The 64,775-nt window shown below is 47.7% G+C and overlaps 3 protein-coding genes, 1 long non-coding RNA gene and 1 pseudogene across 10 annotated transcripts; 3 read left to right on the top strand and 2 right to left on the bottom strand.

Moving 5' to 3' along the window:
- Positions 1-6,836: 6,836 nt before the first annotated feature.
- Positions 6,837-12,108, bottom strand: LOC123143816 (uncharacterized). 7 transcript variants are annotated; one of them, XR_006471067.1, is made up of 6 exons: positions 11,436-12,106; positions 11,087-11,137; positions 10,896-10,981; positions 8,873-8,986; positions 8,457-8,666; positions 6,837-8,181 (listed from the first exon to the last, which is right to left on the bottom strand). XR_006471067.1 is itself a non-coding variant. In XM_044562814.1 (6 exons), the coding sequence occupies exons 1-6, from the start codon at positions 11,443-11,445 to the stop codon at positions 8,042-8,044; spliced, it is 474 nt and encodes a 157-aa protein (XP_044418749.1). In that variant the 5' UTR covers positions 11,446-12,108; the 3' UTR covers positions 6,837-8,041. The 7 variants fall into 7 exon arrangements, 3 of the variants coding, with proteins under 3 accessions (XP_044418749.1, XP_044418750.1, XP_044418748.1); XR_006471066.1 differs by having other exon boundaries at positions 8,457-8,678; positions 11,436-12,103; XM_044562814.1 differs by having other exon boundaries at positions 8,594-8,666; positions 11,436-12,108.
- Positions 12,109-16,342: 4,234 nt separating this feature from the next.
- Positions 16,343-19,318, top strand: LOC123141206 (disease resistance protein RGA5-like; annotated as a pseudogene).
- Positions 19,319-20,881: 1,563 nt separating this feature from the next.
- LOC123141205 (uncharacterized) lies at positions 20,882-21,970 on the bottom strand. The gene is made up of 2 exons (XR_006470203.1): positions 21,394-21,970; positions 20,882-21,283 (listed from the first exon to the last, which is right to left on the bottom strand). It is a non-coding gene; the product is annotated as an uncharacterized lncRNA (long non-coding RNA).
- Positions 21,971-28,612: 6,642 nt separating this feature from the next.
- LOC123143814 (disease resistance protein RGA5) lies at positions 28,613-32,151 on the top strand. Its single transcript, XM_044562810.1, has 2 exons — positions 28,613-29,818; positions 30,058-32,151. Exons 1-2 carry the CDS (start codon positions 29,019-29,021, stop codon positions 31,991-31,993), a joined length of 2,736 nt encoding a protein of 911 aa, XP_044418745.1. The 5' UTR covers positions 28,613-29,018; the 3' UTR covers positions 31,994-32,151.
- A 996-nt stretch (positions 32,152-33,147) lies between these two features.
- LOC123143815 (disease resistance protein RGA5) lies at positions 33,148-40,302 on the top strand. Its single transcript, XM_044562811.1, has 2 exons — positions 33,148-33,814; positions 38,217-40,302. The coding sequence occupies exons 1-2, from the start codon at positions 33,408-33,410 to the stop codon at positions 40,159-40,161; spliced, it is 2,352 nt and encodes a 783-aa protein (XP_044418746.1). The 5' UTR covers positions 33,148-33,407; the 3' UTR covers positions 40,162-40,302.
- Positions 40,303-64,775: the final 24,473 nt, after the last annotated feature.

The following is a 64,775-nucleotide window of genomic DNA, read 5'->3' as shown; positions in this document are numbered from 1 at the left end:
ATTTTGCCGGCGAAAAGAACCCGAAACGTTGCCCGGACGTGACACAATGTTCGTTCGGTGTCAGGAATGGCTCAGATGTTGCATGGGGGCCTACATTGGGCATCCTCACATGGTGCCAAACTTTGGTGTCATTTCATGCAGGCCAGCACATAGCACATGTGCAATCACCATCATTCGGGTCTGCCGTAGGGGGAGCCCGAAGGACGTTGTTTTTCTGGACTCAACCAAATGGCCCCAAATTTTTTTCACACAACGGGATGACCATGGACATCATGCATTCCAATTTTCATCGATTTCCGACACTCGATGCATTTACTAGGATTTTAAAAAACAATTCAAATGTAAAAAAGATAAGATCTATTAGAATGAAGAAGTGAAATAAAAGATAACATATTATCTTACATTTTGAAAATATTTCAAATATAAAGAAGAGAGCAAATATTAGAATGAAGAAGTGAAATAAAACAGAACATTTTATTTTACAAACTAAAAACATTTCAAATATAATAAAGATAAGAAATATTAGAATGAAGAATTGAAATAAGACACACCATTTTAGTTTATATTTCGTAAATATTATCAATATAAAAACGAGAACGAACAAATGAAATAAAACACAACAAAATTTGGCATATTTTTTTAATTTTAGTAAATACTGTTAGAAATAATATAGAAAAAAGAGATTTGATTTTAAATATTAGAAATATAAACAAGAAAATAAATTTTGGAGTTAAGAAGTGAAAAACAAAGAGAATATAAAACAGATCAGTGCGCGGGTAAGGCTGCCCTGGGCCAGCCCGCCCGAATTGGGCCCAAGGCAGAGCCGCGCAAGGCACAGCGCAGCGCACAGCCGTGGGGTGGTGGGAGTTTAGTCCCACCTCGCCAAGTGAGAGAGCGCCGCACCGGTTTATATACCCGGCTGCGACTCCCCTCCCAAGCTCCTATCATATGCAGGCAGTACATTGCCTAACTCTCGGCCCCTCTGCCCCGTGGGGCCTACTAGCAGCAGAGATATTCTGCACCACGGGCCTGCATCCTGGCCCATGAACGGCTGGGTTCCCAGTCGTATGCAGGCCGTGGTGTATGAATTCTCCTGCTCTGGTAGGTGGGCACTTTTTTTTGGCATATTGCCATGTGTTTTGATCTTCAAATCACACACTAAATTATACACATGCTCACTTGCATTCAATACACATTTTTTTGCAAATATGACAAGTTAATGTTTTGACCTTCAAATCACCTAATAAATTTTACACATGCTCACTTACATGTAATACACATGGCTATTAATGGGATTTCAACAAAAATGAGGCCGTGGTGTATGAATTCTGCTCCCACATGCATGCCATGGTCATGGTAGGGTGTGCATAAAGTTTGGGATCATTTGGTGGGACCGGCAAGGAAAACCTCTTTCAAACTTGCCCTCCGGCAAACCCGAATGGTCCGGCTTGTACATGGTTCATGTGGAGGCATGCATGAGATGACCCCAACTTTTTCGGAGCATGTGGGCATGGCCAATGTGGTCCCCCAGGCAAGGTGTGCACGAATTCGGACACAATACACACGTTGCGTCATGTCGGGGCACTGTTCTAGGGTTTTATCGCTAACCTTGCAGGGTTAAGCTATGTATTTGAATCTAGAACCAAATTAACGCAACCTTAGAGTTGAAGAACTGGCTGATCCATATATCATTAATAATGCTCTATTTCCACTTCAAGCCAGCATAAACCTATATAACCAAAAGCCAGCATGGCCTGCAGTCTGCCTAACCCATCATCCTAGGCTTACAAAGTTCATGAGCACCGCAAAATAACAGCAACAACTGGCTTAAGTTAAGACCAAATGGCCCCTCCAGAATGCGATGATTTTTTCGACCACCTTCAAATCACGTCAGTTTTGGCACACATGATCTCTTGCACAAACAAAGCTAGTTTTCCAAGGTTTTACATTTTTTGAATTTTTTATTAATTTATAATGCCCACTAGACTGACTGGTCAAACCATCGATCTATACCTCAAGGGGGCATTGTAAAGTATTATTTTTCCAAATTTTCTTTCATAGCCATGTTTGGCACATATAGGTCACCATGTACAAGAAAATTTGGGTGATTTGGAGGTGGTGGAAAAAACACGTATGTTCAAAAACTAGCTTAAGTTAGACCAAATGGCCCCTCCGGAATGCGATGATTTTTTCGACCACCTCCAAATCACCTCAGTTTTGGCACACATGATCTCTTGCACAAACAAAGCTAGATTTCCAAGGTTTTATAAATTTTTTGAATTTTTTATTAATTTATAATGCCCTCTAGACTGATGGTCAAACCACCGGTCTATACCTCAAGGGGGCATTGTAAACTATTATTTTTCCAAAAAAAAATTCATAGCCATGTTTGGCACATGTGGGTCACCATGTACAAGAAAATTTGGGTGATTTGGAGGTGGTGGAAAAAATCATGTATGTTCAAAAACTGGCTTAAGTTACCAAATGGCCCCTCCGGAATGCGATGATTTTTTCGACCACCTCCAAATCACCTCAGTTTTGGCACACATGATCTCTTGCACAAACAAAGCTAGTTTTCCAAGGTTTTAATTTTTTATAATTTTTTATTAATTTATAATGCCCTCTAGGCTGACTGGTCAAAACATCGGTCTATACCTCAAGGGGGCATTGTAAAGTATTATTTTTCCAAATTTTCTTTCATAACCATGTTTGGCACATGTGGGTCACCATGTACAAGAAGATTTGGGTGATTTGGAGGTGGTGGAAAAATCACGTATGTTCAAAAACTGGCTTAAGTTAGACCAAATGGCCCCTCCGGAATGCGGTCATTTTCTCGACCAATTCAAATCACCTCAATTTTGGCACACATGATATCTTGCACAAACAAAGCTAGGTTTCCAAGGTTTTATATTTTTTTGAATTTTTTACTAATTTATAATGCCCTCTAGACTGGCTGGTCAAAACATCGGTCTATAACTCTGGGGGGGGGGCATTGTAAAATATTCTTTTTCCAAAATTTCTTTGAAATTTCTAATGCCCTCTTATATTTGTTTATAATGCCCTCTTATATTTTCTTTGAAAGTTATAATGCCCTCTTATATTTTCTTTCTATTTTTTTCAATTTTTTTAATTTATAATGCCCTCTTATATTTGTTTATTTTTTAATGCCCTCTTATTTTTCTGTATTTTTTTTATTTATAAAGTAAGGTTTTCAAGATGGCTAGGCTGGCCCATGCTTTTCCTTTTGTTTAATGCCTTCAGTTTATTTTTTTAATGCCCTCTTATATAACTTTATTAAAAATAAAGTAGATCTTATTTCAAATTCCTTTTTTTGCACACATTATTTTTAACTAGTTTTACATTACTCTTGTAAATTTACATTTAATTCCTTCACACTTTGATGATGGAATATTTGCTCTGTTATTGCAACATTGGTTCAAATGATGGAACATTTGATCTTTTTGCTTATTCAAATTACGCATTGATGGAATGTGTGAGGATGAACAATTATCAGTAACTTTACGAAACCCCTTGTAATATAATTCATGACAGCCAATTTGGAACATTGCCAGATTCAATATTTGGTATAATTGGCACATGTGTGCAGCATGTTGCACTTGCGCACAGCATAGACAAGTGTTGCAGCATGTCTGAAGCAACACTGAAGCGCCATTTGTGATCATTGCACCATCGAAACAACAAGTAAACATGAAGGAAGCATTCACCACCAATAAAGTTAAGGCCAGACATATATAGATAGCATTAGGTACCAGGCAGTTCACAACAGATCCAGTTAAGACACACAATACATTACATTACATTACATTAATAGAGGTAGTTTTTAACCAGTTCAGACCCAAATGCAGCTTTCCAAAAGTAAAACATCATCAAATATACTGATGATGAGTACGGCTTCCAGCTTCTGATGATCAGCATGATGTAGGACTAGACGTTAGGGTTTCTCAGGACCTTCAGGAGGGCAGAATGCTCAGCCCTGATCTTGTACTCATCACTAGAGATCGATGTAGCCCGGCAATGTTCCATCAGATGCTCCAATAAGCCATGCCTGGGCTTGAGCTTGCTACAGAAGGGGCAGCGGTACTTTTCCGTCCTCCAGTTGTGGTACATACCAGGTCCTTGGGTCCTGATCTTCAACACCACCTTCTCTTCAAACGACTCGAAGTTCCCCTCGTCCACATCATCTCCAGATTCATACTGCACACATTAATGACTGACATTAATACATTATGCATTCAAATACTATAAACACACTAACTCAATGCACAAATAACATTTCAACTAGGCCTTACCTCATACGGCTCATCTTCATCAGAGTCATATGGGTAGAACCCAGTCTTGTCCCACTTCCTCTTGTTGCCCACAACCACAAGATCCTCCTCCTCCTGCTATATTGTCAAACAAGCACATCAATTACAATGAATTGAATTGCAGTTCAAAGAATGTCATTACACACAAAATTGTGAATGTGAACCACATTGGTATGTTGCAAGTGACCAAATGCTTTCCTTATAAATACAGAATCTAAGCAATCAATCAACAGACAAATGCTTTCCTTCATAAATGCTAATGAAAATCCAAGCTGGATTCTTGACATTCCCTGGATTAACCCAACACTTTTCTTTTGAAGGAATCCCCCCCCCCCCACACTACTTAATGGAAACATATAGTATATTTTGTTGCTAGGATCCTGCCTTGGAATGTTTACTTCATAGTTATACAATGCTAACATCCTAGGTGCATATTTTTGTAATTCATCATAAGTATTTGCAAAAGAGGAAAATCTCTGGCCAGGTTAATTTTATGAGGCTCTACAATAGGCCTGCCTACAACATTTGATTTATAAAATTTTGGGCAAGGACAATATTTCAAGGCCATCTTACTGTTTTTGAGGCCACCCTTCTGCAATTGTAAAGTGAGTTATCTCTTAGCCCTCTAAATATAAAATTACATCCATTGCTACTAATTACACAAGCCAACTACAATTTTTAATATGCACAAATTACTGTTTTTGGGATGCAGCAAAGCTCCTACACATATTAACATAATGCAGTAGTTAATTAGGTACAACTTCAACTATAAATGCATACATCTCCAACAAACATCTAAAATTTCATACTTACCTAAACAACAACAAATTATACTATAGATGAATCTTGTATCATCTAAATCAATTCATTGGCACATAAAAATTAATGCATTCCAAATCAAATATGTTTCCATTCAGTATCATTGAACCACAGATCAAATCAAATAATCATATATGTCTGCAGCATTGAACTACAGATCTAATAATCATATGACGTCTATCTGACCTTAAATTCCCCCTTAAATAAGGTATTAAACCTCATACTAATTAAAATCTAACAAGCAAAAATTCCACTACTAACCACTGAAAAAATCCCAAGGTGCTTTTATCTCTGAAGCAACGGCATTGGAGAGGATGTTCAATGCTGTAAATATCTCTGAAGCAACGGCAAAATTCCACTACTAACCCAAACTAAATAAGCTTAGACTGCCCCTTCCCCTCTCCTTCAGAAGCCCCAATCCAACACAAACAAATCCAGCCCTTGAGAAGCTCTTTTTGATTAACATGACAACACCCATTACATGAGCACATCCTTCACTATATTTACAACCAAACTAATGCACCATCTAATCACCTCAGGTAGACATTTTCCAAAAACACAAGGACATGCACAACCCATCTCATAGCCTCTGCCTGACAGGCATCAATCAAGCATCAAAGAACTGCAACTATGACAACATGCATCAATCAAGCATCTAAGAATTGCAACTATGACAGTCATAATCCCTAGAACTGCAAAAATTCCACTACTAATCTAATAAGCATCTAAGAACTGCAAAAATTCCACTACTAATCTAATAAGCATCTGAAAAAAAAACCATCCCTCAATCCGGCTACTTCTAACCTAATCTAATAATCATATGAGGTCCACCATTCTTGCACGAATCAAATACTCGAAAACCCTAATGCAGAGAAAACCCTACATCCAACAAATCTAACCAAAAAACCTTCTGGCCACAAACCCTACAATCTAAAAACTACCACATTAAAGTGATAAGCAGATACCTTCTGCTCCGCCTACTCCTCGCCAGAGCCGGCCTCCACCTTCTCCACCTCGTGCGCCTCGCCAGAGCCCGCCTCCACCTTCTGCGCCTCGCCACAGCCCGCCTCCACCTTCTGCGCCTCGCCGGAGATAGCCAGAGCGGGCGCATCTGGCTGGACTGCGCCACTGCAACCCGCCCCCGCCTTCTCCAGATCTGCAGCGGGGGAGGGCACCGCGCTGGACGCCGGCACGTCCCCTCACAAAGGTGCCCGCAGCGACCTGCCGCGCCTGCTCCACCAGATCTGCGCCCCAATCTGGGCGCTCGCCTCCTGCGTCCGCCATGGCGATGGAGAGGATGCGGTGAGGGCGACGAGGAGGTTGGAGAGGAGAGGGAGTGGGGAGTGGGGAGAGGGAGACAATGCGGCGGGGGGAAATGGTGGGCGATGCGGCCGGAGGTGGTTGCCGTCCACATTTATATGATGGGACGGTTTTGGAATCTACCTGTGACACGTGCTGCCCCACGCGCGGGCGGTTCCACGCACGCACGAAACGCCGCCATATACAAATACGTATACGGCCGGGCATACGATCTAACCGGGCCCGTACGGGCCTCCCAGGGCTCCTCGACGGCTGTACGCGGGGGCAACAAAGACGATCGTGCCCCTCGTTATGAACCGTTTTTGGTTCATCCTGACCGTCGATGTGTTTTTCCACCTCGCGTTCAGCCAGGGGGGGAGCACCGGAGCAGAAACGGAACATCAAATATATTGATACCATAAAAGATATTGCAACCTATCCACAAACTGGTAACCGTGTCTAATGAATTCTGCTACAGCTATGTACATGCTTGCCACTGATCAAAACCACAAATTCGGAAGCATGAACTGGCCTGATGTAAGGACATTGAGGCGGCAACAAGGTGCATGCCGTCACCATGCATGTTCATCCTTCCGAAGATGTGCTCTGCTCCAGCGGCCATGTCTCACCATCTTGACAAGCCCTGCGGGTCACCTTATTGACCTTGCCAAACCCCACCATGCCACTGCTCTCGACGGACCTCTCCTCCGCCTCGACATCCAGCTTGGGTTGGCCCTGCTCTGCGTCCTCCCGCTCTCCAGCACATGGAAGAAGCATGCCCTGCGGTCGTCAATCCATACCATGGCAATATTCTGGATAGTTTATTTACACTGTGGCGCTTCTGGATAATTTATTTACTATTTTTACACAACATAGCACTAAACTATACGTATAGTAGACTATTAGATAGACATCTCTCCAGAGACGCCTGCCATCCGATTTTCTTGGGTGTTGCAATATTTGCTCAAGGATATATCAACATACTTGTAATCATGTGCAGGGTCATGAATAGAACAATAGAACACCAATATCTGATACTCTGCATTTGCAGAACATTCTGTTTCCAGATTATGGCTTGTCCTATGAGCCGGACCTCGAAAGCATAGCGCATAAAATTACTTAGTCATGTCACTTCACTGCTTCAAATTTTTATGACTCAACAACACAAATCAATTAGATGATCAAAGAGTCCTCATCAGCACAACACATAAACCAATCCATATAAATAAATAATCAGAATCCAAAACACTAAGAAGTTTGTTCTAGTAGAGCCAATGATGCGAGACCTATATTTTTTCAGCCAAAAGATAGCTCAACTAAGATTGTAGCTTTCAATAACCAATGGCTCTCCCCAATGAACATCAATGTCAGGTGACATATTGTTTATCCTCGTGATTGTTATCTCTAGTAACTATTGTTTTTAAAAGAAATTTTCATTTAAAAGGATGAAACCAAATGGAAGGAAACACAGAAAACAGGGAATATGTTTCCAAAGAGAGAGTAGCCAACTTCATTATCACTCAAGGAAAAACACTAAATGCATATTATTTTCCACTGGTAACAGGGTGCCTACTGTAGAAAGCGCCAATTGTAGGCTATGCACTTTCACTTCCACACACACACACACACAGGGAGGGAGGGAGAGAGAGAGTGAGAGATAGATGATCAGAAGAAAGAAAGATGGTGGCATCCCCCTTTTCCTCGAAAGACAACAATAAAACATCAAGCTGCATCACTGTAAGCATAAAAAAATCATACAATTAGTGATTAGAAAGAGAAAAGATAGTGCACTCTAAAGATTTCTGACCATAAGCAGAAGCAGGAAAGATACTTGCATCCCCATTTTCTTCGAAGGTGCCCGAGCTATACTAATATATGGTAGTACTATAAGAATGGTTTTTATACAATGACGAACATATGAACTCCTAATAAATAGCTAGCATATATCCAGATAAAAATCCAATGAAATATGTGAGTAGATGAAAGCAAATGCATTCACATCTATAATACCTAAATAGTTCATCCCCACTATCCCATTTCTCTTGACATGCAGCCTATCCACCTCATCATACATGTCCCACACATGCCACACCAGCACATGCAACCACCACCTCAGCAGGCAGCCAACTCAGCAAAAGAAAACCTACTTGCGTGCCATGGCATCTTTGTTTTCTGCTGTTGTGTTTTCCTTACCATCGCCTGCACGGTAGAGCAGAAGTCCTGGCCCATAAACTGGACATCAAGTAGTGCAACAATCATGTACATATTTGGTATTATCAATAAGCTCACATCAATAAACATAAATCACAATTATCATGAGGTAATAAAGACATAATAAGCCACAAATCCACGCCTAAGAGGCACATCCTAAAAGAGAAACATGCACGTGTAATACTATATTATAAGAACTGGTAAAAGAAAATTACCTGCCATGGAATCAGGAGCAAAAGAAGCAATGGTGATTCAAAGTGGAAGAGCACCAAACTGTAACCGCACCCCTGCATAGCACAGGAAAATAGACATAGAAATGCCAATGCTCTCTGCAAGCAGAGTAGAACACATATATTCAGAACAAAAACTACCACGTAGGTTCACTATGAATAAAATTTGCATGTACACATTCTCTGCAAAATAATGGAAAACGTAAAGGTCAGCGGCATGCATAGCACTACATAAGAACCAGAGCTAGAATTAACATGATTTCATCCATTATGTCTAAAACATTACATGTCAATGACTCGACACAAAACCTTCAAATAGCATCAATGAAAGGAGTGGAATGACATGATCGGAAGTTTGGTTCAGTCAAGTTCAGGACGAAATTCACTCTTCCTTCAAAAATTTATGCAAGGGGACTCTTGTAACAGAGTTTGAGTTCAATGGAACAAGAGCCATCTCATTACAACAAACTGGAACCACAACAAAAATAGTTTATGTTTTTGTTATTATAAATTGCTCACCTCTCTAGAAAACTCTGAGGGGGGATGTCAACAGCTAGGCATTTCACGCCATCGACTTCCATGTCATTAGAGTATAAATTAGTAGAAGGATCAAACCAAGATTTGCATACCCAGTAATTCGTCAAAAGCTCTCCACCGAAGCAAAAACTACCAATTTATGAAAAGCACTACCAAGCATCCGTGTGGTATTGTGCTATGGTGTACTGACCAGAGATGGTTCTGATTATTTATAATTAACAGGAAATAGATAGAAGATCACAAGCAACTTAAATTTATGCAACCGTGGTCAATATCCAAAATGAATATACGCAACAGAAAGGCGGGAGGGAGTGGCCACCGGAAGAAAGGCCATTCTATTGATGTACTTTCCATAAAAAATTCAATGGAAATTCCAACGTCGTATGTTATATATCAGAAATGTTAACCAAAGGGCACCTTTCTTCAGCAGAAGTTCTAACTGATCGATGATCAATAGTCATGGAAACCTCCTCTCCCAGTACATACAATTATTTTGAGAAACCCACAGATACAAATTACTCCCTCCGTTTCTAAATATAGGTCTTTTTAGAGATTTCAATACACACTACATACGGATGTATATAGACTTATTTTGGAGTGTAGATTCATCCATTTTGCTCCGTATATAGTCCATATTGAAATCTCTAAATGGACTTATATTTAGGAACAGAGGGATTAGAACATAATAGATAAACGACTAACATTGTAAAATGTTGAAACACATAACCGATTTTTACGGAACCTTGACATGATTCATAGAGTGTAAACTATACACCCTAGAGCCGACACCAACAAACATTAGTAACCTTATCAATGGCAACATCAGTTCAGAAGCAGTACTGTTCTGTGTTGTGCAGTTATGTGCTTCGTTTTTCTATATAACTAAATAACATACATGATGACAATCCTATCTATGGCCTGGGACTTGTTTTAGAGATCATGCCAGTGTACAGAAAGATACCAACATCCTATATAATCTATAAAATGGATGATCATGCATAAAGCAGATAAGCAAATCATTCCAGAACACCTCGTCTTTTTGAAAGAAGCAAACTGCAACCCATCCAGATATAGCCAACTTGAGATGTATATACGAATCAAACCTGTATGGGAAAACATAGTCCAAGCAGATTCCATTTTACTCTCTATCCAAAGTAAGGTGTCTCTCTTCAGCACACCATTTTGTTTTAAATCATGAAAAGGCCAAGCGGCTGAGTTACCCGCAAGCACACACACATAATTTGCTGCATCATCACATACCTCTAGCATCCAGTTTGAATAAAATGATGTGTTCATGAGAGAGAGAGAGAGAGAGAGAGAGAGAGAGAGAGAGCGAGCGAGAGAGAGCGAGAGAGAGAGCGAGAGAGAGAGAGAGAGAGAGAGAGAGAGCGAGCGAGAGAGAGAGAGCGAGCGAGAGAGAGCGAGAGAGCGAGAGAGAGAGAGAGAGAGAGAGCGAGAGAGAGAGGTGAACCTGGTCGGGTGGAGATGGCATTCTCGGCTGGAAGGCGCCGGGGTGAGGCGGCATGGCGCGGTCACAAGCAGGAGGCGACCTTTTATCTGTACAGGAAGATTGTGGAGTGAAATATTAATAGCTGCAAATGTAAATTATATAACTGAACTTACTATAATGGACACAGCACCGAGATCCCTGTGGTTACTTACAACAACATTCCACCATTTTCTTGCCATGGAATGAACCAAGTGTTCTGCATACTGCAATAGCCAATTAAATCTTCAGAATGGTTACAAATATAGTAATAAGTCATCCAATCATGAACCTTAGATCTCTTCAAATATGCAACGCAGGTATAACTGTATAAGTCAACATCAGAAAAAGGTTAGAGACTAACAGCAGCATCAGAATCACTGGTTAATCCAGGGATGACAACTAAAAGGGGTGTCCAAGAATCTTTTGAAATGATCCTATCTACAGCTGCCAAGCTAAAAATGCCACACACCACCATATCTGATATATAGATTAGAAAAGAAAGGGGATGAAGATCTGCCGTACCTGGGAACATGTAGAGGCAGGGAGCTTGAGTTCCTACCTGGTGCGTGACTGGTGGCGAATGGATGGGGCACCAGAGGCGGACGGCGGCCAGAAACAACGGGCCGCCGGAGCGGCGGTCCTCGAGTTGGCGCGCGGTCCGGCACTCCTCCTGCCGATGGCGACAACTCCAGGAGGAGCAGATGCGCGAGCAGCAGTCGCGGCTCCTCCGAATATGGTGACGCGATGGAGAAGTGTGGCAGGGGGGCGGATCGACCTCGTCCGGGTGGAGCTCGTCCTTGACTTCATCGGGACGAGAGCTGACGGGGCCGTCCGCGTCCGCCTTCTAACTCTTGTCGCCGCCTTGCCATCAGGACCGTGGGGAAGAGCAGCGCCACACCCGGGCGCCGGCGGTGGCGGCGGCTGCGGGGAGGGCGGTGGTGGTGCTGGCGGCGGCAGACGAGGGAAAGGGAGAGGGAGAGGAATCGGGATGGGGACTGGGGGCTGCGCCGCTGGCCAATCTCTTTCTCTCTTTCTTCTCGACGAAGGAAACCTTTTTGTCTCGTACCATTGCCGACGTGGACATCGTGAGCGCTCGCCCTTGATGCGCAGCTGAATGGTTTTAATTCTCGATGCAGGATGTGCTATGCATGCGGTTGCGCGCGACCAACTGCGTTCCTTTTGATTTCTTTGCCGGTGACGCTGGAACCTGCGTGCTGTTTATGGATTCGGGCGCCTGAGATGAGATCTCTGAAGAATGCAACACGGAGAAAAGCTGCGCCAAGAATATCTACGCGTGCAAAGGTGCCCAGATTCTACGGTCCAGATTGGACCAAATGAACTGTCGAGTGAGGTGTCAGCTCGTATGGCTGTGACAGTCACATCACCTTTGTTGGAGTAACCAAAGAACCGGCTAGCTATCTCTATATCCCTGAATTTAACCGGTGGAGGCACAGTAGATGCGACAACATCAGGGACAATTGCTTCTAGCCTATCACAAGTTCGATGGCTTGTACCGTTCGAAGAACCCAAAGTACATACATCCTCTTTTGCATTGTAAGAACAATTTTAATGGGGCGATCCATTTCGTCCGTCCGCGTCCGTTTGGGTTAGCGCGGATAAAAGTGGCGGCCCAACGTGCCGACCCAAACTCAAATCGTGTCCGCCGGCGTCCGTGCCGACCCATTTCCGGCCCAAAATTGCGTCTGGAATGCATCGGCGCGGACGCGCCGCGCGTCTCCTCGCCGTCCGCCGCGTCCCCACCTGGCGGCCGTCCAACTACGACGGTCAACATTATTTATGACGACCGCCCATCTTGGGTCCACGCGTCAGCGACGGCGGTCGTCCTTTTTTAAGCCGGGCGTGCGGCAGGGCCGTCCTCATCCACTGCCACTCGCCCCCCGTCCCCATCTGGCCACCCCTACACCCACGCCGGCGACAACCCTAGCCACCGCCAGCATGGGCTTCTTCTCCGGCATCGGCAGCAGCCGCAAGGGCAAGGCCCCCACCCGCCATTCCCCCTCCCTCCCCGCCCTTCCCGCGCCGCCGCGCGCTCCCCGGCAGAGGCAGCGCATCAGTGTGCCGGTGCACCGGGCCGAGTGGCACTGGCACCACCGCGTGCCTCTGCCATACCCCGACGCGACACTGCCGCATGACTGGCATTTGGATCCGGAGAGGATCCCAGTGCCGGCGGCGCCGCGGACGGCGAGGGCCCATGCGGAGGAGGTGCGGCGCCGGCGGGCGTTGCTGACGCCGGAGCAGCGCGCCGAACCGCACTACGCCAGCGACTCGCCCAACTGGGCTCGATGGTTCGCCTTCGAGCACGAGGAGGCGAGGCGACGCGGCGTCGACCGCAGCCTGCCGCCGCCTGCGCTCATCGTCCGCGACGAGGACCAGGAGGCCGAGGCCGCCTACCAGGCGGCCATTAAGGAGAGCGAGGAGGAGGAGCGGTGGAGGGAGGCAGATGAGGCGGCTTTCAAGGCTGCCACGGCGGAGGCCATGGCCCTCTCCGCGGCAGGCGACTGCGTCGTGCCGCCGGTGACCCCGCCGTCCCCGCCCAAAGCCGAGCCAGAGGAGCTGGCCTACCTCGAGCGCTACTCCTGGACCGGAGTAGTGCGCGAGTGGGTCAGTGCTCCGCCGATCTGGCTCGGGGCGACGAAGAAGCAGGAGGCGGCCTACCTCAACCACTGGCGCCGCGTTCGGCTGGCCGAGGAGTGCCGGGAGGGCGAGCGCCTGCAGATGCTCGAGTGCGAGACCGAAGAGGAGGCGCGCCAGGCCCAGGCAGCGGCGGCGCAGCCCGACATCGCCACACTCTGGAACACGGCGTTCCCCTGGACGGGCCCTGCGCCAATGCTGATCGACCTCACCGGCCCCGACGCAGACGCCGCCGCCGACGGGGACGCCTAGGGCAGCGCGTCGTCTAGTTTTTAGTGTTTTATGTTAATTAATGTAATATGGACTTTCGCCAGCATTCATGGCCGGCTTTTATGTTTAATTAAATGCATGTATTTATTTTTAAAATGCTTGCATGACTTTTTTTTGACGCGCCGACAAAATGGGTCGGACCAGTGTTGGGCGCTCGCGCCGACCCAAACACAGCGCCGGATGTTTGTGTCCGCCGGGCCGACCCAAACGGACAAAAAGCGGACAAAAGCGTCGTCCGTTTGGGTCGGCCCATTGGAGTTGATCTAAGTATCTCAAAGTGATTCACTTCGAAGTTTCGGGGGAATTATGCCACAATGAACAATGAAATCGATCTGACAGACCTCGAGAGATTTGGTCGGGCGCTCCGACTGCGCTGGCCTTGGCTTATGTGGACTGATCCTGGCCGCCAATGGGTGGGCTCTGTGGTGCCCTGCGATGAGACGGATATGGCGCTCTTCAGGGCTTCTACCACCATCTCCTTGGGCAATGGGAGAAAATCCTTATTCTGGCACGACGACTGGACAGGGCGGGCCCCCCTGTCCCGGGCCTTCCCGGAGCTGTACAAAATTGCCACCAGGAAGAGGAGAACTGTGATGAAGGAGCTCCAGGAGGAGAACTGGATCAGATCGGTGGCCCGTCTTTCATCGCCTACCCATCTGCAGGAGTTCATTGCCCTCGCATCAGCTATCTCTCAGGTTGAGTTGAACCCGGACCAGGAGGACTCCATCGCTTGGCGGTGGACCCCAAATTGCATATACTCTGCTGCTTCGGCCTACGCGGCCCAGTTCTCTGCATCCTATCCGAGGTTCTCCCCAGCCAAGATTTGGGAGGCACACGCTGAGCCAAAATGCAAGTTCTTCGCCTGGCTTGTGCTCCACGGAAAAATCATCACGGCCGACATGCTAGTCGTTCGTGGCTGGCCGCACGACCCTCGCTGCCCCCTTTGCCTTGGGGCACCGGAGACGGCCACTCATCTCTACAAGGACTACCCGTTTGCCGCCGCAGTTTGGTCTCATGTCCAGGTGTGGACGGGAGAGGATTCTGGGGCCACGCCCACGTTGCCCCCTTCGATGGGGATTTCGGACTGGTGGGATTCGTTCACCACCAATTTGCCCAAGGACGACGGAAGAAGGCGGAGCGGCCGCTTCCTTTACACCATCTGGAACATCTGGAAGGAACGAAACCGACACATCTTCAATGGAACTCGCCTCACGCACCTAGAGGTAGCAGCTATTGCCTTCGACGACATCAAGCAAAGGACTTTGGCCTTTGGCCGAGCACATGTGGCAGCCGGTATTGGTTGATTAGTTCCTAGGGGTTTTTGTCCGGTTTCTTTCACAAAACCGGAACACTCTTGTACATAAACTTTATTCTCCTTATATGAAAAGACAGTGCTCCTGCCGGTTCCTCAAAAAAAAATCGATCTGACAGCTATTAGCCAAGTGTTCCAATTGAGATATTTAATGGTTTCAGCTGACCAATACGTGAATCTCCCTACTGAAATGCAAGGCTTTTGCATTTGGACACACTAGGAATAGATACGGTGTATTCAAATATGAGTAACGCTACATCTACTTACTTAAAGATTTTACGTACAAACTAATGTGAAGGATTGTGATTGGTAATAGGGGGATAAGGGGGCCAAGCTCACTTAAAATCAGGGGGGGGGGGGGGGGGGGGGGGGGGGGAGAAAGAATTAGTTTGAAAGGTTAAGTAAACATTTGTAAGTCTTTGTAGATGTAGCATTATTGTTTAAATATTCAAGTGCAAGTTCCAAAACAGAAATATCAAAGACAAGCAAGTTGCAAGAAAAACTACCTCCTATATACGGTGGTTTGTCTAATCTCTCCAGCCGCCCAGCTAATACAGCACATTAGTTATGTTGCTCTCCATTGCAGCCCAGGCCTCAGAGCTGGTTCAAAAGCTCAAAATAAGTGACCCATAAACGTTACGATCACACCAAACATACATTAAAATATGGGAGATTGTAATTACTAAGCAAGTACTCCCTCCATTCCTAAATATAAGACCTTTTAGAGATTTCAATATGAACTACATATGAAGCTAGCAAAATGAGTGAATCTACACTCTAAAATATGTTTATATACATCCATATATAGTCTGTATTGAAATCGCTAAAAAAAGCTTATATAGAATGTATAAAAGTACAAGTCCAGCCAAATTACTTAAAACTGTTTAAAAAACAATGACAGTGATCGTCCATCAACTAGTTGAAGCGAACGATGATATCACACATGCATTGTGTCCTTTAGTGGGAGAAGAATCTCCAGGATGAGCTTTTGATTTATGCTCATAATATGTTATACAACTACGTGCAGCCCTCGTCCACCTCTCGAGCTCCGCCTCGCCTGTTGGTCTTTGCCACCGTGCCACTGTCTTCTCTAACAAGAGGAAATAGACAAGTTGTCACCTGCTTCATTGATAAAAGGCACCGCCTTGCTTCGGATCTCCGTCACATACGCTCAATTGTAGGAACTCGGATCGAGATGTCTGCACCAATTGTCAGTGCCACCATAGGAGTGATGAACCCCCTCATCACCAAGCTCGCCACACTGATGGGCGACGAGTACACTAAGCTCACAGGGGTGAGGAGACAAGCCTCATTCCTCAAGGATGAGCTAAGCACATGAAAGCCCTACTTGAGAAGCTTGAGCTCATGGACGAGCTTGACCCCTTGGCTAAGAACTGGAGAGATCATGTCAGGGAGATGTCCTATGACATGGAGAATTGCATAGATGACTTCATGCGCGACCTTGAAGGCACTGATGCCAAAAAGGGATTTATCAAGAAGACCGCTAAACGTCTCAAGATGTTGCGGAAGCGTCATCGCATTGCTCAACGAATGGAAGAGGTCAAGGTTCTTGCTCTAGAGGCAAATGAACGTCGCATGCGGTACAAGACTATTTTACTTTCAATACAGGAACTCCTAGCCCTCAAGATCATTCATATGAAATCAATACATAATTATTTTTGTTGTTCTGATACAAAGGTACAAGATTGATGATTGCATCCATTCTACTTCTCGCATCGTTCTAGATGGACGCACGAAAGAGATAAATTTTGGAAGATTAATTATCTTAATTTTCCATTGATTATGTAACTAAAGCTGAATTAGCATAGGCACAAACTAAAATTGATTCAGGTTATAGATAGATTGCTGGCAAATAGTAGTTGGATCCAAAAAAGTGTATTACTTACATAGGTACATAAACGTACGGGCTCATGTCACTATCTTCTATGTTATATAATAGAAGGTTGTGGTATTTTTGATTTTGAGCATTGAAAGATAAGTTAAATTTCTTTACAGAGTTATAACACATTGTACACGAATTGATTTGGTTTAGGGTTGAATGTTATGTGGACATGCTAATTAATGTAAGGAATATCATCTTTTTGCTTGCACCTTTTTTACTTTATTATTGTTATGTGTCGTTATCATGTTTGTGTGCTTTCATCTGCAATCATGTAATCATATCATAATTTGACATATCTAATATGAACAAATAATTAACAGGTACCTAGTTGTCATTGATGACTTGTGGGATCAATCAGCATGGAATATTATGAGTTGTATCTTTCCAGAAGTTACTAATGCAAGCAAAGTAATAGTAACTACACGAGTCGATGATGTGGCTATTTGGGCATGCCACGGTGACCGTGAATGTGTTTACAGAATGAGACCCCTCAAAGAACAAGACTCAAGAAAGTTGTTCTTTAAGAGAGTATTTGGGTCCGAATATGACTGTCCACCCCAGCTTAAAGCAGTTTCAGCTGAAATTTTAAAGAAGTGTGGAGGATTGCCACTTGCAATCATCACTATAGCCAGCCTATTAGCTAGTCGCCAAGCAAGATCAAGGGATGAGTGGGAGAGCATAAGAAATTCTCTCGGTGCCAAGTTTGCCACAACTCCGACATTGAAAGAGATGAGGATTATATTAAACCTTAGTTACATGCATCTTCCTCTACATCTCCGTCCATGTCTGCTATACCTTGGCATGTATCTAGAAGACCATGAGATTCTGATGCGTGATCTGGTTCTACAATGGGTAGCTGAAGGCTTTGTAAGTAATACTCATGGATCAAATATGGTGGATGTTGCGAAGATTTATTTTAATGAGCTTATCAATAGAAGCATGGTTCAACCTGAAAAGAGCATGGGCGATGAGGCGGTGGTGTCTTGCAAAGTGCATGATATGATGCTTGATTTGATCGTCAGCAAGTGTGCAGAAGAAAATTTTAGCAGTGTGGCACATAATTGGGAAGATGTTGCAAGAATGCATGGCTTCGAGCACAAGGTTCGTAGATTGTCCTTGAATCCAAGATCTAATGATGTATCACCAAGGGTCATTCATACTAGCATGTCACATGTTCGCTCATTTTCACAGTTTGGGGAGTCCAAGTTTGCACCTCCACTGTCGCTATTTAAGTACCTTCGGGTTCTGGTGTATGAATTCTCATACAAAAAGGGTACAAAACTTGACCTCACACCTATTGGTCAATTGTTTCAACTAAGGTATTTGAAAGTTGTTGCATTCCAATGCATCGTACATCTCTCTACCGAAATTCGAGAGCTTGTTCATTTGGAGACACTGCAAATAGCTAGCCGATCTGCGCAAAACTTCCCGTCAGATATAGTTTTGTTGCCACGATTGTCTCAACTAACACTTCCAAAGGGTATAGGGTTGCCTCAAGGGATCAAAAGCATTAAATCATTGCGTGATCTAAACTGCTTTGATATTGGTAAGAGCTCACTAGAGGATATTGATGGCCTTGGCAAGCTGACCAATCTGAGGGTCTTGGTGTTCCTCGGCAAAATGATGGTGGAGGTAGTTGATGCTTTGGTATCCTCAATTGGAAAGCTTTGTGACCTCAAATTACTTATTGTCCACGGGGAGCCTTCTAAGCATTATTGCGACCTGATATACTCATTGTCCAACCCTCCTCTCCATATCGAGAAAATTTATCTACGAGGGTGGTTGTTGAAGAGAATTCCCAATTGGATTGGCGACCTCCATTGCCTTGGTAGCCTGTCATTGTCAGTTGAGCATTTGTCGACTGAAGAGGTTAATGTCGTTGGAAAGTTGCCCTCCCTCGTCGAACTATGTCTCTGGGTGACACATATCACTGAAGATAGTGGTGCTGCCATTGCCTGCACAGGATTATTCCCAATCCTAGAGGACCTTAGACTCTTCTCTGAAGATGGTGATGATGCTACAATATGCATGGAGTTCAAGGCAGGGGTGATGCCCAACCTACGGCTGCTCGGCCTAGAAATATGTGACAGGTGGAGTGGTGCTACACCACTAGGCATGGAACACTTGCTCGCACTCGAGCACATCCGTATAGGTGGGAGATCCTCCATCCACAAGCGACGTGATGTCTTGACTGCCTTCCGGACTGCTGCGGATGTGCACCAAAAAGCCCTTCCATTACTATGTTCACTTGATCGGCATTCTCTATAAATAATCCCTTGTTTTTTTTCTTTTTATTCAATATTGTTCCATCTATTTACCGTGCAGGGACTCTGTTTGTCAGTTAGTTACGCAGCATACATTGTACTTAATTTACCACACAGAGTTTTGAGATATTTGGTCATGTCGGAATCTTGACCACCTACATATTCTTCCTGGATGATCTGAATAGACATGTACTACAGCTTGTTGTGTATGCAGATGCCCACTTGGTTGTCCACTTTCAGTGTTCCTTTGAAAAATAGAACTAGAGTGTATGCAAACGCTGGACATTGGTAGAGTTGTTAATGTTTGCAACTAAACAAAGAGATGTGTTCATATTTGCAACTAAACAAAGCTGATGAATGCGGCTGGTAGAGAAAATTGATGAATCATCTGCATCCTACTTGATTTGGTTATCCTCTGCACTATATCTATGTGAAGCACTGTAGCTCACAAGCTATATGTAACCATCAGGTTAAAGATAACATGTGAAATATGGCTAACTTGCTATCTAGGTGTAATTCTGAAATCATAACCAATTCCAAATGTTCTAATAGCAACACTCTGAAGAGAGATAAACAAGTGAGTTTGACTGGTTTATTTACAGAAGCGGTTATGATAGATTCACCATGCTTGAACCCAAAGTATTGACATCGGGAGTACAACGACTTCGTTCAAATCACTCAAATTGTAAGAGGGAAGCTTATGTGGCTATATCAACACTCTGAAGAGAGATAGAAGAGTTGGTTTTCGCTCTTGCTTTACAAAGAGGAAAGCTTACATAAGATCGATGCATCATTCTAAACTCTAAAGCATGACATCTGGAGCACAACAACTTTGTCCAAATCATTCAGATAGTAGAGCTAAATGCATTCATTGCTAAAAATTACAAGCATGAAAAACCAGGATAGAAGCTACACACTACACAGTACAAGATTCAACAAGAAGACATAAAAAAATACTCCTTGGGTCATATGGTAACAACACTGGCCCCTCTGTTCAGACATTATCTAGATAAGAGTTTTCTTCTTCTACTTTATTCCCTCTGTCCCAAAATAATTGTCTCAATCTTAATACAACTTTGTACTAAATGTACAAGTTAAGACACTTATTTTGGGACGAATGAAATATTATATTTGTACTCTGATTCTTCTCCTTCTAACTACTAAAACAAGCAAAGGTTGTGAATCTTAATGTTTTGAAATTAACGCCCTCTTCGGCAGCTCCGCGTCGGAGCGAAGCGGGCCACAGCCTACTTTCTCGGAGTGGCCGGAGGGTCGCTCCGTGCGCTTCACGGAGTTGGATGAATGCCGAACAGGGCTTTAATCGTGGAGCATTTCGTTCCTTCGGTCCACAAATCTTGGATACTCTAACTCGGTTAGAGGTTAGCGTTAGATTCTAACCCTCAACCAACTCTAACCAAGGTGGTATTTGGATGAGAGGGTTAGATTGCCAATAAATAAACTTTCTCAATCATTTGGCTCCTTTAGAGCCGGATTTGGTGTGGCCGGCTCTTTTGTGGCCTTCTCCTGCTCACAAATGACATAAAAAAATTCATCTTTAGAAATCAAGTATCCAAAACATGATAAATTTTATTTTGTCCATACAAATGAGACATCTCACTTAAACATACAAGTCCTCAGTCAAGCTTGACAAAATAAAATTACATTCCATGAAACAGCGCATTAGCTAACTCATCACGGAAGGCATTCATGTTGATATCTTCAGCAAGAGGTTCGTCTTCTGGCCATGCAGATGCATAAGAACTAGGCATTGGGTTATAATTTTCATCCGCATCACATGCATCAAATTCCCTATCAGCAATTCTGCTCTCTCGAATGAAATTATGAACATGCAAGCAACAATAATTCTAGCTTGCTTGCGAGTTGAGGTCAAGACCGGCCTGGGTAGCGGGGCCGCTTGCCGACGGCTGCGAACCCCACACATCGAAGCCGTCTCCGTCCATCGCCCGGCCTGGGTAGCAAACTGAATTTGTCAATATAGTACAAACTGAATTTGGGCAGCAAACCCAGCCTACAGCAAACACATACAGCAAACCCAGCCTATGGGACAAAGGGCAATACCTTGCGACACCGGCGGAGGACGAACGGGAGGGGGTGACAGGTGTGGCGACGTCGTAGGGATGGAGGCGGACGGGGGCGGATGGAGGCTACTGGGGCGGCGGCCGGCGGTGGGATGGAGGCGGACGGGGCCGAACGGAGGCGACGGGGGCGGCGGCCGGCTGCGGGATGGGGCGTACGGGGCAGGACGGGGCCGGACGGATGCGGCGGGGGCGGCAGGAGTGGCCAGACGGGGGCAGCGGGGGCGGTGCGACCGGGGCGGCGGCCGGAGTCGGGATGGGGCTTATGGGGCCGAACGGAGGCGACGGGGGCGGGGGCCGGCGGCGGGATGGGGAGTACGGGGCGGGACGGGGCCGGCCGAAGGCGCCGGGGGCGGCGGGAGCGGCCGGACTAGGGCGGCGGGGGCGGGGTGACGGGGCAGGCCGAATGGATGGGGTGCGGGGATGGGGAAACTGGATCAGGTGCGGCTGGTGGCTGACAAAAAAAAATCTTTTCTATGGGTCCCAGCAAGACTAACTCTAATAAGCACCTTCCCACCGGGTTGGATTTTTTGGCTGGGTTAGAGCAACTAACCCTATTCTAACCCACCTGCTTGGATACTTCAGGGTTAGTTCAGCCGCAACTAACTAAATCTAACCCGATGGTAAACTTGCTGGTTGGATTGGGAATCTTCTCTCCAAGGATGGTAGGTTGGCCCTTGCTCGTTCGGTGCTGTGTGCGTTGCCGGTATACATGATCACAGTGCACCCCTTCCCGAAATGGTTGTTGCTTTGGATCGATAAGCGCACCAGAGCCTGGGTCTGGAGGGGCTTGGAGACACATGCCATGGCGGTCACTGCAGGGTCGGTTGGGACAAAGTGTGCAGACCTCTCAACCTTGGAGGCCTTGGTTTGCTAAACATGCAAAAATTTGGATCAGCATTGCGTCTTCGGTGGCTCTGGTTCCGGTGGGCCGACCAGCCTCGCACTTGGGCTGGCATGCCGGTGCCTTGCTCGGACGAGGAATTCTCTATGTTCGCCTCAGCCACGACGGTCCGCATCGGAGATGGCTGCACGATCCTTTTTTGGTTCGATGCATGGTTGGATGGCATGGCTCCCCGAGATTTGGCTCCCTCCCTTTTTGCCATTTCCTGCAGGAAGAGGAGGACAGTGGCTGCAGCTATGAGCAATTCTACATGGCTGCGGGATCTCTCTCATGGTTTTCAAGATGACATGCTCGACGAGTTCATTGATCTGTCTGCACGGCTACAACGCGTCACGATACAACATGGTGTCAGGGACTCCATCATTTGGAAACTGACCTCGGACGGAGTCTACTCGACTCAGTTCGGCGTATCAGTTATTGTTCTCTGGATTTGAGGAGTCAATGTTTTCCAAGCTGATCTGGAGGGTGCGAGCGCCACTGAACTGCAAATTTTTCATGTGGACGGCTGTTCAACACCGGGTATTGACGGCGGATGTGTTACTGTCGCGAGGATGGGAAAATAACTATTTTTGCCCTCTTTGCTTACGGAACCTGGAGACGCTGGACCACCTAGTCCGAGAATGCCCCTGGTCGCTCAGTCTATGGATGTCCTTCGCTCCTCTTGCTCGGCTCCAGACCCTGGATCCGACGACTTGGCATGCTGGAACTACTACCGCAGACTGGTTAGCTGGCCTATCCGATGACCTCTCAAGAAAAGATATGGCTGCAGCAAAGGCGCTGGCCATGCTTGTTTGTTGGGAGATTTGGCGCGAATGAAATCGATGGATTTTTTATAAGAAAAAGCTCTCCGTCAATAATGTACTGGTCTTGATCAGGGATGAGGCCTCTGTTTGGAAGCTGGCTTGTTGTCCCATCCAATTCAACCCAGGCTGAGGCTGCCTCGTTCGATACTTGGGGTCTCCTTGCAAAGCAGAGCCCCGGCTGGTCCGTTGCTGCTCTCTGTAGTAGCCTGTCGTGGAATTGTCACGACAGATGTCCTAGTGTGAGGACTTAGTCGTGAGGCCAACGCATCTATGTGGTAGCTTGAGAGGGGTTGATCGGGACGAGAGACGCAACACACAAGACGTGGATTTAGACAGCTTCGGGTCTCGGGAAACATCATTCCGTAATAACCCTATATGCTGTTTTTGGCTAGGTCTCATTATGCTCATGAGGGAGACGCTGTAAATCCGGCTCTCCTCTCTTTGTGTCTAGCCTTAATGATTCTTTTCTTGCTTGTCCCTCTTGGGGTGCTCTGCCCCTCCTTATATAAGTTGAAGGGACGGGTTACATGACTAGTCCTAGTAGGATTAGGATTAGTCTATTACAAGTAGAGTCCTGGTCTTACTTCCTTTGTAAGGGAATATTCCTTACGCTTTCCTCTTAAGCCGACCCATCATAACATAAGCCGGCCTTCTGGGCCTTGGGCCTAGTCTTCTATCTGACCCGCCATCGGGGCCATTAGAGTCGCCAGGCTTATGAGTCGTCAGATCAGTGAGCCGCCAGACTCGTAAATCACCCATCCTTTGGCGGGTTACCGATGAAACGTCAAGTCCGGCCGGGTCATACTTTCGGCCGGGTCATACCGCGGGGTATATCCCCGACATTGAGAGTTTTTTAACGACTCTGGTTCGAATACGATCAAAGTCGGACCCAAAAGGGGTTAAGCTATGATTCGAATACGATTAAGAAGCCCCCTAGTGAGTTTGGCATTGTGCCGATCAAGAGGGTACCCACAGCTATGTTCTCTTTGGTTCGAATACGACCTATGATTGAACAGGAAGCCCCCTAGTGATCATGAGGTTTAACGGCTAGATTCGAATACGATCATGAGCCGGACCAAAGGGTTAAGCTGGATTCGAACACGATCAGCCCTCAATTGGTCGTTTGAAATTATGATGATGAAGACATATGATCATTGAGGATGAAAAGGACAGAGGTCCTGCTTTATACTTATCATAATATATACATCGTCAAAATATGTACATTATGAGAGCCGGTGGCTCAAGTATAGTAAGGCCAAAGATGAGCAATATTGCACGGCCGGCGAGTCTCTTCCTCCGACTTACGTGAGTCTTTGTGTTCTCGAACATCGATAAGGTAGTATGACCCATTGTTCAAGTTCTTGCTGACCACAAAAGGCCCTTCCCAAAGTGGCGATAACTTGTGTGCATCAGTTTGATCCTGGATGAGCCGGAGCACCAAGTCACCTTCTTGAAAGGTTCTGGACTTAACTCGGCGGCTGTGATAACGGCACAGATCCTGTTGGTAAATCGCCGAGCGGGCTGCTGCCAAGTCACGCTTTTCATCTAACAGGTCAAGTGCATCCTGACGGGCTTGTTTGTTATCAGCTTCAACGTAAGCCGCCACGCGGGGCGAGTCATGACGGATGTCACTAGGTAGAACCGCCTCTGCTCCGTAAACCATGAAGAAAGGTGTATAACCCGTAGACCTGTTAGGGGTAGTATTGATGCTCCATATCATAGAGGGTAACTCCTCCACCCAACAACCCGGCGTCCGTTGTAAAGGAACCATAAGCCGGGGCTTGATGCCTTTCAAGATTTCCTGATTGGCTCTTTCAGCTTGACCATTGGATTGGGGGTGAGCTACTGATGAAACATCAAGCCGGATATGCTCACGTTGACAGAACTCCTCCATGGTGCCCTTGGACATATTAGTACCGTTGTCAATTATAATGCTGTGTGGAAAGCCAAAACGAAAGATCACCTTTTTCATGAATTGAACCACCGTGGCCGCGTCACACTTACTAACCGGCTCTGCCTCAACCCACTTTGTGAATTTGTCAACCGCCACCAGAAGGTGAGTCTTTTTATCTTTGGACCTTTTGAAAGGCCCAACCATGTCGAGTCCCCAGACTGCAAACGACCAAGTAATTGGAATCATCCTCAATTCTTGAGCCGGCACATGAGCCCGTCGTGAGAATTTCTGGCAACCATCACATTTACTGACCAGATCCTCCGCATCAGCGTGAGCCATCAGCCAATAAAATCCATGACGGAAAGCTTTGGCCACAAGGGACTTTGAACCGGCATGATGGCCACAATCTCCTTCATGAATCTGACGAAGAATTTCTTGACCTTCCTCAGGAGAGACACATCGTTGAAACGCCCCAGTGAAACTGCGATGATGCAACTCACCATTGGCAATTGTCATTGACTTAGACCGCCGGGTTATCTGTCTTGCCAAGGTTTCATCCTCAGGCAACTCGCTCCGAGTCATATAAGCCAAATATGGCACTGTCCAATCTGGGATGACGTGAAGAGCTTCCACCAATTGTGCTTCCGAGTCTGGAACAGCCAAGTCTTCCTCCGTAGGCAACTTGACAGAAGGGTTATGCAGAATATCTAAGAAAGTGTTAGGTGGCACCGGCTTACGCTGAGACCCCAGCCGGCTTAAAGCATCAGCCGCTTCATTCTTTCTGCGATCAATGTGCTCCACTTGGTAACCCTTGAAGTGTCTAGCAATGGTATCAACTTCACGGCGATAAGCCGCCATGAGAGGATCCTTGGAATCCCACTTGCCTGATACTTATTGAGCCACCAAATCTGAGTCGCCAAAGCACCTTACCCCGCTTAAGCTCATCTCTTTAGCCATCCGAAGACCATGGAGTAAGGCCTCATACTCAGATGCATTGTTAGTACAGGGAAACATCAATCGTAGCACATAACAAAATTTGTCACCTCGAGGGGAAGCTAAAACAACTCCAGCCCCCGAGCCCTCCAATTGCCTGGACCCATCAAAATGAATAGTCCAATATGTGTTGTCCGGCTTCTCTTCAGGCATCCGCAGCTTTGTCCAATCGTTGATGAAATCCACCAGTGCTTGAGACTTGATAGGAGTGCGTGGCACAGACTTTAAACCATGAGGCCCAAGTTCAATGGCCCACTTGGCAACTCGTCCTGTGGCTTCTCTATTTTGAATGATATCTCCTAAAGGAGCAGAACTTACCACAGTGATGGGATGACCCTGAAAATATTGCTTAAGCTTCCGGCTTGCCATGAACACCCCATAAACGAGCTTCTGCCAGTGTGGATATCTTTGCTTGGACTCAATAAGCACCCCACTGACGTAGTAAACCGATCGTTGAACCGGATATTCCTTGCCAGCCTCCTTGCGCTCTACGACAATGGCCACACTGACAGCACGTGTGTTAGCAGCCACATATAACAATAATGGATCCTTATCAATAGGAGCAGCAAGGACCGGCGGCTCAGCGAGCTGTCTCCTTGCAAAGCAGAGCCCCGGCTGGTCCGCTGCTGCTCTCTGTAGTAGCCCGTTTTTCTTTCTTTCTTTCTCGTTTCTTGGCTGCTTACTCTGTTTTTGGCCCTGGTAGCTGATCTCCTTGTTCTTAGCCTTTTGGCAACTCCTTCTGAAATGGAATCTTAGCAGTTCTCTTGCTAACTTTCAAAAAAAACTCTAGCATCCAAACAGGGCCCTAGTCTTTTTCTTTTTTGAGTCCACTAGTAAGTGTGCACGTGCAACGCACGTATAATTATTGGTTGCATTTCAAGTAGATGCCAACATGTGGTAGATAAAAGGTTGCTTTGTGTCTCGTGGCGTATAGGAAAGCTTGACAATGCATGAAACGATGAATGTTCATGTCTGGTACACACAAAGTCACAAACATACATAAAACTGGAGAGTATAAATCAACCCATACAACTTGTAATTTCATGCCTCCATTTACTCTTTATATGCATCAAGATGCTCTTGACATGTGAATGTTTAGTTCATTCTGCAAGAAGTGTCAAAGCACTAAAAATCCAAAGCTAAACTTGGCAAGCAACATACACAATTCTACAATGTTTCCCCTCTTTCATCTGTGTTCATCCTCCTCCAAGTCAACAAGCTTTCATGCCAAAATGCGAAAAGAACAATGCGCTGAATAAATACAAGGTAGACACAGGAAAACAATAGTACAAAATAACATCCCGGAACACAATGGGGACATATGGAGAAGTACCAGTTGTAGAAAATAAGAAAAAAATGCAAGTCATGACCATTTTTGATAGTTTTTCTTTACACCCACTTATGTGTAACACTATCAAAGAATAAAAATAATTTGATGGTCATTAGTTCCTAACCATTAACCGAATGAACAGCGAAAGGACCTTAAAGTATTTATACGTAGAAGAATAGTAAAAAATATATTTATTTATAGATGGTTCATGTGAGAAAAAAAATCACATCTTGCAATTTAGACCATCCTGCCCCTTTATGAAGTGAAAGGAGTTCCAAATGTAACAACTTAAAATAAACCAACTCGAGCAGTACAAGTGTTACAAATTAAGAAAAAACAAATAATGTCTTGATGACACATGTAAACGACATCTGCTAAGAAACACTGAAGATATAAAAATAGCACACTCTGGTTAGTAATGCATAGAAACCTTATTTTGAAGTATACAAGTCAGCACAGGCACGCCGTGTAAGTTCACAAGAAACCATAAATGCTGGCTGGGCAGTTGTCTTACAAGCAACATAAATTACCGGCACTCCAGCGGCGTACATTGAGAAGGGGCGATCGATACGGCACCCTCGGCGGTTCACAAATTACCGGCACTCCGGCGGCGTCCCCTAAGAAGGAGTTGTTGGTCCTTGGCTCCTTGTCGCCATGCCGAGTGGAGGCCGGTTGTGGTGGTTTTTGTTGGGAGAGATATGATCGTGATCCAGGAGATCAAGGTGATGGACATGTCAATGTGTGCGAATACCCGATTAGTTTCCTAATAAAATGCGATCATGATCAGTTTCCTAATAAAACGCGATCATGATTAGTTTCCTAATAAAACAGGATCGTGATTAGTTTCCGAAGAAGACGTGATTGTGATTAGTTTCCTAAGAAGACGCGATTATGATTATAGTTTCCTAATTGATCGGACATGGAGTTTCATATGGTGAAGCAGGGTCAGTCAATGTAAATTGTTAAGTGCACACAGAGAATGGATTAGGTTAAGGTTAGCCGTTAGATTAAGTTTAGTGGGCTTAATCATGCGGTCATAATGAATTCGTGTACGTTTTACGGGGTGCATGTAAAAAAGTTCTTGTTTGATTGTTTAATAGTAGTGGAGATAAATTGTTAAGTGCACACAGAGAATGGATTAGGTTAAGGCTAGCCGTTAGATTAAGTTCAGTGGGCTTAATCATGCGGTCATAATGAATTCGTGTACCTTTTATGGGGTGCATGTAAAATAGTTCTTGTTTGATTGTTTAATAGTAGTGGAGAAGAAGATGAAGATGGAAGTGGAGACTCTGCATATCCAGACGCGTCTCTGACTTGGTCCTTCTCCCCCAAATCACATCCCACTACTGCTCCGCGACTACTCTCCCCCCGCCATGGCCCACGGCAGCCGCCGCCTCCCCTCCGGCCGCGCCTCCCCGTAGTCCACCTCCGGCCGCATATCGATCCGGTGCGGCTACTCACCTCCCGGTTCCAACCACGGCGCCCGGCCTACCGGCACCACGACCAGCCACCGTCTCCAGTCTCCACCTCCTGAGTACCGCCTCGACTGGCCGCTCGACGTCGCCGCTGGCTGCTCCGGCAAATCGCCGTCCTCTACACCGCCTCCTTCCGAATTGCCGCCCCGCTCACTTGCAGCACGCGTAGCTGCTGGGCCAGCCGAAACCGACAGGAGGCTCGGGTCGAGATGACGTCATCGCCAACCGTGAGCGCGACGATGGGGGTAATGAATCCGCTCCTCGGCAAGCTCGCCACGCTGATGGGGGACGAGTACAGGAAGCTCAAGGGGGTGAGGAAGCAGGCGTCGTTCCTCATGCGTGAGCTCGGCGCCATGAAAGCTGCCCTCGAGAAGCTGGAGGTCATGGAGGTACTCGATCCGCTGGCCAAGAACTGGAGAGATCATGTCAGAGAGATGTCCTACGACATGGAGAATTGTATCGACGACTTCATGCGTCAATTTGGGGGTGCCGATGCTAAGGCCGGCCTCATCAAGAAAACAGCTCAACGTCTCAAGACGTTGCGGGAGCGTCATCGCATTGCTGAGCAGATGGAGGAGCTCAAGGCTCTTGCTCTGGAGGCCAATGAACGACGCATGAGGTACAAGATCGACAATTGCGTTGATTCTAGTTCTGGTGTTGTGCCTGTCGATCCCCCAATATCCGCAATCTACAAGGAGGCTGCAGGCCTTGTGGGTATTGATGGCCCCAGAGAAGAGCTTGTCAGTTGGTTGATTGATACTGAGAAACAACTCAAGGTGGTATCCGTTGTAGGGTTCGGCGGCCTTGGTAAAACTACGCTTGCCAAGCAAGTGTACAATAAGATTGGTGGGCAATTTGAGCGTAAGGCATTTGTTTCAGTTTCCCAAAGGCCTGATATGACAAGCCTTCTATGTGGCCTGCAACTAAAGCTTGGAATGGAGGAGTCTTCTCACATTCGTGAGGTGCAAGACATCATCGACCGTCTTAGAGAACATCTCACGCATAAGAGGTACTTATTTAATTCTAGTTGTCATCGCTGCACTTTTATGGGCTGGCTAGTTTCTGAAGTTGAAACCATTAAATAGTTGTTTTAATGACGCGGAGATTTCTGTTAGGACAATGCCAAATCTTGTGTTACTTATTGGCCATGAAATGTTCAGTTCATAAATAGTTATTAGCGAAGTTTTTTGATAAGCATAAACTTTTCCAGAGGCAACTTATAATCAGAATTCTACAAAATTTCAACAGGTACCTTATTGTAGTCGATGACTTGTGGGATCAATCGGCATGGAATATTATTAGTTGTGCCTTTCCTGAAGATGGTAATGGAAGTAGAGTAATCGTAACCACACGACTAGGTGATGTGGCTTTCCATGCGTGTCTCCATGACCGTGAGTGCATTTACCAAATGAATCCCCTCCAAGAGCAAGACTCAAGAAGTTTATTCTATAATAGAGTATTTGGGTCTGAAGATAGCTGTCCACAACAATTTAAAGAAGTTTCAGCTGAAATTTTGAAGAAGTGCGGTGGATTGCCGCTTGCAATCATCACTATTGCTAGCTTATTAGCTAGTCGTCAAGCAAGATCAAGGAGTGAGTGGGAGAGCATAAGGGATTCACTGAGCTCCAAGTTTGCCACAAAGCCCACCTTGGAAGAGATGAGGAGTATATTAAACCTGAGCTACATGCATCTTCCTCTTTATCTCCGTGCATGTTTTCTGTACCTTGGCATGTATCCAGAGGACCGTAAGATTAGCAAGGTTGATCTGGTCCGACAATGGGTGGCTGAAGGGTTTGTCAGTAATTTACATGGATCAAATTTGGAGGATGCTGCGAAGAGTTACTTCCATGAGCTTATCAATAGGGGCATGATTCAGCCTGAAGATACCATATGTGGTGAGGTGTTGTCATGTAGTATTCATGATATGATGCTTGATCTGATCTTAAGCAAGTGTGGGGAAGATAATTTTATCCGTGTGGCATATGACTATAAAGACATGGCACAATGGGATGGCTGCAACTACAGGGTCCGTCGACTATCTCTGAAATTAAGTGCTGGTAGCGCAACATCGGAGACCATTGCTACTAGCTTAACACAAATTCGATCATTTGCATGGTTTGGTGAGTCCAAGTACACACCTCCTCTTTCGGAGTTCAAGTATCTACGTGTGCTTCTCTTTGATTTTCCAGATTACCGGGAGATGGTAGTCGACCGCACTGCCGCTGGCCAGTTGTTTCAACTTAGGTATTTGAAGGTTTCAGCAGCATCAGGCAGCATAGAGCTTCCTACTGAAATCCATGGGCCTGTTCATTTGGAGACAATTGATATAGATTGCCGAATGGCACAAAACATCCCGTCAGATATAGTCATGTTGCACCGCTTGTCCCATTTCATTCTTCCGCGTGATACAGGACTCCCAAATGGGATTGGGAACATGAAATCGCTACGTACTCTACGTTGTTATTGCATGGGCAAGAGCTCATTGGATGATATTGAGGGCCTCGGCGAGCTCACTAATCTGAGGGAACTGACACTCACTAAGTCCTACAAGTTTGATATGGTGAAGGCAGGGGTTGAAGCCTTGGTCTCCTCCATTGGAAAGCTCTGTGACCTCAAATTTCTCTACCTTGCCTGCAATCTTGAACATTATGTCGACCTGCTGGACTCAATATCTGATCCTCCCCTCCGTATGGAGAATCTACGTCTGGGAGGATGGCCATTCTACAAGGTTCCAAAATGGATTGGTGATCTTCATTGCCTCCATAGACTGTCTCTGTGTGTTGAGCGGTTGCGGACTGACGGTGTTCATGTTCTTGGGCAGCTGCCGTCCCTCATGTATCTCAGTCTCAAGGTGTTGTGCATTCCTCAAGACAATGCTGTCATAATCTGTACAGGATCATTCCCAGTTCTGGAGTGTCTTGCTCTCAGGTCTCGTGATGATGATGCAACGGCATGCATGGGGTTTGAGGCAGGGGCTATGCCCAAGCTTCGAAGGCTCGTTCTAGGAGTACATGATAGGTGGGGTGGTGGCAGTGCTATGCCAGTGGGCATGGTGCAACTCTTATCCCTTGAGCAAATCCATGTAGATAACATGTCATCCATCCATGACGACCATGATGTCGAGTCTGCCTTCAGGAATGCTGCACAGGTGCACCCAAGATGCCCCCATGTTACAATCTACTAGTAGTATCTTGATTGGCCTTCTCTGTAACTTAAATAAGCTGTTCTCCGGTTTACTTGTTTTATTCATTATTCATTGTGTTTACTGTGTACGAGCTCTGCAAGTTAACTGCTCATGATACCATGTAATTTATCATGTCAGAGTTAGTATATTTGGCTGAATATCTGAATCTTGACTGCCTGAGTACAGTTCCTGCATGATCTGAATGGAAGTGATCACTTGGTTAAAACCTGTAATAGCTGCGTCTTGTACATCCAGATAACGCTTGGCTGTGAACTCAACATTGATGTTCATTCCTGATCATTGATGTTTGAGGATTCATCTTCGGCATCCTTATTTGATTAATCTTCTGCGCCACTATAATCAGAGTGCACTAGCTGTTTCCTTTCCAATGTGTAACCATTCGGTCCTACAAAATATGCAAGCCTACAACCGTTCCTTAGAAAAAAAACATAATCCTTGAAATATGACTAACTTTATGTGGGAGTGTAATTCAGAAATCAGAACCAGTTCGAAATATGTTAACGTCGGCATTCTGAAGAGAGATAAAAACTGGTGGTGGTTTGGGGACTCTACTTTATCTACGGAGAAGCTTAACAATGATCTATATATGCACCATTCTAAAGTGCGAAGTGCGGCATCAGTAGCACAAAAGCTTTGTTCCGACCACTCAATTGCTTGCAATCCTGTGACAGCAGGGAGCATGGACCATTGGATTGAAGCATTGGAGAACGAGAGCAGCTAGGAATTGGTCGTCCGCGACGGCGACCTCACTCAACCGGTTTTTCTCCGGCTGTTGTTATCCTTCCAGATGACAATGGTGATGTTAATCCGTAAGATCAACTCCCCTTTGTTCGAGTCTTTGCGGGAAGCTTCCTGGAGTTGCCGGCGACGACCTCCTTGCTCGGTTCGTCTCCGGCTGTCGTTGTCTGGGAATTGAAGGCGGAAAACGATAGTGGCGATATTAACCTATAAGATCAACTTCCTCCTTGAGTAGCTTCCGGAATCGTCTTCTTGGCTCCTTTCTGAGAGTGACCAGGCATCAGCTTCGTACGTACAAACAGCATAATGGATTCACAGCCTTGCAGTCTCTGTGTACGTGTTTTTCCACGCTGAATTTTCAAAACGCGTCGTTGACTCGACGACTCCAAACGCTGCTATTTGCCCGGGCTCCTCATATCCCGCTGGCCTACAACCGCATCCTCATCATATCCCGCTGCACCACCACTCCACCACCTATTCCACCTCCGGCCGCGGATACGCCACGGCCATCCACCTCTTGAGCTCCGAGCACTCCGGCTCACCCGTTGCACTTCTCCGGCACCACTGCAGCTCCTCCCTTCGAATCGCCGTCACGCCCACTTGCAGCACGCGAGCGGGCTGCTGAGCCAACACCGGAAGGAGCCTCGGTATTGAGATGTCTGCACCGGTGGTCAGCGCCACCATGGGGGCGATGAACCCCCTCATAGGCAAGCTCGCCGCACTGATGGGTGACGAGTACAAGAAGCTCACGTCAGTCAGGAAGCAGGCCTCGTTCCTCAAGGATGAGCTCAGCGCCATGAAAGCTCTCCTTGAGAAGCTTGAGCTCATGAATGAACTGGATCCCTTGGCCAAGAACTGGAGGGATCATGTGAGGGAGATGTCCTACGACATGGAGAATTGCATCGATGACTTCATGCGAGACCTTGGAGGTGCCGATGCCAAGATGGGCTTTATAAAGAAGACGGCTAAACGTCTCAAGACGCTGCGGAAGCGTCATCGTATTGCTGATCGGATGGAGGAGCTCAAGGCTCTTGCTCTACAGGCAAATGAACGACGCATGAGGTACAACATTGACATTTCTTCATTAACATAGGAGCTGCTCGCTTCCAATACCATTCACATGAAATCGGTAAATACCTAGTTTTTGTTGTCTCCGTGCAAAGGTACAAGATTGACGATCGCATCAACTCTACTACTCATGTCATTCCTGTTGATCCTCATTTGTCGGCGATCTACAAGGATGTAGCGGGCCTTGTGGGTATTGATGGCCCAAAGAAAGAACTTATAAGTTGGTTAAAAAATACCCAAGAAAAACTCAAAGTGGTGGCTGTTGTTGGATTTGGGGGTCTCGGTAAAACTACACTTGCCAAACAAGTGTATGATGAGATAGGAGAGGAATTCAGTTGTAAGGCATTTGTATCGGTTTCCCAAAGACCAGATATGACAAGCCTCCTCGGTGGCCTACAGTTGAAGCTCGGGGTGAAGGAGGAGTCATCTCATACTAATGAGGTACTCCCTCTGTTCCAAATTACTCGTCGCAGAAATGGATGTATCTAGAACTAAAATACATCTAGATACATCCATACTTGCGACAAGTAATTCGGAACTGAGGGAGCACAAGATATCATTGCTCGTCTTAGAGAGCATCTCACACATAAAAGGTACTAGCTGACCCAGAACGCCACATCTAAGTGAGCAGCAGCCGGCAATACGGAAGGCCCCCGCGTCGCCTAGGGTAGGCGACACGGGCGGCAGCCCCCAACTGCGCCGCCGCCGGGCCCCCCTTCTCCAGCTAATCCCCTCGCCGCCGCCGGAGGCCACCACCGGGCGAAGCCCGCGTCGTGGCGGCGGCGGCGGGGCCTTCCCCCCGTGGCGCGGCTCTCCTCTCCCGCGGGGCCCCGCGGTTGGCGGCCCGCCTGCGGCTCGGATCCATGGCGGCGGCCATGGCTGGTGGCACGCGGCGCAGCTTGGCGGCGGGTGGCGCCGGCGTGGACAGGTGGGCCACTTCCCTGGCCATGTGGATGCGGGGAGGTGGTGGGCTTCGGCTGCGGCGACGGTTCCTCGCTCGATGATGGTGGCCATGGTGATGTTCGTCCTCGACCCCGATCTACTCCGATCTGCAGCGGATCCGGCCCTTGGTGGCTTCGGTCACCGTTCTTGGGTGCTGGCCTTGCAGATCCGGTGGCTGGAAGGGTTCCGGGGGAATCTCTTGGCCGGCGTGGCGGCCACTCCGATGGCAATGCCTTTGGGTGTTGCTTCCCTCGTTGGAGGCTTCGGAGAGGACCTCCTTCCTTCCACCCCTCCCAGGAGCTCAGGTGAAAACCTCAGACCCCCCTGTTCGAAGCGACGACGACACCACGGTGGCGTGCTCCTTCCTGAAGGCGTTGCTCGGGGGCTGCTCAAGCGGCGGTGGAAGTGGCGGCGGTTCGGTGTCGACACATGCATTCTGGTCAGCTTCATCTTGGAGGTTGCGGCGACGTAGACGACGCTCGTCTGGTGGAGCTACTGCCGATGGTCGAGGCATCGTCGGCAGTCTGCGCCATCAGGTTTGGGATGCTCAGGGGGAAACCCCAGATCTGGGTCTTCCGGATCGGATGATGATGGCGTTCTATCGCTTTCCCTTCTGGGGGCATCGTCTTGGAGCAAGTGCTGGCTGGAGGGATGGTGGAGCGGTGTTTCATCTCACACATTGATGGCGGCGGAGATCGATGGCATGGCGTTGTGGAGACTCGGCGTCCGATGCGCGGAGATGGGCTCGCGCAGGAGGAGGTTGCTGTCTGGCGTCATGGTGACGTCGATGGCCGAGTGGCCAGACAAGGTAGAAGCCTCAATATGATCTGAAGACCTGTGGAAGATGGCGGCGACGACACACGAGTGTGTCTGACCGGATTGTGCCCCGGACCCGGTATGTGGCTCGGCTGGGGCTTCCGAATGAGTTTCGGCTTCCGGCTTTTGATGTTAGGCTTAGGTGAGTGGTTTGGGTAGTGGCCCAGCTAGCACCCCTTCATCATTTTGGATAGGAGTAGCGGCATATGTTGCCAAGATGGTGGATTCAGGCACATTGTTGTGATACTTTGTAAGGTCCTCGAGAATAATCAATAAAATGGCCGTATGCATCTCCCAGATGCAGAGGCCGGGGGTAATCCTCCTTTTCTAAAAAACACACATAAAAGGTACTAATTTTCTTCTAGCTGTCACTCGTGCACTTCAGTGGTTAAATACTTGTGAAAATTTAATCATTTTACTACATTCCTCTAAATTGGGGTAGCTAGAATAGACTAGCCGAAACTAGTATGGCAGACACAAAATCATGAATGGAATGGTCTGGGCACCCGTGGCATGGGTGGCCGGACTGGTTTTTTTCGAAAAGGGGACTCTCCGGCCTCTGCACAGAATAATGCATACGGCTCTTTTATTAAACAAATAAATAGGTTCGAAAAAGATCTTGAAGTCTCCAAATAAAAAAGAGCTCACCCAGAGCCAAAAAGGCTAGAAGACAGACTAGCCAAATAAAGGACGCCACAACCGGCTGGCAAAAAGAGAGATAGGTAAACTAATTGCCTATCCTATTACATGACCGCCATCCAAACCGGTTGAATATATCCCGAGCTACCGTTTCCCAGCGGATAGATCCAATAACCAAATGCTCCCTGGCCTCCGTCGGAGTGAGTAGCGACCACGAACGGATCAACGCCGTGGCTCGAAAAATAACCTGCAAAAAATGAATGCGTGTTGTCCTGTTAAAAACCAAATCATTTCTGCAATTCCAGAGAGCCCACAACAAGGCACAGACTCCTACGCGAATATGTCTTGCTAACTCGGGCTCTATCCCGTTAAGCCACGTTCCAAATAACGTGTTGACAGAATTTGGTGGAGTAATATTAAAAGCAATATGGACCGTCCGCCATAAAACTTTGGCTAGCGGGCAATCAAGAAAAAGGTGTTTGATCGTCTCATCCCGATCACAGAAACTACACCTAGTAGGTCCTGTCCAATTACGCTTTGTCAAGTTGTCCTTGGTTAAAATAACTTGTTTATGGACAAACCACATAAACACTTTGATTTTCAAAGGAACTTTGACAGCCCAAACATGTTTGGAACTAGGAATCAAGCTTGAATTGATAACATCAACATACATTGATTTAACTGAAAATATTCCAGACCTAGTAAGCTTCCAGCGTAATTTATCGGGTTGTTGAGAAGGCTGAACCTCCATCAGTCTACTTACTAGACGGAGCCATTCTTCCCAACGATTGCCCACTAGCGTCCTTCTGAACTGAATATTAAGGGGGATAGATTGAAATACCGTTGCAACGAACACCTCACGTCGTTGAACAATACGATACAAAGACGGGTATTGAATGGCAAGGGGTGTCCCTCCGAGCCAAGTATCCTCCCAGAATCGCGTACTAGCACCGTTACCAATAATAAACTTTGTCCTATTAAACAGGGATAATTTGACTTTCATAAGCCCTTTCCAAAAAGGTGAGTCAGTCGGCCTTACTGTCACCTGTGACAAAGTTTTGGTTTGAAGATACTTGCTACGGAGAATTTGCGCCCAAGTGGCATTAGTCTCACTTGATAACTTTCATAGCCACTTACTGAGAAGACATCTGTTCTTAACTTCAAGATTCTCGATACCAAGACCCCCTTGGTCTTTCGGTCTACAGATGATATCCCATTTGGCTAGACGGTATTTTCGTTTTAGTTCATCACCCTGTCAAAAGAATCGTGATCTATAAAAGTCCAGTCTTTTCCCGACTCCAACTGGGACTTCGAAGAAAGACAAAAGAAACATAGGCATACTCGTGAGAACCGAATATATCAGAATTAGTCGGCCTCCGTATGACATGAGCTTGCCCTTCCAGCAACTCAGTTTCTTTTCAAATCGATCTGGACTGGTCGTGGCGCAATAGTCGAGATGCGTCTGATGGCCTTCGTGGGCCTGTCGTCAATAGTATTTCGATTTAGCACGTGGATATGCGCTCGTAGTCATGCCCTAAGTATATAGCCAATGTTTGGTAGACCTTGTTAACAAATATCGTTTAATGGTCAAATCTCATATATTGTAATAGTTACAATTAAAATTATCGGCCATCAGATCAGAGATATATTGATGATTAAGATTAGTTGGATCCAAGAAACTGGTACTTCCTATATGGGTGCATAAATGTACATGCCCATGTCACTATATTTTGTTATATAATAGAAAGTTGTGGCTTTCTTTTGTTTGAGCATTTGGCAAGTTAAAATTGTTTCATGACTTTTAACGCGTCATACATAAATTAAGTTGGTTCAGGCTTGAATGTTACATGAACATGCTAAATTGACGTTAAGACTAGCATCTTTTTTGCTTGAACCCTTGTCTTTTTATGTTCATTATCATGTTTCGGTGCTTTCATCTGCAGCTTGTAGTCATATAATAATTCAGTATATCTAATATGTTTAACAAAAGTATCAACAGGTACCTTATTGTAGTAGATGACTTATGGGATCAATCAACATGGAATATTATAAGTTGTATCTTTCCGGAAGTTGGTAAAGGAAATAGAGTAATAGTAACTACACGAATGGACGATGTGGCTATGTGCACTTGTCGCAACAACCGTAAGTGTGTTTACAAAATGAAACCCCTCAAAGAAGAAGACTCAAGAATGTTGTTCTTCAATAGAGTATTTGGATCCGAATATGATTGTCCACCCCAGTTTAAAGACGTTTCAGCTGAAATATTGAAGAAGTGTGGAGGGTTGCCACTTGCAATCATCACTATAGCTAGTCTATTAGCTAATCGTCAAACAAGATCAAAGGACGAGTGGGAGAGTATAATAAATTCTTTGGGCGCCAAGTTTGCCACAAACCCCACCTTGGAAGAGATGAGGAGTATACTAAACCTTAGTTACATACATCTTCCCCTTCATCTTCGTCCATGTCTCCTGTATCTTGGCATGTATCCAGAAGACAAAAAGATCAAGAGGCAAGATTTGGTTCTACAATGGGTAGCGGAAGGCTTTGTCAATAATTGTCATGGACTAGACTTCGAGGATGTTGGGAAGAGTTATTTTAATGAGCTTATCAATAGAAGCTTGATTCAGCCTACTGGAACCTCAAATTCTGGAGAGGTGGAATATTGCAGAGTACATGATATAATGCTTGATTTGATTGTCAGCAAGTGTGCGGAAGAAAATTTTATCAGCGTGGCATATAATTGTGAAGACATGGCAAGAATGCATGCCTACGAGTACAAGGTTCGTAGATTGTCCTTGAAATCAAGCGCCAATGATGCAACATTGGGGATCATTGGTGCTAGCATGTCACAAGTTCGATCATTTGCACAGTTCGGAGAGTCCAAGTACACACCTGCTCTTTCATTATTTAAGTACCTTCGGGTGCTCGTGTATGACTTCCCATACCAGAGGGGCACGACAGTCGACCTCACTGTTATTGGTCAATTGTTTCAACTAAGGTATCTGAGTGTTTGTGCATTCGCATGCATCATAGATCTCCCTACTGAAATTCGAGGGCTTGTTCATTTGGAGACGCTGGAAATATCTGGCCATTCAGCACAAATCATCCCATCAGATATTGTTTGCTTGTCACGGTTGTCTCGTCTAACCCTTCCCTATGGTACGTGTTTGCCTCAAGGGATTGCGAGCATAAAATCGTTGCGTGATTTGCACTGCTTTGAGATTGAGAAGAGTTCGCTAGAGGATATTAATGGACTTGGCGAGCTGACCAATCTGAGGTACTTGGGGTTCCGCAGCCAAGCAATGATGACGGAGGTAGTTGATGCTTTGGTATCCTCAATTGGAAAGCTACGTGACCTCAAGCACCTCTTCATTCATAATGAGCCTTCTAAACACTATTGCGACCCCATGTACTCATTTTCAAACCCTCCTCTTCATATTGTGGAACTTCGTCTGGGAGGATGGCGTTTGAAGGGAATTCCCAGTTGGATTGGAAAGCTCCATTGCCTCCGCATCCTGTATCTGTCGATTGGGAACTTGTCAACTGACGTGGTTCATGTTGTTGGAAAGCTGCCCTCCCTCGCCGAGCTCGTTCTCACGGCGTTGCATGTCACCGGAGACAGGGCTGCTGCTATAATCTGCATGGGATCATTCCCTGTCCTGGAGGTCCTTAAACTCATCTCTGATGGTGATGATGATGCTACGACATGCATGGAGTTCAAGGCGGGGGCTATGCCCAACCTACGCGAGCTCACTCTAGGAATACGTGATGGATGGGGTGGTGTTATGCCACTAGGTATGGAGAACCTATTGGCCCTCGAGCGCATCTACGTAAGTGTTGAATCCTCTGTCCACAAGCATTGTGATGTCAAGACTGCCTTCACGAGCGCCGCCGATCTGCACCCAAGATGTCCTTCCGTTAAAATCTATCCGCCTTCTCTATAACTTAAATAGCCCCCCCTTGTATTACTTCTTTTATTCATTCTCCCATTTATTCACCGAGTGTGGGTCCTGTTTACCAGCTAAAGACACTGCCCTTGTGATATGATAATAAGGAAAGGGCCAAGGCCGCCCTCTTCTCTTTTCCGCACCAATCCTTATTGTAAAATTAAGTGGACTTTTAAAGTTTCACTCTTGTATTCATAAGGATGCAAAGCATGTAGCCTTCAAAGAGCACTCTTGGGTACATGAAGACATTTGTTCCTGCATGATCTGAACTGACATATAATCTCTACATCCTGTTGTAAATATATGCAGCTGATCTTGGATGCGTACCCTGTAAGTAGTACTACTCTGAAAAGTACAACCACTGTAGACGCAAATTGCTGGATTATACTGGGAGAACTGTTATCTTTGCAACGAAACAAAGACAAGTCCATCTTCAATGTAAGCAACTGAACATAAACATTTGATGCATCATCTTCATCATTATAAATTGATTAATCTTCTTCACCAAAATAATCTGGGCGCATCTGACCTTTTCTATGCAATCAATAACTGATCCCAAATGTGGTGATACCAGTATTCTGAAGAGAGATACAAGAGTTGGTTTCGACTCTGCTTTATTAAGAGGAAAGCTTAAATAAGATCGACACACCGTTCTGAACTCTGAAGCATGACATCAGGAGCACAACTTTGTTCAAATCATTCAAATAGTCGGGTTACATGCATTTACTGCTAAAAATCACTAGCATGAAACACCAGCATAGAAACTACACAGTACAAGGTTCAGCATGAAGAAAGAAAAAGTACCCCTTGGATCATATGGTAACAACACTGCCCCACCATTCCCCTGTGTTCCGACATTACCTACCATCTAGGATAGCCGGGAGCATGGAACAATGACGGAACTCAGGCCAAGTCAGTTTTGGTTTCGTAGCACAGGAGGGCACCGCCACATGACATCTACTTCGAGCATCAGATACAACAGCGGATACAACGCCATGGAAGAATAAGAACAACTATGAAGATTGGTCCTTGGCGACCTCCTCGCTCGGTCCATCTCCGGCAGACTCGTCCCGTCCAAGAAGCAAACAATGACAACAGTGATGTTGTCAGCACTGCCCCTTTGGGACTACTTCAAGAAGCTTCCCAAACTCGGCAAAGGGAGCCGAGTTTTCATTATGGGGAACTCGGCAAAGGGAGCCCTGCCCTCATAGAGACGTCGGTTGGTCCTTGTGGGTCCACCTGGTCAGGTATTCCCCGAGTTCATTATGTTGAGTTCTTAAGTAATAAGTCAATTTATCAAAATAACAACAAAGTCTTTAGTCTCAAACAAGTTGGGGTAGGCTAGAGGTGAAACTCATAAGATCTCGCAAAAAATCAAGGCAAAAAAAACTCTGAACCGTATTTTTGCTATTTTTTAACTTTAATCCTTCCTCTCTTTCTCCCATAGAGGAGTTTGATCCTTGTTAAGGAAGAATATCTCAGTCGTGCTTTTTTTACAAGGAAATCGCTATACTTTTTCGAGCGATGAGTGATTGAGTACGGTCGGGCAAATGTTGGACTTTGTTTTTCCCTGCACTAGGTGAACAGATTTCATTGCCGAGTTTTTAGTTCGCCACCACAACTTTCTCGAGTTTTTATCGAATTGCAAGTTTTCAACGCCAAGCTCCCGATGAAAAATACTCGGCAAAGATACAGCACTAGGCAGCTTCGTCGATTTCAGTAGTGAAGTTAACTAGAGAAGACTTTTTTTTGGACGAAAAGGCAGGATTACTGCTTTTCATAGTGACTAGGGAAGACTTGAAGGGTAGCTTGCGTCAACTGATTCTATAAATCTATATGCAAACAATGAAACTTTTCATAGAGTGACTGGACGCACTACCAGAATACCCGCTTACGCCGACGGCCTCATCTATGCCGACGGCCCCCGTCGGCATAGATACGCCTATCCCGACGGCCCAGGCCAGGTCGTAGGCGTAGAAATGCCGTCGGCATACGTCTATCTATGCTGACGGGGCCGTCGGCATAATGAGGCCGTCGGGACCGCTGGAGGTACGTCTACGGGGCCCGTCGGCATAGCCCGGGCCCACCTACCCGTTCAGCGATGACCGTTTGACGGCGTCGAAACTATGATGACGGGAGGTAACGGCGGCCGTCGGCATATCTATGCCGATGGCTAGGTCATAGGCATAGATTTGCTGACATCACCTATCCGCGTCGTTGACACGTCATCGATCCGAGGGAGTGGGGGGGGAGGGGCGTTGTGTGGCAGAGATATGCCTACGGCGTAGCCGTCGACATAGACCTAGCATGCCACGTCATCGATCCGCATGCGGTGCCACGTCATCGATCCATGGGATTGTACCTCCGTGTGCGCAGCTATGCCGACGGGCCGTGCCGTGCCGTCGGCATATTATTTTTATTTTTACTTTATATTATTTTTATTTTTTTTATTTTTCCACAAGATAAATGTGCCTTATCTAAACAAAAAACATACCTCGATGGTATATCGATTTCCCTTCTCACGGACGTCGCTGTCGCCGTGTCACGGAGGGGGAAACGGTTGACACGGAGGGAGTCTGGTTAGTGGGGGGATTCGGGGTGTAGCTATGCCGCCGAAACATCGCACGGGTCCCGATGCATATGTGAAAGTGTTCAGGCATGCGTAGATGCCCGTCTTGGGGCTCCGCGGTGTGCCCCCCTCCACGCAAGGCAGTGCCGTCGTCACTTGGAGGGGGGGCACACCCCGGAGACGCATGCCGTCTCTTCGAACATGCCACCACACCACCCAGCATGTATGAGGGCCCGGTGCGATGCTCCGGTGGCATTGCTACCCCCAGGGCCCCCGTCTCGCCTACCCTGTAGCGTTTGACCATGAGATCTAGCCCTTTGAGTTTACACAGACGGGCCTTGACCAGTGGACCTCTCTGTAGGAGATATGCCCTAGAGGCAATAATAAATGATATTATTTATCTCCGAGTTCATAATTATGTTTATGTTCCATGCTATAACTGCTATGGTTCTCGAGTCTGCAATAATCACGAGGCTCGGAGGAAGACTCATATGCACGTGTGGAATAATAAACGGTAAAATGTATTCCTAGTCTGGCCTCTAAGACTAGCTCAAGTGTTGCATGATGGTTATGTTTTCCTGATCATGGGCATGTCTATGTCAGCAACCTTGAGGTCACAATGTTAAGAGAACATTTGTGTTGAATCGACCCGGCATGATGTTATGCTATGAGATTCATTCGTCACAAGTTTATTGGTACATAACACAGAGATGGTTAACGTTTGCATGATTCCTTAGACCATGAGAGTATCGAGTTTCTTCATGCTTGCTTCATGAACTTTGGGGTTTGTTAAACGTCATCCGTAAATGGGTGGCTATTACGGCGGCTTACGGGTTCATGGAAAAGTGTGTCAAGTAACTTGATAGCTCAAGATTGGGATTTGCTCCTCCGACGATGGAGAGATATCTCTGGGCCCTCTCGGTGTTACGGTATCCATCATCGTCTGGCCAGACACTTTGTGATTTGATCACGGGGATGCCGGAACACGATAACGAGAAAAGAGAACAATACCGGTAACGAGGTAGCTAGCATAGTGGACAAGTTGTTGATCCACAGGAATGCCAACATGTCTCACCTCGGGTATTTGTAACATATCGCGAAGCAACAGGAATAGCACACGGCAACTGGAGGTTCACTCGAATATTTATTCGTGTGGGTATAGGGGTCAATATGGGTGTCCACGGCTCCGATGTTGATCATTGATCGGAAGGGGTTCCGGGTCATGTCTATACTTCACCGAACCTATAGGGTCACACGCTTAAGGGTCATCTATCTGCTGAATACTAGACAGGGAGTCTGAGAGAAAATCACCGAAAAAGTTTCGGACACCGAAAAGTTTCGGACAGCGGAATCGTACCGCAGAGAGAGGTCATCGGATAAGTTTCGATGATACCGAAAAGTTGTTTCGGGATACACCATTAAGTCAAATTGGTTTCGGCACATGCCTGATAATTCTTGGAGGATGCCAGAATCATTCTGGAAGCTTTTTGGAATTTTCTGAGATAAAAACCGGAAATGTTCCGGAGCTGCCGGAGCCACTTCAGATGCGTTTCGCAGATGAAAATCACTAAAACCGGAATTGTTTCGGAACGCGTTGAAAATCATTTTAGTGGGTACTGGAAATGTTCTTAGCCCACATAAATATTTTCAGTTCGATCAGACGCTGAAAAATGTCGTCGTGAATAGTGAAAATCAGCTTTATGGTTACTTTATGGAAAGCCACCTTTTGGGGCTTTGCTCCAAAAGATCTTGGGGATGACATGGATGGATAGGAGCCATTTTTGGGGCCCCTCATGGGGGTGTGGCCTGCCACATGGGGTATCCCCCCTTGGGGACCCTCTAGTTCCTTGGTTTCACTCCTAGGTCCTTGTGGAAGGACTTCATTCATGTGCATTTTGGGTTTTTTGTGAAACTACCCTACCCCCTTGGGATTTCCTATAAATAGAGGTGGAGGGGCAGCCCTCCACACTCATCCCTTGCTCTCATACACATGCCATGCATTATCTGGCTTCTTCTCTCCCTCCCACGAAAAGAGTTTCGTAGAGCCGTAAGGCTGTCTGGGTTCCGGCAGGAACTAGTTCTGGACGGCGAAGCCCTGTTGGATAGATGACACCGTATGTGTGCAACTCTGTAGAGAGATCGTAGTTTCGGTCATAGTTCGTGAGTGCCTCCCGAAGGGCTGTCCGTGTGACCGTCCGAGTTTCGAAGGTCCTCCCGAAGGGCTGTCCGAGTGACCGTTCGAGTTTCGAAGGTCCTCCCGAAGGGCTGTCCGCGACACCGTCCGGGGGGCTGTTCGACCGCCTCCCGGAGGGCTGTCTGAGGAGCAGATGAGGGTATACATCCTCGCGGTTGGGAGGTTGTAAATCCTAGCTGCGGGGATCTGCACCGCCGATCGTCATCGACTCTACTTCCCGCTGCGCTACGAGTCGGTAACGAAAAAGATCAAACCATGTATGCAGTCTCCATAGTGGTCCTGGGCTGGTGCGTAGGTCGGAAAATTTTTGTTTTCTGCTGCGTTCCCCTACACTCTCCACCCGGTTGTGTTAGGTCAGCCCATAGGAAGACTTTGGAGCAACATCCTGGCCAAACCCACAGCAAGATCCCCTACGTGTAGACCCGGCGCGTCCGTTTCCCCCCTCCAGGTGCCGGCGGCGGCGCCGTCCGTGAGGGGGGCCACACCCCGAAGACGCATGCCGCCTCTTCGGACATGCCACCACACCACCCCGCATGTATGAGGGCCCGGTGCGATGCTTCGGTGGCATTGCTACCCCAGGGCCCCCGTCCTGCCTAACCGTGTAGCGTTTGACCACGAGATCTAGCCCTTTGACTTTACACGGACGGGCTTTGACCAGTGGACCTCTCCACCCGGTTGTGTTAGGTCAGCCCATAGGAACACTTTGGAGCAACATCCGGGCCAAACCCACAGCAAGATCCCCTCCGTGTAGACCCGGCGCGTCCGTTTCCCCCATCCAGGTGCCGGCAGCGGCACCGTCCGTGAGGGGGGCCACACCCCGGAGATGCGTGCCGCCTCTTCGGACATGCCACCACACCACCCCGCATGTATGAGGGCCCAGTGCGACGCTCCGGTGGCATTGCTACCCCCAGGGCCCCCGTCCCGCCTAACCCTGTAGCGTTTGACCACGAGATCTAGCCCTTTGACTTTACATGGATGGGCTTTGACCAGTGGAACTCTCCACCCGGTTGTGTTAGGTCAGCGCATAGGAACACTTTGGAGCAACATCCGGGCCAAACCCACAGCAAGATCCCCTCCGTGTAGACCCGATGCGTCCGTTTCCACCCTCTAGTTGCCGGCGGCGGCGCCGTCCGTGAGGGGGGCCACACCCCGGACACGCGTGCCGCCTCTTCGGACATGCCACCACACTACCCTGCATGTATGAGGGCATGGTGCGACGCTCCGGTGGCATTGCTACCCCCCAGGGCCCCTGTCCCGCCTAACCTTGTAGCGTTTGACCACGAGATCTAGCCCTTTGACATTACACAGACGGGCTTTGACCAGTGGACCTCTCCACCCGGTTGTGTTAGGTCAGCCCATAGGAACACTTTGGAGCAACATCCGGGCCAAACCCACAACAAGATTCCCTTCATGTAGACCCGACGCGTCCGTTTCCCCCTCCAGATGCCGGCGGCGGCGCCGTCCGTGAGGGAGGCCACACCCCGGAGACGCGTGCCGCCTCTTCGGAGATGCCACCACACCACCCCGCATGTATGAGGGCCCGGTGCGACGCTCCAGTGGCATTGCTACCCCCCAGGGCCCCCGTCCCGCCTAACCCTAGAGCGTATGACCACGGGATCTAGCCCTTTGACTTTACACGGACGGGCTTTGACCAGTGGAACTCTCCACCCGGTTGTGTTAGGTGAGCCCATAGGAACACTTTGGAGCAACATCCGGGCCAAACCCACAGCAAGATCCCCTCCGTGTAGACCCGACGTGTCCGTTTTCCCCCTCTAGTTGCGGGCACCGGCGCCAGCCATGAGGGGGGCCACACCCCGGAGACGCGTGCCGCCTATTCAGACATGCCACCACACCACCCTGCATGTATGAGGGCCTGGTGCGACGCTCCGGTGGCATTGCTACCCCCCAGGGCCCCCGTCCCGCCTAACCCTGTAGTGTTTGACCATGAGATCTAGCCCTTTGACTTTACAGGGACGGGGTACCTGGGGGGTAGCAATGCCGCCAGCTGTTGCGGTGGGTCCTCCTACGGTTGTGGAAGCATGGTGGCAGGCGCAGGCACCCGACACGCTGCTCCGGGGTGTGCCCCCCTCACGGGCGTCGCTGCCGCCGTGTCACGGAGGGGGAAACAGCCACGTTGGGCCGACATGGAGGGAATATTGGGGTGGGTTGGGCCGGGACGGTGTTGGGGGTGTAGCTATGGGCTGGGCTATGACAACCAGGTGAAAAGGTCCACCAGTCAAACCCCGTCCGGCGAAAGTCAAAGGGCTAGACCCGGCGGTCGTCTGTGTCAGGTTTAGATGAGACGGTGTACCTGGAGGCACTACTAGGAAAAGGGCTATAGATGGAATGGCCACTAATGGCACACCAGACATGTGGTGCGCCACTACTATATAGCAGTGGCGCACCATGTGCTGGTGCGCCATTAGTGTGAAAGACACTAATGGCGCACCAGACACATGGTGCGCCACTAGTAACAATTTTTTTTCCAAACATACTAATGGCGCACCAGGTCACAGTGCGCCATTACTAGTTCTAACTAGTAATGGCGCACCGGCCTCATAGTGCGCCACTGCTATATATTTTTTATTTCTTTTTTTTTTGCAAAACTACTAATGGCGCACTTGCAAAACTACTAATGGCGCACCAGTGTATAGTGCGCCATTACTAGTTTAAACTAGTAATGGCGCACTGTTCCCCGGTGCGCCATTAGTGTATATTTCATGGACACTTGATCTCGATCCCCCTCCATCTCGATCGCTATCCCACCTCGCCAGATCCGGCCCCCTCGCCGTCGAGCACCCCCCGCACCCTCTACCCCGCTCCACCGGCCGCCGCCGCCGACCCCCCGCACCCTCCCCCGCTCCACCGCCGCCGACGACCCACCGCACCCTCCCCTGCTCCACCGCCGCCGACGACCCACCGCACCCTCCCCGGCCCGCTCCACCGCCGCCGACGACCCCCCGCACCCTCCCCTGCACCCTCCCCGGCCCGCTCCACCGTCACAAATGAATGCAACTAAAATTGCAAAAAAAAATTTTTGATTATATTTTCAAATAACAAATTTGATGATATTTTCAAATAATAAATTTGATGATATTTTTTCATATTCATAAATATTTTCAAATAACAAATTTGATGATATTTAAAAAAAAATTATTACTGTTTTTATAAAAAATTATTACTGTTTCATATTCATATTCATTTTCTAAAAAATTATTAGATGCAACAAAAAAAATACTTATGGCGCACCTCTGGCTGGTGCGCCATTGCTATATAAAAAAAGATTACTAATGGCGCACCTCTGTCTGGTGCGCCATTGCTATATAAAAAAAAGATTACTAATGGCGCACCGACCGTGGGTGCGCTATTGCTATCTAAAAAAACATTCTAATGGCGCACCACTTCGGGGTGCGCCATTAGTAAGTTTCCCCCTAGCTAATTCCTCCCTCTCCCTCGCCAGTCCACCCGCGCACTCACCTGACCCACGTCGCCGCCGCCCCGACCCCCGCCGGACTCCACCCCCGCCGCCCCCACGCCCCCGCGCCCCCCACCACTGCAGCTCCCCGCGCCCCCGCGTCCCCCACCACTGCAGCTCCCCCGCGCCGCCGCCCCCGCGCCGACCCGCGAAGCACGTGGCCGCCGGCCTCCCCACGACCAACCGAGGCGCCCAGGAGGACCGCCGCCGTCTTCCTCTTCGACTACGAGCGCCTGCACGCCAAGGTGCCCGTCTACCCGCCGCCCCACCTCGTCTTCCACGCGCCAAATCGAGCGGCGGCCAGGTAAATCCCTCCTGACCCGCCGGCGTCCACCTCGACCTCCCTCCTCCCCTCCATTCCCGCCGCCCCACATCTCTTTATGGCTCCGTTTGACGGACTCCTCCACCTTCCCTTCTCTCTGCAGGATCGGACGAACTCCATCATCAAGCAGAACCGGGGCGAGCTCCAGCCCTACCCACCGGCGTCCAGCGCAGGTATGCTCATCCCCTTCTCGCCCCTCCGGCTGCCGGCGTCCGCCCTCCCTCTCCCCTGTCCCCCATCTCTGATTGTTTTCTTTTCCAGTCTCAATCTATATGCTACATGATCTATACCGAGGTGAATAATCTTTTGTCATGGAAGATTGTTGGTTGCTGTGCATGATCTGTTGCAACTGCGAATGAATGTCCGTGAAAAATGTGTCATGAATTGATGTTGCTGAATATTGATGATATCTGAACCGATTCACACATGTGTGTCTGAATGTAAGACTACAACCTGTATAGGACAGATTTGGTGCAAGAATACAAAGTGAGGATAGTTTCAGTTAACTAAGCTGTGATCACTCAAAAGTTAGTTCAAAGAAGATCTTGGTTGGCTTTGAGCAGTTGCTGCAGTTGTCAGAGAGAAGTTCAAACCTGTCAAAGAATGAATAGCCTAGTACTTCAGCTATTATCTTCCCCACTGTAGTTTTGCCGGAACCCATCATTCCTACATTTAAATGCATACACATATTAGATAGGCAACACATAGTGAAGGGTTCCATTCAAATTATAGAGCTGATGTGGGGGCAAGAACTAACCAACTAGATAAACACAACGGTCATTCAGGTAAGGGAGCACGTCCTTTGCTTTTTGCTGCAGTTAACATGGAGGTCAGTCATATCAACACAAATATGCAATTAGTTGATGAACTGTGTGAATTTCTCCATGTAAACTTGCCAAGGAAAACATCATTGCATTATCTCCTAACCTTTAGTACGAGAGCCTCATCAGCAGAATAGTGGGCCTTCTCAGTACCTGCGATCGTGCATGCATGTCAGATCACAATCATTCGATAGCATCCTCGATAGCACTCTCTTTGACTTCTATGGTTTGTCCTGGGTAGCATACTGCAGAGATTACTCAATTTTTGCGGACTTATTTGCGATCCATGATATTTCTTTGGAGTCTCATGATACATCCCTTAATTTTTTTGAAATTCATAGACACTAAAATCAAAATAGCTCATGGCTGTTTGATGTGACCGTGATTAGGTTTATGTCCATTTCAATGGCTACTTGCAGCAACAGCTGAATGTAACTGAATTTTTGAACACATGAATTGTAGATAGTTTCAGTTAACTAAGATTGGCAGAATATCTTATTTCAAATATAGCCTATGCATGTCTTGTTTTCTGGTTATGGATATTGTATAGTACTGCATATCTTTTTATTTTGCAATATAATGCTTACCAAAGGTTTCAATATTTTGGTGTTACCATTGTTCTTTGAGCATAGTGAGAGGAGACAAGAAGAAGGGGGTTAGGAAGATGCTGCCTGCTCATCAAAGCTAACCATCTCCCCCTTTTCACCCCTTTTCCTTTGTCTTTTGTGGGTTGCAAGGAAGCTACTGTCTTTGTCAACTTGTGATGCTGCTGCTGTACCCCGAGAGGCCCTTGAGTTTGCCAAAATGTCGATTAACTTCCGTTCCGGCAAATTCGGGCACTCCATATGTCCTATTTTCAGCAAAGGTCATGCTGAAATTTTCCGTGAATTTTAGCATGACTTTGCTAAAAATAGGACATATGGGGCACTTGCGACTAATGCATGGGCCGGGGTATCTTAGTACTTAATTAAGTAGGATCAACTGCCTCTTGTGTTATACATATAGAAGTGTGATATCTACTCATAGTTATTACTAATGTCAGTTGCTCGTCATCGATAAACCCTAATCTGGTAGGATGACCTACTAAAAAAGCCCATACCACATATTCTATTTGGATGGCCCTGCTAACCCTTGACCATAAATACTTGAGATGGATGTAGCAGGCTTAAAGAAAGAAATGTTTTTAGGCCAAATCCACTGGGCCTGGCTGAAAATGCACAAGTGTGCATGACTAACAATATTCTATTGTAAAGCTAAACAGGAAAGAGGAACCACTCATCCTAACCATTTTCTCTCAAAATTACCACTTCACTTCTTACTACTGAAAATCTTAGACCATCTCCATTCACCAATTGCTCAAACCAGTTCGAAGGGCATGTTTTCACCACACTGTGGATTATCTTATTGGACCCAACAGAGATGATGTAGTTTTGAATTATGAACATAGGAAATGTCGTCATCGGACGACGAAAGTCTCCCGGGGGAGTGCGACTGGTGCCACGACGGTCGAGGTCTGTGCGACAGGCCTCACCTGGACGATGATCGACGCTTCAGCATTAAGCTCGAGGAGACCTTCGAAGTTGAAACGGTACGCAACGACGACAAGTGTTTTTTTTCATAATTAAGCATGACTTCAACTATTTCAACGTGTAATTTCATCTTTTACAATTCGAGTATAGTTTATCCCATGCCATGCAAGACGCTATGTCTTGGAGAGGATGGATTTTGAAGATCATGAAAATTTTGAAACGAAGAAAATTCACCTAAGGACACAACATGATGTGGATTTTGAAGTAAATCTGTATAATGCTGAGAGCGTAACCCATTTTGGTTGCCAAAATTGGGAAGCATTTTGCAAGATGTATGGTTTTGATGAGGGTATGCTTGTCACCATGGATCTTGGTGATCCTGACATCGACCAAGACAATATGGACATTTGGGTCCTTGTTGGTACGCCTCCAGTTCTACCGCTATGTGAGTTTCTCAAACATAGTTAATTCTTAACTAATTTATATTGTTTATTTCAAAATAGTTGACAACTTATTTCCATTGACAGCTTATTTTGATTGTTCAAAAAATGTGCGGAACATGGTAGACAAAACCCACTACACCGATGGCTCCGAGTTAACTTATCAGGAGAAAAATCATCTGGTCGGATTTTGTACTGATCTTGAGAATTACAATATCTACAATCAAACTCCTCAACATTATGGTCAATACGTGCCACTAGTGCACGTGTTGAACTACGGTAACTACCCTGGAGATACCCTGGTAAGATTTTTTACTATTACGACATCCGTGCATCTTTTGCATACTTCTAAAACTAGTACATCATTGCTAACTATGAAGTTATTACTATGTTTTTCAACAGAGAATCCCAGAGGATTGTGTGCCTCATTTGCTGTATCAGAATGGCAGCCTTCGTGTTTTGAACTTATATCCAGGTCATCCTACGAATCTCAACTGTCCATACCGGATTTCTAGAAGAAGTGGAGACATGCTAATCAGAGAATGGAAAAAATGTATGGACAGTCGTAAGGAGGTTCTTGGAAGCAAAAGGAAGCGCCGCGCAAGAATTGGAGACAGGATGATCTCCATTCTCCATAATGGAGAGTCAGGGTCTATATTGTTTTATGCTATTTTACCTTAAATAGGGTATTTAGGTCCTGCCTAATACTGATGATCATGTGCTAAGAACAATTAAGTAGGGTTGGTTCGATGACTATCAGGATGATGATCGTATGACTTGTTATTAATAACGAGTAGAAGTTGTATGATGATGATTAGTAGGACTTGTTAGGATTAGTTTTACTTTCGACAAACTCGCTACTCGCGGTCTCGAGACTTGTAATGTTCTATCTTTGTTTGGTCTTTTGAATTCGGAGACTAATATGATGAATTGTATTCGGAGACTAATCTTCTATTGTATTCGATGAATCTGCTGTTGCTGTGTGGTGCTGTTTATATTCTGTCCAATAATATATTTTGTAATCCTTGCAAATATCAGAAAAGAAAAAAATCCCTAATATACATACTAATGGCGCATCACCCCAATGTGGATACTAATGGCGCATCACCCCGCAGTGCGCCATTAGTATGGCAAAGCACATGGGTAAATATGGCCCCCTGGGAGGCATACTAATGGCGCACCGTTGCCTATACTAATGGCGCACTGCCTGGTGCGCCATTAGTATACCAGATACTAATGGCGCACTAGTGGTGCGCCATTAGTAAAAAATACTAGTGGGGTGGTACTAGTGGCGCACCAGTAGTGCGCCATTAGTAGGCAAAACTGGTGCGCCACTAGTAGGCCTTTTCCTAGTAGTGAGGGGTAGCAATGCCACCAGGTGTTGCGGGGATGTTGCTATGGGCTGACCTATCGCAACCAGGTGGAAGAGACCACTGGTCAAAGCCCGTCCGGCAAAAGTCAAAGGGCTAGATCTCCTGGTCAACTGGGATTAGGGGTGGCCTTCGGGGTGTAGCTATGCCACTGAAACATCACACGGGTCCCGATGCATGTGTGAAAGTGTTGTGGCATGCGTAGGCGCTCGTCTTGGGGCTCCGTGGTGTGGGCCCCCCTCCACGGACGGCAGTGCCGCCATCACTTGGAGGGGGAATCATGCGGGTGCGGTAGAACCAGAGGGAATCTAGTGGTGGGTTGGGTCCAGACCGTGTTCGGGGATGTTGCCATGGGCTGACCTATCGCAACCAGGTGGAAGAGACCACTGGTCAAAGCCCGTCCGGCAAAAGTCAAAGGTCTAGATCTCCTGGTCAACTAGGATTAGGGGTGGCCTTCGGGGTGTAGCTATGCCACCTAAACATCGCACGGCTCCCGATGCATGTGTGAAAGTGTTGTGGCATGCGTAGATGCCCGTCTTGGGGCTCCGTGGTGTGCCCCCCTCCACGGACGGTAGTGCCGCCATCACTTGGTAGATGCCCGTCTTTGGGCTCGGGCAGCGCCTCCGACACTTGGATTAGGGGAACCGTGTGGGTCGGATCGAACGGGGGGGGGGGGGGGGGGGGGGGAATCTATTGGTGGGTGGGTTGGGTCCAGACCCTGTTCGGGGATGTTCCTATGTGCTGACCTATTGCAACTAGGTGGAAGAGTCAACTATTTAAAGCCCGTCCGGCGAAAGTCAAAGGCGTAGATCATCGGGTCAACAGTGCTAGAGTTAGTCCGGTCGGTGGGGCTTCCGGGTGTAGCTCAGGCACCGAAACATCGCACGGGTTCTTCTAGTTGCGGTATTTCACCCCCAAAAAAGGTATATACATGTACCCGCTCTCTTGCGTTAATATTTTTCAAGAAGTCAAAATCCAACACCTGAGAACTAACTCACAAAATCCTTATGTTCTTTCTTCTTCTTCCGGCAGCTCTTGAAGCTAAGCATGATAGTATTTGTCAAATAAATCCGGATGAATAGAGATGTTTGGGTGTGGAAATTTGGCACCAACGATACTATTTGTTCAAATAAAACAAGAATTATTCAGATATGACGGAATCACTAATGACATAACTAGAGTAAGTAATAATGCATACAAAAAAAAAGGTCCTAGGTATGCTGACGGCCTATCCGGATGAATAGGTTCTGTTAACATATGCTGACCGTTACACCGTCGACATACCTCGTGCCTTATCCACTCAACGTACCGACCGGCCACCCGTGCCTTATCCACCTCGCCCCGACCACTCGTGCCTCCACGCCGCTCGATCCACCCGCGCCGCCGCCCTCGATCTTTGCCGGCGCCGCCGCCACCTTCTGCGCCGGCGCCGCCCCGCCCGGGCCGCATCGCGGCGTCCCCGCCTTGCTCCGCGCGCCCCAGTCCCCGCCTTGCACCGCGCGCCCCCGCCCCCATCCCCTTCCCCAACTCCGACGCCGCCCCGCCCCCGCCCCAACACCACCGCCACCCCCATCCCCTCCCCCACCGCCGCCCGCCGCCCCCCACTGCCCGCGCCGCCCCCACTGCCCGCGCTGCCCCCATCCCCTCCCCCACCGCCGCTGCACCGCCCCAAATCCTCCGTCGCCGCCGGCCCGGCCCGTCCCTGTCCTCGGCCGGACCGTCCCCATCCTCGGACGCCCCGTCCCCGACGCCACTGCCCCGCCCGTCGCCGCCCCGCCCTGCTCCACCCCGCCTCTGCCTCACCGGTGAGGCTGCTGCTGCTGCCGCCGCTGCTTGCTGTGCTTGCTGTTGCCGCTGGTTGCTGCTTCCTGCTGCTGCTGCTGGATAGATTAGTTAGTTAGTTTAGGGTTTAGTTAGTTTAGGGTTTAGATGGATAGATTAGTTAGATAGGTTAGCTGCTGCTTTTTTTGATGTTTTATGTTAAAATGCTATATATGTGGTTCGATGAGATGCTATATATTGCAAAAAAATTGGTTTGATGAGATTAATCAATGATGATGACGAATAGATGATGATGATGAATATGTGACGAATAGATGATGATGATGATAGTTTTTTTGCCTACATGATGCAAAAATAAGTGAATGCATGTTTAAATGTTTTAAATATGCTCTATGAGTTGTGATGTTCTAAATTTTTTGTCGCGATGGAATTTGCAGGCTTTGTGGTGTTGCATTTCATCGGAGTGACCGTCGTCCGACGCGTTTGTCCCTGAGCATCCCTCCGTTGTTCGACTCCTTCCCCTACAGCCGAGGGTGAGCTACAAGTCCATCTCTTCCATTTTTTCATGTCACTAGATTTCATTCTCATGTCACCTCGCGTAACCTGGGCGTCTCCTGTCCGAAAGGGTTGCATCGATAAATATGCATTCAATTGCATATTTATCACCGCAGCTCTTTCGAATTGTCCAGCGTTTTCCACGGACAACCCGAGGATGTTTAGATTGGGTATGTTCTCCATGTTCTACCCCGTTCCGAGACAGGATTTCGGCGGCGCCTCCCCATTGTTCTTCGGAGCACATTCTCTCGGCTATTTGACGAGACATGTATCTGGAGAACAGCGGGGAGGTGCTACCGAAATTTTGTCTGGGAATAGGGTAGAATGGAGAATGTACTCAATCTACACATCCTCGGGTGGGATTAGGACCCATCTTTACCTATTAGAGATGTAGGTGGGTTCAACGTGGTAGAAAATGAAAATTTAATGTGATTAATTTAAGTGAATCCTTAATTATGTTGTGTGGCTTGCAAAAAAGCAGAGGATGGCAGATAATCAGTGGATGTATAGTGGTTTTATCCGTCGGAATCGAGTAACATCAGAGTGGATCGCGAAAACCGATGTGTTTTTAAAGGAGATATTCCGTCGTCCAATGAGAATTATCCCACCATGCCCCTGTGCGAGATGTGCCAGACATCACCGTAGAAATCAGAAGGACATGACTGAGCACCTTCGCACGCACGGATATATGCCAAACTTTGACATGCCGCCGATAAACATAGCCGAGCAGGACCGTGGTAGAGAGGAGGTGATGCACAACGCATCGATGGATATGAGGACGACGGGGCCAGGGACATGCTAGATGATGTCATTGTTGCAGAAACGGCAAATGCGACACCTTCAGAGAATGAACCGGAGGACCCGAAGGCAACCGCAAAGGCCTTCTTGGAGGTCTTGGCCTCGTCGAAGAAACCTCTTTATGCGGGTGCGAAAATATCTCAGCTGGATGCCATCTCGCAACTGATTGCAGTCAAGGCTGAGTACGGCCGTAGCCAGAAATGCTTCGAAGCATTCCTGGGAGTATGGGCTAACAGCCTCCGTGAGGGTCATGAACTGCCGAAAAGCATGTACGATACAAAGAAAATCATGAAGGCACTCTCTATGGATTACGAGAAAATAGATGTTTGCCCGAAGAATTGCCTTTTGTTTAGGCACGAGTATGCAGATGACAAGTACTGTAGGGAGTGCGGTTCGTCTCGGTACATTGAGGTGGTCGGTGAGGATGGTGAGAAAAGGCAGCTAGCCATCTATCGGGTAACGTAGTAATTTTTAAAAAATCCTACGCACACGCAAGATCATGGTGATGCATAGCAACGAGAGGGGAGAGTGTTGTCCACGTACCCTCGTAGACCAAAAGCGGAAGCATTAGAACAACGCGGATGTAGTCGTACGTCTTCACGATCCGACCGATCCAAGTACCGAACGCACGGCACCTCCGAGTTCAGCACACGTTCAGCTCGATGACGTCCCACGAACTCCGATCCAGCAGATCTTCGAGGGAGAGTTCTGTCAGCACGACGACATGATGACGGTGATGATGTTGCTACCAATGCAGGGCTTCGCCTAAGTACCGCTACGATATTACCGAGGTGGATTATGGTGGAGGGGGGCACCGCACACGGCTAAGAGATCAATGATCAATTGTTGTGTCTCCAAGGGGTGCCTCCCTCCCCGTATATAAAGGAGTGGAGGAGGGGGAGAAGGCCGGCCCCCTATGGCGCCCCCCATGAGGAGTCCTACTCCCACCGGGAGTAGGACTCCCCTCTTCCAAGTAGGAGTAGGAGAGGAGAGGGAAGGGAGAGAGGAAGAGAAGGAAAGGGGGGCGCCGCCCCCCCTCCTTGTCCAATTCGGACTAGAGGGGGAGGGGGCGCGCGGCCGCCCTGGCCGCCCCTCCTCTTCTCCCACTAGGGCCCAATAGGCCCAATAAACTCCCGGGGGGGGGGGGGTTCCGGTAACCCCCCGGTACTCCGGTATTTGTCTGAAACCTCCCGAAACACTTCCGGTGTCCGAACATAGTCGTCCAATATATCGATCTTTATGTCTCGACCATTTCAAGACTCCTCGTAATGTCCGTGATCCTATCCGGGACTCCGAACTACCTTCAGTACATCAAAACACAAAAACTCAGAATATCGATCGTCACCGAACTTTAAGCGTGCGGACCCTATGGGTTCGAGAACTATGTAGACATGACCGATACACGTCGCCGGTCAATAACCAATAGCGGAACCTGGATGCTCATATTGGTTCCTACATATTCTACGAAGATCTTTATCGGTCAAACCGCATAACAGCATACGTGGTTCCCTTTGTCATCGGTATGTTACTTGCCCGAGATTTGATCGTCGGTATCTCAATACCTAGCTCAATCTCGTTACCGGCAAGTCTCAAAACTATAAATCCCGTAACTAACCTGATCCCAAAACTATAAATACCGGAGTGTACACCCCCGGTCAAAATTCAGTAGACTACTACGGAAGGGTACAAAATATATACGAGATTAAATTCCGCAAGGGGCGCGAGACCCTATGTCTGCCTGTGTTGAAATGCCGATGTTTCGATCCGCAGGAGGGGGTAAAACATAAGCCTTCCATTGGTTTGGTCGAAGTTAAACCATCAACCGTCTATGCCGGAGCCGATCTCTTCATTGCGGCTACCCAAGCTACACAAGTATATTATCTGCCTTACCCATGACAGAAAGAGTACCTAAAGGGTTGGGAAGTTGTGTTCAAGGTGTCACCACATGGTAAGCTACCGTACCCGAATGAAGACGATTACTACAACATTAACCCCATGACATACGAGGGAGTGTTCTATCACATTGCTTGCAAGGCTTATAGTGATGTGCACTACCAAGAGGGCCCAGAGATACCTCTCCGACAATAGGAGTGACAAATCCTAATCTCAATCTATGCCAACTCAACAAACACCATCAGAGACACCTGTAGAGCACCTTTATAATCACCCAGTTACGTTGTGACGTTTGGTAGCACACAAAGTATTCTTCCGGTATTCCGGAGTTGCATAATCTCATAGTCATAGGAACATGTATAAGTCATGGAGAAAGCAATAGCAGTAAACTAAACGATCAAGTGCTAAGCTAACGAAATGGGTCAAGTCAATCACATCATTCTCCTAATGATGTGATCCCGTTAATCAAATGACAACTCATGTCTATGGCTAGGAAACTCAACCATCTTTGATCAACGAGCTAGTCAAGTCGAGGCATACTAGTGACACTATGTTTGTCTATGTATTCACACATGTATTATGTTTCCCGTTAATACAATTATAGCATGAATAGTAAACATTTATCATGATATGAGGAAATAAATAATAACTTTATTATTGCCTCTAGGGCATATTTCCTTTAGTCTCCCACTTGCACTAGAGTCAATAATCTATATTACACAATAATGATTCTAACACCCATGGAGCCTTGGTGCTGATCATGTTTTGCTCATGGATGAGGCTTAGTCAATGGGTCTGCAACATTTAGATCCATATGTATTTTGCAAATCTCTATGTCTCCCACCTGGACTTGATCCCGGATGGAATTGAAGCATCTCTTGATGTGCTTGGTTATCTTGTGAAATCTGGATTCCTTTGCCAAGGCAATTGCACCAGTATTGTCAGAAAAGATTTTCATTGGACCCGATGCACTAGGTATGATACCTAGATCGGATATGAACTCCTTCATCCAGACTCCTTCATTTGCTGCTTCCGAAGCAGCTATGTACTCCGCTTCACATGTAGATCCCGCCATGATGCTTTGTTTAGAACTGCTCCAACCGACAGCTCCACCGTTCAATATAAACACGTATCCGGTTTGCGATTTAGAATCGTCCGGATCAGTGTCAGAGCTTGTATCGACGTAACCATTTACGACGAGCTCTTTGTCACCTCCATAAACGAGAAACATATCCTTAGTCCTTTTCAGGTAGTTCAGGATATTCTTGACCGATGTCCAGTGATCCACTCCTGGATTACTTTGGTACCTCCCTGCTAAACTAATAGCAAGGCACACATCAGGTCTGGTACACAACATTGCATACATGATAGAGCCTATGGCTGAAGCATAGGGAACATCTTTCATTTTCTCTCTATCTTCTGCAGTGGTCGGGCATTGAGTCTTACTCAACTTCACACCTTGTAACACAGGTGAGAACCCTTTCTTTGCCTGATCCATTTTGAACTTCTTCAAAACTTTGTCAAGGTATGTGCTTTGTGAAAGTCCAATTAAGCGTCTTGATCTATCTGTATAGATCTTGATCCCCAATATGTAAGCACCTTCACTGAGGTCTTTCATTGAAAAACATTAATTCAAGTATCCTTTTATGCTATCCAGAAATTCTATATCATTTCCAATCAACAATATGTCATCCACATATAATATTAGAAATGCTACAGAGGTCCCACTCACTTTCTTGTAAATACAGGCTTCTCCAAAAGTCTGTATAAAACCATATGCTTTGATCACACTATCAAAATGTTTATTCCAACTACGAGAGGCTTGCACCAGTCCATAAATGGATCGCTGGAGCTTGCACACTTTGTTAGCACCCTTTGGATCAACAAAACCTTCTGGTTGAATCATATACAACTCTTCTTCTAGAAATCCATTCTGGAATGCAGTTTTGACATCCATTTGCCAAATTTCATAATCATAAAATGCGGCAATTACTAACATGATTCGGACAGACTTAAGCATCGCTACGGGTGAGAAAGTCTCATCGTAATAAACCCCTTGAACTTGTCGAAAACCTTTCGCAACAAGTCGAGCTTTGTAGATAGTAACATTACCGTCAGCGTCAATCTTCTTCTTGAATATCCATTTATTCTCTATGGCTTGCCGATCATCGGGCAAGTCGACCAAAGTCCACACTTTGTTCTCATACATGGATCCCATCTCATATTTCATGGCCTCAAGCCATTTTGCGGAATCTGGGCTCACCATCGCTTCTTCATAGTTCGTAGGTTCTCATGGTCAAGTAACATGACTTCTAGAACAGGATTACCGTACCACTCTAGTGCGGATCTTATTCTGGTTGACCTACGAGGTTCGGTAGTAACTTGATCTGAAGTCTCATGATCATCATCATTAGCTTCCTCACTAATTGGCACTACAAAAAAAAGACACATCCGTGACATTTTGGGCCGAACGGATTTTTTTCTGTCATACATATGACACTTCTATGATGATAATTGTGACAAAACCCGGTATCATCATAGATGTGGTGGGCTCCTACTTCTATGACAAAAAATCATGACAGAAAATGGGCTTTTCGTCCTGGGCAGGCCGGAGACGCAGCTGCATGACATTCTTTGGGCCGTCCATGACGGAAAAAACCGTGGTAGAAGCGAGGGCGAGGAAAATTTCAGGGAGTTCCCGGTTACGGTGGGAGGTCGGGGGCCGAGCGATGCGCGTTTCTCTCGTACACGTACGCGCGTGTGTGCGAGGCGTTGGCTCTAACTGAACCCGAGCGAGGCGTTGGGCTCTAACTGAACCCGAGTGATTGCACTGCAGGCTACGCGTTACTGAACCCGAGCGATCGATCGATGGCTGTTAACTGAACCCGATCGAGCGATTCCTTCGCTACTGCTGCTAACTGAAGCCGATCGATGCTGCCTCTGGATGAACAGTGAGCGTTGCTGGGGGGTTTGGATGAACAGTTCCCGGTGGGGGTGGATGAACAGGACCCCGTGGTGTTGCCTCTGGATGAACAGGACCCCGATCGATCGAGCCGGTTGGGGCTGGATGAACAGGACCCCGTGGAGGGCAGGATGAACAGGACCACCCCGTGGAGGGCAGAATGAACAGTAGACGGTGGAGGGCTGGATGAACAGTAGCCCGTGGAGGGGTGGTTGAACAGGAGCCCGTGGAGAGGGCTGGTTGAACAGTAGCCGGTGGAGTAGCGCGTGGTGGAGGCTGGATGAACAGGAGCCCGTGGATGAACAGTCGCAGGTGGAGGCTGGAGGAGGTCGACGGTGGATGAACAGTAGCCCGTGGAGGCGGGAGGGGGTCGACGGTGGAGATGAACAGTGTCCCGTGGAGTCCCGTTTTGCGGTACGCCACACCCCTCCCGATGAACAGGACCCCCGTTTCGACCGTAGCGCTCCAACACAAGTCCGTTTCCTCCGTTTTGCGGTACGCCACACCCCTCCCGATCAACAGGACCCCCGTTTCGACCGTAGGAGGTCCGTTTCCTCCGTTTTGCGGTACGCCAGACCCCTCCCGATGAACAGGATCCCGTTTCAAACGTGGCCGGTCGAACACAAGGCCGTTTCCTCCGTTCTGCGGTACGCCAGGCCTCGTTTCCATCGGCTGTTCCGTCCAAGCCCTCCCGATGAACACGACGACGCATTCCGTTCCGACCCAGCCGGTTGGCTCCCCATGAACACGACGACGACGCTGTTTCTCCGTTCCGACCCAGCCATGTACACGAGCCCTGGCCGTACGTATGCGCGAGTAGGCGTTCGAGACCCTGCCCGTATGTACGTACGTGGCCGTATTTTCTTTCTTGCACACTGGCCGCTGTACGTACGTGTACATGCTACGTGCGCGCCTCTACTACGACACGTGCGCGCCTCTACATCGACCAGTATGTACGTACACGTTCGCGACCAGAATGACAATGCTACGTACGCTTCGACCAGGTGGGTCCCGACTGTCAGGCACTTCCTTGCCTGCGAAGATGTAGCTGGTGGGTCCCAGCAGTCAGGGGGGCGAATCATTTTTTTTGCCCGGACGCACTTCCTTGCGTGCGAAGATGTAGCTGGTGGGTCCCAGCAGTCAGGGGGAAACGTTTTTTTCGCGAAATACAGTGGCCCGTCCGGTGGGTCCCAGCTGTCAGGTGGAGGAATCATTATTTTCCGCGTAATAAGGAGGCACTTCCTTGCTGCGGCCGTGGACCCAGCTGTCAGCCTCTCCACGTACAGTCCACGTCCGATGGAAGTCGTTCCTTGACCACGTTGACCACGCCGCGCCGAGAGCACCAGGGCGGTGGACGACGGCGAGGCCTAGGAAGGGGACGACGGGGAGCCGGGGAAGACGCGGCAGTGGAAGCCCGCGCGGAGAGGAGTACGAGGGTTCACTGGTTCGGCTGCGGTGTGAGGCTGCCGTCGCCGCAGGGCCTGGCCAGCGGTGGGAATAGTAGGGGGCGGTGAGGCCTCCGCGGCAGCACAGCCGGCCACGGGAGGCAGGAGCATGCGGCACGACCGGCGCTGCTTTGGGCGGCTGGAGCAAGAAGACCAGAGGTTGAAGAAGCACTACGGCCGTTGGATGGACATCGTACGGTCACTGGAGCTAGAATCGTTCATATTGACTAAAGTTGACAAAGGCCCCCGTCCCAGTCAACTTAGTAGGCCCACAAGTCAGCCTCCCACCATGGTGGGTCCCAGCTAGCAGGGGGAGTATTCATTTTTTTGTGCGTAATAAGGAGGCACTTCCTTGCGTGCGAAGATATAGCTGGTGGGTCCGAGCTGTCAGCGGCGGTAACGTTTTTTTCGCGAAATACAGAGGCCCTTTCGGTGGGTCCCTGATGTCAGGTGGAGGAATCATTATTTTGCGCGTAATAAGGAGGCATTTCCTTGCGTGCGGCCGTGGACCCAGCTGTCGGCCTCTCCACGTACAGTCCACTTCAGATGCATGTCGGTCGTTGACCACGTTGACCAGGCCGCGCCGAGAGCACCAGGGCGGTGGACGACGGCGAGGCCTAGGAAGGGAACGACACGGAGGCAGGGAAGACTCGGCAGTTGTTTCCCACGCGGAGGGGAGTACGACTGTACGAGGGTTTACTGGTTCGTCTGCCGTCGCCGGAGAATAACAGCAGGTGTGGGTGAGTAGAGGGATGGCTAGGCCAGCGATGGGAGTACGGTGGGGCGGTGAGGCCTGCGCGGCAGCAGAGCCGGCCGCGGGGAGGAGGGAGCAGGCAGTCCCGCCGGCGCTTGTTTGAGCGGCTGGAGCAGGAAGAGCAGAGATTGAAGAAGCACGACGGCCGTTGGATGGCCATCCAACAGTCACTGCTTGTGCGTCAACCTTTTTTTAGGAAAGCCTCAAATCTGTGGAAAACAGCATACAGCCCATCTGCCATTATTTCTAATAATTTACAGCCCATTTGCTAATTATTAAGGTTTTTTTGGAGCCCATATTCTTTTTGTTAGCATTACAGCCCATATTGTGGCCACGGTTAAAAAATTATACGAAATTTTGCATATTTCGGTGCGGTCCGAACTGTTTTTAATCCCGAAATTTCGACTCACATTCAAACTGATTTTAAAAATAAATGTATATCAATATAAAATCCAACAAATTCTCCACGCATAAAAATTAATGTAATTTAAAATCTCGAAATGAAAAAAAAGATATTTGAAACTAATTGCCGGTTTGATGTGTTTTAAAAATGTACAGCCCATTTCTCATTACTGATGGGCCATTTTCTCGGCCAGCCGAATGAAAGCTCTCCTCGTCTTGAAAGATTTGCAGCCCAACAGGCCTGACAAAGCGACTTACTTGGCAAATCACAAAAAAACTGGGCTGTGGCCGTGGACCCAGCTGTCAGCCTCTCCACGTACAGTACTCTTCCGATGGAAGTCGTTCCTTGACCACGTTGACCACGCCGCGCGGAGAGCACCACGGCGGTGGACGACGGCGAGGCCTAGGAAGGGGACGACGCGGAGCCGGGGAAGACGCGGCAGTGGAAGCCCGCGCGGAGAGGAGTACGAGGGTTCACTGGTTCGGCTGCGGTGTGAGGCTGCCGTCGCCGCAGGGCCTGGCCAGCGGTGGGAATAGTAGGGGGCGGTGAGGCCTCCGCGGCAGCACAGCCGGCCACGGGAGGCAGGAGCATGCGGCACGACCGGCGCTGCTTTGGGCGGCTGGAGCAAGAAGACCAGAGGTTGAAGAAGCACTACGGCCGTTGGATGGACATCGTACGGTCACTGGAGCTAGAATCGTTCATATTGACTAAAGTTGACAAAGGCCCCCGTCCCAGTCAACTTAGTAGGCCCACAAGTCAGCCTCCCACCATGGTGGGTCCCAGCTAGCAGGGGGAGTATTCATTTTTTTGTGCGTAATAAGGAGGCACTTCCTTGCGTGCGAAGATATAGCTGGTGGGTCCGAGCTGTCAGCGGCGGTAACGTTTTTTTCGCGAAATACAGAGGCCCTTTCGGTGGGTCCCTGATGTCAGGTGGAGGAATCATTATTTTGCGCGTAATAAGGAGGCATTTCCTTGCGTGCGGCCGTGGACCCAGCTGTCGGCCTCTCCACGTACAGTCCACTTCAGATGCATGTCGGTCGTTGACCACGTTGACCAGGCCGCGCCGAGAGCACCAGGGCGGTGGACGACGGCGAGGCCTAGGAAGGGAACGACACGGAGGCAGGGAAGACTCGGCAGTTGTTTCCCACGCGGAGGGGAGTACGACTGTACGAGGGTTTACTGGTTCGTCTGCCGTCGCCGGAGAATAACAGCAGGTGTGGGTGAGTAGAGGGATGGCTAGGCCAGCGATGGGAGTACGGTGGGGCGGTGAGGCCTGCGCGGCAGCAGAGCCGGCCGCGG

Source organism: Triticum aestivum, chromosome 6D (assembly GCF_018294505.1).
Source record: "Triticum aestivum cultivar Chinese Spring chromosome 6D, IWGSC CS RefSeq v2.1, whole genome shotgun sequence".
Lineage (NCBI taxonomy): Eukaryota > Viridiplantae > Streptophyta > Magnoliopsida > Poales > Poaceae > Triticum > Triticum aestivum.
Note: the sequence above shows the minus strand (reverse complement) of the source record. Positions and strands in the feature narration are given on the sequence as shown.

Coding starts and splice junctions, on each gene's coding strand:
- LOC123143815 (XM_044562811.1), top strand. CDS start 33,408: ATGTCTGCACCGGTGGTCAGCGCCACCATGGGGGCGATGAACCCCCTC. Junction 33,815..38,216: donor GCAAATGAACGACGCATGAG/GTACAACATTGA, acceptor AAGTATCAACAG/GTACCTTATTGTAGTAGATG.
- LOC123143816 (XM_044562813.1), bottom strand. Junction 10,982..11,086: donor GAAAATGGTGGAATGTTGTT/GTAAGTAACCAC, acceptor CTTCCTGTACAG/ATAAAAGGTCGCCTCCTGCT. Junction 8,679..8,872: donor TGCTCCTGATTCCATGGCAG/GTAATTTTCTTT, acceptor CTTGATGTCCAG/TTTATGGGCCAGGACTTCTG.
- LOC123143814 (XM_044562810.1), top strand. CDS start 29,019: ATGACGTCATCGCCAACCGTGAGCGCGACGATGGGGGTAATGAATCCG. Junction 29,819..30,057: donor GAACATCTCACGCATAAGAG/GTACTTATTTAA, acceptor AAATTTCAACAG/GTACCTTATTGTAGTCGATG.